This window comes from Scyliorhinus torazame, chromosome 16, assembly GCF_047496885.1.
Source record: "Scyliorhinus torazame isolate Kashiwa2021f chromosome 16, sScyTor2.1, whole genome shotgun sequence".
In the NCBI taxonomy this organism is placed as follows: Eukaryota; Metazoa; Chordata; class Chondrichthyes; order Carcharhiniformes; family Scyliorhinidae; genus Scyliorhinus; species Scyliorhinus torazame.
The window spans coordinates 127,653,017-127,725,105 of NC_092722.1; the positions used below are offsets into that span (position 1 = coordinate 127,653,017).

Genomic DNA, 72,089 nt, shown 5'->3' on the forward strand with positions numbered 1-72,089 from the left:
CCTTATTGTCATTGAGGATACTTGTTTCCTCCACTGTAGATTCCTCGGTGATATCCACATTTAGATACAATAAGAGAGGTGCACAATATATGGAAAGAACATTTGTGCACTTGATAAGAATTCAAGACATTATAGTTATATATGGCAGCTGGGTCAACTTTCAACATAATCAAAAGGCAAAGATTGTTCCATACTCAGTGCAATTGGTAAATTTAACCTATTAGCAACTTGTACACAGATTTTCTGTTTCCAAATAAGCCCAATCCTCTGTGATAGACAACTTGCTCTGAATAATAATTGGACAATATTGGGCAACAGTGAAATGATTTCCAATGGCAGAAGAGAGGCTATTTATTGTGACGTTTGGGATTAAGCATCAATCACAGCATCAATCACAGTCAGATCCTGCAAAGGTCTTTGTTGAATTTCTCATGATTGCCTAAATGTACCTAAATAGCAAATTGTATTTCTCCTGTGATTTCTGAGTTGAATTTTTTTAACCTATATTTGTACAATGATAGATTCAGTAAATAAGGAGCTAACTCCAAAATCTGCAAGCAAAGATTTAAAAGAAAAAAATCAACAATAAGCCAGAGGACTGGAACTAAGCTGACAAGTCTAGTGATTTGAAATCTTAGTTACACAGAGGGAGGATTGTTTGCTACAACCTGAAACTTGGGAGAAGACAGAGTGGATATTCATTTTCACTGTGGGGACCCTGCCTTTGTAGATCGGTTGCTCTTTAACAAACCTGCCCTATCTTACTTTCATTACAACAACTAAATAAGGGCCTTCATTCTTGCATATCAAAACTTAGAATAATAGAATCATAAAATGGTTACAGCACAGGTGAAGGCCATTTGGCCCAACATCTCTATCCTGATTCTCTGAAGGAACAATACGCTCTCAGGCACTGCATTCCAGACCCTAACGACTCTCCGCGTGAAAACATTTCTCCTCATGATGCCAATGCTTCTTTTGCCAATTATTTTAAATCTGTGCCCTCTGGTTCTTCATCCTTCCATCAATGGGACAGGCTTCTCCCTATCTACTCTGTCCAGACCCCTTACAATTTTGAATACATCTCTCAAATCTCACCTCAACCAATCACAGTACAGTTGCTGCATTAACACGAGATCAGGGGCAAAATTCTCCGGTATCGGCGCGGTGTCCGCCGAGTGGCGCCCAAAACGGCGCAAATCAGTCGGGCATCGCGCCGCCCCAAAGGTGCGGAATGCTCCGCATCTTGGGGGGCCGAGCCCCAACCTTAAGGGGCTAGGCCCACGCTGGACAAACTTCCGCCCCGCCAGCTGGCGGAAAAGGCCTTTGGTGCCCCGCCAGCTGGTGCGGAAATGACATCTCCGGGCGGCGCATGCGCGGGAGCGTTAGCGGCCGCTGACGGCATTCCCGCACATGCGCAGTGGAGGGAGTCTCTTCCGCCTCCGCCATGGTGGAGACCGTGGTGAAGGCAGCAGGGAAAGAGTGCCCCCACGGAACAGGCCCGCCCGCGGATCGGTGGGCCCCGATCGCGGGCCAGGCCACCGTGGGGGCACCCCCCGGGGCCAGATTGCCCCGTGCCCCCCCCAGGACCCCGGAGCCCGCCCGCGCCGCCTTGTCCCGCCGGTAAGGTAGGTGGTTTAATCTATGCCGGCGGGACAGGCATTTTAGTGGCGGGACTTTGGCCCATACGGCCGGAGAATCGCGCGGGGGGGGTGCCCGCCAACCGGCGCAGCGTGATTCCCGCCCCCGCCGAATATCCGCTGCCGGAGAATTCGGCAACCGGCGGGGGCGGGATTCACGCCAGCCACCGGCGATTCTCCGACCCGGCGGGGGTTCGGAGAATCTCGCCACAGGTGTGGTTGTAATGGTGAACTGGGCTGAAATTCTCCGGTATCGGCGCGATATCCGCCGACAGGCGCCCAAAATGGCGCAAATCAGTCGGGCATCGCGCCGCCCCAAAGGTGCGGAATGCTCCGCATCTTTGGGGGCCGAGCCCCAACCTTGAAGGGCTATGCCCGCGCCGGACGAATTTCCACCCCGCCAGCTGGTGGAAAAGGCCTTTTGTGCCCCGCCAGCTGGCGCGGAAATGACATCTCCGGGCAGCGCATGCGCGGGAGCGTCAGCAGCCGCTGACGGCATTCCCGCGCATGCGCAGTGGATGGAGTCTCTTCCGCCTCCGCCATGGTGGAGACCGTGGTGAAGGCGGAATGGAAAGAGTGCCCCCACGGCACAGGCCCGCCCGTGGATCCGTGGGCCCCAATCGCGTGCGGGGCACCCCCGGGGCCAGGTCGCCCCAGGACCCCGGAGCCCGCCCGCACCGCCTTGTCCCGCCGGTAAGGTAGGTGGTTTAATCTATGCCGGCGGGACAGGCATTTTAGTAGCGGGACTTCGGCCCATCCGGCCGGAGAATCGCGGGGTGGGGGGTGCCCGCCAACCGGCGCAGCGCGATTCCCGCCCCCGCCGAATATCCGCTGCCGGAGAATTCGACAACCGGCGGGGGCGGGATTCACGCCAGCCCCCGGCGATTCTCTGACCCGGCGGGGGGGTCGGAGAATGTCGCTCCTAATTTTGAACGTTGTGAAAAACTAGTAGTATGTCTGTGATTTTGTTTGTAGACATCCCCTTTATTATGTCTTTCCAGCTTTGTGATTCTATAGCCATCATGCATAATTGCAACACCTCGCATCTTGTTTTGTTGCTGCTTTGATGGCTGCTCGTTTTAGGGATTGTGCAGCACAGTTAAACTTATACAATTAAAATGCTGTTTGGTAACCTGCTCCTCACAAGGAGAAGGACTGACTATCGGCAACGGATGGCGTGAAAAGTAGTCCGCTGGGTTGAGCTTGCTTGGTTGCTGAATGTGGAACCCGTGCTTTTGTAGTTTGAGTATCCAACACTCTATTTGAGTGAGTGGACTGCTGTGTGGTCAAGCTTACTAGTGAATGATTATTACTCTAAACTCGCTTCCACACATGTAGAGATGAAAGTGTAAGATACCCCATGTGATTGAGAGCATTTCTCTCACTACTGCTGAAAAAAAGAGACATTTTTGTTAAGGCAACAAACAAAGAACAAAGAAATGTACAGCACAGGAACAGGCCCTTCGGCCCTCCAAGCCCGTGCCGACCATGCTGCCCGACTAAACTACAATCTTCTACACTTCCTGGGTCCGTATCCTTCTATTCCCATCCTATTCATATATTTGTCAAGATGCCCCTTAAATGTCCCTATCGTCCCTGCTTCCACTACCTCCTCCGGTAGCGAGTTCCAGGCACCCACTACCCTCTGCGTAAAAAACTTGCCTCGTACATCTACTCTAAACCTTGCCCCTCTCACCTTAAACCTATGCTCCCTAGTAATTGACCCCTCTACCCTGGGGAAAAGCCTCTGACTATCCACTCTGTCTATGCCCCTCATAATTTTGTATATCTCTATCAGGTCTCCCCTCAACCTCCTTCGTTCCAGTGAGAACAAACCGAGTTTATTCAACCGCTCCTCATAGCTAATGCCCTCCATACCAGGCAACATTCTGGTAAATCTCTTCTGCACCCTCTCGAAAGCCTCCACATCCTTCTGGTAGTGTGGCGACCAGAATTGAACACTATACTCCAAGTGTGGCCTAACTAAGGTTCTATACAGCTGCAACATGACTTGCCAATTCTTATACTCAATGCCCCGGCCAATGAAGGCAAGCATGCCGTATGCCTTCTTGACTACCTTCTCCACCTGTGTTGCCCCTTTCAATGACCTGTGGACCTGTACTCCTAGATCTCTTTGACTTTCAATACTCTTGAGGGTTCTACCATTCACTGTATATTCCCTACCTGAATTAGACCTTCCAAAATGCATTACCTCACATTTGTCCGGATTAAACTCCATCTGCCATCTCTCCGCACAAGTCTCCAGACAATCTAAATCCTGCTGTATCCTCAGACAGTCCTCATCGCTATCCGCAATTCCACCAACCTTTGTGTCGTCTGCAAACTTACTAATCAGACCAGTTACATTTTCCTCCAAATCAGTTATATATATATCATTTCGTCTTGTACTCATTTGCAAGAATATAATGGAAGGGAAATCAACAAATTTATACAGTGTGAGAAGAGAGTGCTGATTGGTTGGCAGGCGCCGGAATGTGGCGACTAGGGGCTTTTCACAGTAACTTCATTTGAAGCCTACTTGTGACAATAAGCGATTTTCATTTCATTTCAAATTGTCTCTGATTGGTAGAGACTTATTCCATGGAGATTGCACCAGTTGATAATAACTGACAGTTACTTGCCAAGCATTGTTTGAAATTTAAACCAGTCAGCTTGTCTCTGTTCAAGGTATTGCAGTGAAGAATGAACAAGCAAATGGCTATCACTTTTTTTTTTTAGCTAAAACAGGCGCAATGTATGTATATGTTCTTTCTGTCTGCAAAGAGCAGGCCCCTGTGTAATAATAGATGTGGCTTCCAGTACACACAAATGCACCAAACTGTGGCCCTAACTGACAATATTTAATTGGTTTTCAGTGTAATTCTTAGCACACAGGTTTGTTTTGCAAATGTTGTCCAATCGTGGAATCACACCTAATGTTGGACAATGTACTTTGAGTTTTGAAGCACGGACTGGTTCAGGACAATCTGTCCCTTCCCCTTAGTTTTCCACACTGTTTGCCAGTAGCAGGACACTCTGCCAGGTGTAGGGTGAGCACTACAACAGTGGAAACATTCTTTGGACAAGTTGCAGTTCCGTTTGTGAGACTGTTGTTGTTACTTTACAGGAGATTTCCTGGCCCATGAACAATGAACAGTATTCATAGGAGTTGAACTTGGACTATGGTAGTTACTGTTGGCAGGCTCAACCTCAGTAATTCTAGATTCCGAAAGCAATAGTGATCTCACTAACTCCATCATTTCTGGTAGCTTTCTATCTTTCTCGAGTGCTTTCCAGCATAATTGGCTGGAAGAGAACCTTGGATTATTTGAGTTTTGATTTCCCGTTCAACATGTTCAACATCAACAAAGTCATATTTGATCGTTAACTGCCTCAGTTGAACAATTGTCTAATTTGCCTCTTGCTTAGTACGTTAGAAGACAATTGTTTTGTACATTATATTTTTCAGAATGTGAGATCGGTAGTTGGTACATTTTTTGTTGAATCAGAGGCATTTGTCCCAGGTTTGTCTCAAAACATCTAATTCTTCACCTCCATAATGGAGATGCAAGGCTTCTTTTCTTTTGACATCTGTGATTGCAAAACCTGTCAGCGCGCCTTCAAGACACAAAACCGGCACAAAACCTGTCATTGCACCTTCAAAACATCAGAGCCGCTTTTACCAAGATGGAACTACAGATGATGGCTCTGAATGCACATCAAAGGGTGGTAGATTGAGCATAGCAATACCATATTGATCAGCAATGCCGTGATAGTGTGTGACCAAGGATCCACAATCAATTTCCTTTCAAAGAAAAACTCCTCTGCAATGATCTGAAATAAAAAATGTTATTAGATGGTCACTTTGGCAGAATCAGTGAGTGTGTGTTTCTGTGTGTGTTTGTGTTTTATGTGAGCGTGTGTGTTTGTGTGTGCTTGTCTGCGTGTTTTATGTGTACAAATGTGTTTTATGTGTGTGTGTTTGTGTGTGTGTCTTTTATGTGTGCGTGTGTATCTGTGTGTGCATGTGTTTTATGCGTGTGTGTGTTGTATGGTGCACTGGCCATGATAAATTGCCCTTGGTGTCCTAAATTGCCCTTAGTGTTGGGTGGGGTTGCTGGGTTATGGGGATAGGGTGGAGGTGTTGACCTTGGGTAGGGTGCTCTTTCCAAGAGCTGGTGCAGACTCGATGGGCCGAATGGCCTCCTTCTGCACTGTAAATTCTATGGTAAATTCTATGGTATGTGTGTGAGTGGGTGCGTGTCCTTTATCTCTGTGTGCATGTGTGTTTACATAGAAACATACATAGAAAATTGAAGCAAGAGAGCCTATTTAGCCCCTTGCGCCTGCTCTGCCATTCATTATGATCACAACAGATCATCAAGTTTAATACCCTGATCCTGCCTTCGCCCCATATCCCTTGATCCCTTTAACCCCAAGAGCCAAATCTAATTCCTTCTTGAAGCTATTTTGGCTTCAACTCCTTTTTTTGGTAGTGAATCCCAGATTCACCAATCTCTGTGGGAAGAAATTTCTCTTCACCTCAATCCTAAAAGGTTTACGCTTTATCTTCAAACTATGACCCTGTGGTAGTATGTATTAGGGGTCATGTGGGACTGGAAGCCCTAATGTCATTGGCTGACAGATCCCGGGTCCTGGTTGGCTGTTGACCTCTAGCTCCGCTCTGAAGGCGGAGTATAAGAAGCCGGAGTCCTCCCCCGCAGGCCATTCTACTATCGAGCTGCGGGGGAACAGACACGCTTAATAAATTGTAGCGCACAAAGACTCCGTGAGACGAATAGAGTGAAGTCGATGAGGCTTTATTAAGCGTGTCTGTTCCCCCGCAGCTCGATAGTAGAATGGCCTGCGGGGGAGGACTCCGGCTTCTTATACTCCGCCTTCAGGGCGGAGCTAGAGGTCAACGGCCAACCAGGACCCGGGATCTGTCAGCCAATGACATTAGGGCTTCCAGTCCCACATGACCCCTAATACATACTACCACAGACCCCTAGTTTTGGACTCCCCCACTATCGGGAACATTCTTTCTGAATCTAACCTGTCAAATCCTGTTAGAATTTTGTACGTTTCTATGAGATCCTCTCTCACTCTTCTAAACTCTAATCAATATAATTCTAATCGACTTAGTGTCTCCTCATATGACAGTACCGCCATCCCAGGAATCAGCCTGGTAAACCTTTATTGTACACACTCCTTCCAAAGGAAGAACATCCTTCCTCAGAAAGGACACCAAAACTGCACACAATACACCTGGCATGGCCTCACTAATACCCGAACCTAGTGCTTTTCAAACTGGTTTTCCACGGACTCATTGTTGCCAACTGGCCAACCTTCGGGATCCAAGCCGGCCGACCTTCGCGACCCACCATTTTCTCTTCCCTTTAATGCGAGAGATGAGCATGCTTGGTCCTCACAATCTCACTCCAATCAGGTTCACAGGAAGAGATGGCTTTGCGCATGTCGGGTGCAGGATTCAGCCGGCTCCTTTGTGCCGTCTTCAGCTTTGTGAGGATGGAAAATCCAACCTCGCACATGTAGGTCGTTGTGAAGGGCAAAAGCAACAAAATGCTTGTTTTACTCAGCTCCGAATACTCCTCAGAGATGCTACTCCAGACTGCTGACCTGTGACCTGTGCCATGTTTTTAATGTGCTGTCACAGCTGAGGCACAGAAACTCAATTTCTTCATTTGGAGTCAGCTGCAAGTTAACAACTGATTCTGGGGTCTCAAATTCAAAAGGGATTTTTCACCTACCGCTTCTCTCTCAGAATCTTAAATTTCTCCCCTGGAAAGTAGCAACCAAAATTGGTGATCAGTGCAGCCAGGTGCTACTGAATAAGGTTTGCCAGTCCATTTACAGTTTCCTTACCAATGCTGTTTTCTTCGATGTGTCGAAGAAGTGTGGGAAACATGTAGTAGTTTAGGCTTTGCACTTACAATTGCCAAATTTTCAATGTCTTTTGGAAAGCTTCAATTTCTTCACAGTGCCGAAAGCAATCATCACTCTTCCCTTGCAATTGAAAATAGCTTATTGTCACAAGTAGGCTTCAATAAAGTTACTTTAAAATGCCCCTAATCGCCACATTCTGGCACCTGTTCGGGGAGGCTGTTATGGGAATTGAACCGTGCTGCTGGCCTGCCTTGGTCTGCTTTCAAAGCCAGTGATTTAGCCCTGTGCTAAACAGCCCCTTGCATCCTGATTTGCATTGGCACAATTAATAAATCCATACTTTAAAAAATCATCTTTATACTGCTTTGTGCCTGATTTCAGCTTCTTCTTAATGGGCTGTTCACCAGAGGCCCTGGAACTCACAACAGCACTGCTTTGTCCTGTTGTGGATTCTCCTGGAGCTCACACCACCACTGCTTTGTCCTGTTGTGGATACTCCTGAGCCACTCTTTCCAGCAGGTATAGTTGTGAGATCCTGGCCTGTTTGTGTCTCTGGCCCTCTCTTCCTTATAACAAAACGATCCATTTTAAATTTTACTTGTTTGTTGCTGACAAAATGGAGGCATCGCAATCGCACCCAAAGCACGTGACGTCGACATTCGGGGAGCATGGCTGCTCTTTGCCTCCCTTCAGGCAGGAAGATTACATTGAATTTAAAAAACAAATATTCTCATGCGTCTCTGATTGCCCAAATTTGGGCTCAAAAGCCGCAGCAGCGGGCTTTTAACAATGCCGGCTACAAGCGGCCTTCAAAATGATGGCTGCGACCATATAAAGAAATGCGGACGCATTGCGCATGCGTGCCCGCATTTTATTATATGGTCGCGGCCATCATTTTGAAGGCCGCACGCAGCCAGCATTGTTAAAAACCGGCTGCTGCGGCTGTTGCGAGCGAATTTGTGTAATCGGGAGCGGTCTCCGTGATCGCCCAGAGGACATTCGACCGCATCAAGCAGGGTATACAGACCCTTACATTAACCGACTCACATGCCAGGTTGGCCACCTACACGGGGGAACCACTGGACATTGCAGGAACTACAATGACCCCTGTCGTTTATGGACGCCAGGAGGGGCGTTTCCCACTTATCGTGGTGCGCGGCCATGGGCCCAGCCTGTTGGGTCGGGACTGATTGCGCCATTTGTGGTTGCAATAGCAGCATATCCTCCAAACAGTTTCTGAAGGGTTGACTGAGGTGCTAGGACGATACCCAGATGTATTCCAGCCTGGTTTGGGGAAAATAAAAGGGGCCGAAGCCCGTTTCCAAGTCGAACCAGGAGCCACGCCGCGCTATTTCCGGGCGCGCCCGGTGCCTTACGCCTTGCTCGAGAAGGTAGAAGGGGAGCTCACTCGTTTGGAGAGTTTGGGTATTATCAGGCCCGTCCGTTTTGCTGACTGGGCAGCACCAATTGTATCTGTAATGAAGCCAGATGCCACAGTTTGCTTGTGTGGCGACTATAAACTTACAGTGAATACGGCTTCCCGACTCGACTGATATCCAATGCCTCGCATAGAGGATCTCTACGCGAAGCTTGCAGGTGGACTCTCCTTCACAAAATTAGATATGAGTCATGCCTACCTGCAGTTGGAGCTGGACCCTGCCTCCCGACCATATGTAACGATTAATACACACCGGGGCCTGTATGAATACACATGGTTGCCCTTTGGAGTATCCTCTGCCTGCGGTATTTTTCAACGTGTTATGGAGGGCATTTTGAGAAGTTTACCACGTGTTGCTGTCGACTTAAATGACGTTTTGATTACAGGGACGTCGGAGCAGGAACATTTGGAAAATCTGGAGGCTGTCCTTAGACGCTTTTCGGAGGCTGGAGTCCGTTTACGTCGCACAAAGTGCGTATTTCAGGCAAAGGAAGTAGTCTACCTAGGTTATCGGGTGGACCGCGAAGGTTTGCACCCCGTCGCAGAGAAGGTGCGTGCGATTCAACAGGCCCCCGCCCTGACTGACACTTCGCATCTTCGTTCTTTTATCGGTCTCGTAAACTATTACGGGAAGTTCCTCCCCAATCTGGCAACTACGCTGGTCCCGTTGCACCTTCTGCTAAAGAAAAATCACACCTGGGTCAGCTGCAAGAAACCGCTTTCCGGTAGGTAAAGCAACAATTGTCGTCGTCTGGGCTACTAACCCACTATGATCCTGGAAAGCCTTTGCTCGCCACATGTGATGCATCCCCGTATGGTATTGGGGCCGTCCTGTCCCACAAGATGGAGAACGGGGCTGAGCGAACAATAGCTTTCGCCTCCCGCACATTGACTGCAGCGGAGAAAAGGTACGCGCAGATCGAGAAGGAGGGCCTGGCAGTGGTTTTTGCGGTGAAACGCTTCCACCAGTACGTGTATGGCCGCCATTTCACTATCGTGACTGATTATAAGCCCCTGCTGGGACTTTTCAGAGAGGATAAGCCAATACCACCCATTGCTTCTGCACGGATCCAGCGCTGGGCTTTGTTGCTTGCTGCATACTAGTATTCTCCAGAGCACAAACCAGGAACGCAGATAGCAAATGCCGACACACTGAGCTGATTGCCTTTATCGACTGGCCCCATGTCGACCCCTTGCCTGTCACGGCATCACAGATCCGTGAGTGGACCCAGACGGAGCCAGTCCTGTCAAAGGTTCGGCACATAGTCCTGTATGGTGGGCAGCATAGACAGCTCCCAGGCGAGTTGCGGGCATTTTCCTCCAAACTATCAGAATTCAGCGTGGAAGACGGCATCCTCTTGTGGGGGACGGGTGTGATTGTCCCGGAAAAAGGCCAGGAGCTGATACTAAGAGACTTGCACAATGGGCATCCAGGTGTGACCAAAATGAAAATGTTGGCCCGGAGTTATGTCTGGTGGCCAGGCCTCGACACCGACATTGAGAAGGTGGCCCAAAACTGCTCCATTTGCCAGGAGCATCAGAAGCTTCCGCCGGCCGCGCCCCTACATCACTGGGAATGGCCAGGGCGGCCTTGGACACGCTTGCATGCAGATTTCGCAGGCCCTTTTCAAGGATCCATGTTCCTTCTATTAATCGACGCCCAGTCTAAATGGCTAGAGGTGCATAAGATGCAGGGGACAACGTTCTGCGCAACAATTGAAAAGATGCGTTTGTCTTTTAGTACGCATGGCCTCCCCGAGGTGCTGGTCACGGATAACGGCACTCCATTCAGGAGTGAGGAGTTTGCGAGGTTCATGAAGATGAACGGCATACGCCATATCCGCACTGCCCCTTACCACCCGGCTTCAAATGGGTTGGCAGAGCGCGCAGTGCAGACATTCAAAAGAGGCCTAAAGAAGCAGTCTTCCGGATCAATGGACTCGAGACTGGCTCGCTTTTTGTTTACGTATAGGACCACCCCCCATGCGGTGACTGGGGTAGCTCTCGCAGAACTCCTAATGTGCCGGAGACTTCGCACCCGCCTTAGCATGGTTTTCCCGGACATTGGCGCAAAGGTACGCCGCACACAAGAACGGCAGGGACAGGGATTTTCTCGGCATCGGCCGATTCGGCAGTTTGCGTCCGGTGACCCTGTGTTCGTTCGGAATTTTGCTGGTGGTGCCCAGTGGGTTCCTGGCGTAATCTTTTGCCAAACGGGCCCTATATCTTACCAGGTGCAAGCCCAGGGTCGTCTCCAGCGCAAACATGTAGACCATGTTCGGTCCAGAAGACTATCCCCTCCAAAGATTCCCCGCCCCCGGAGCTCATTTCTACAGCCGCAGAGACCAGAGACAAGGGAAGGTAGTCCTCACAATCTTCCACTGGTGCATCACTCAAAGCCTGCGCAGGTCGTTACAGAACCGAATGGAGATAGAGATGCTGACATGACGGAGGCAGCAGACTCTGACTCCGAGATGGAGACACAGGACGCATCAGAGGGGGAATCCTCGGGTCCACGTGCCGTGGATGTACAACCGTTACGCCGTTCATCACAGAAGCGCCGGTCTCCGTCTCGTTACACGCTGCCTGATCCAACGCCGCGTGCAAATGGTGTCCGGCCTGCGGCAAAACGAGTCCGACGTCTTCCTTCGCCAGGGTCTTCGGTGGATTCCTTGGACTTTGGGGGGGAGGGATGTTATAACCTGCCTACTTACCATTGGCTGGGGACTAATGACAATCCCACAATCCTGTGGGAGTATGAGCTTCCCCAATGAGGGGGGCGGAGAAACTATTAGTAAACTCCAAGTATAAATAAAGCTGGCCAGTTTGGAACCAGGAGGAAGGAGTGTGCAGCAAGGGAAGTTGCTGCTGCTGTTACATATATATGTTATTGTAAATAAATATTATTACTTTGTATCCTTAAAACTCCTGCTGGATTCTTCGTGGCCCTCACAAAACTTAGTAAACGCAGGTGCAATGTATTCAATGAATAGCTCTGACATGCATCCTGCCTGCAGGCATTAAACCTCACTTTGGACCCTAATTGGCCCCACTCCCCCTTTTACCAACCTTTTACTATTTATATGCCTGCAGAAAACTTTTGAATTTCTTTTTTTAATGCGTATATACATTTAGAGTTTTATCATTTTTACAATTAACAAACTGGTACAGTACAGTATAAATGCTTCTGTAGACATAAAAACAGAAAAAGACAGGACAACGCCAACATTTGGTTCATAAACTTAGTGCACCCAACCATACAATAAATAAGCTAGAGAATAAAGCAGGAGGAAAAAGCCATGTAAACATGGTAATATGAGCACAGTAAGAGGTCTTACAACACCAGGTTAAAGTCCAACAGGTTTGTTTCAAATCACTAGCTTTCGGAGCGCTGCTCCTTCCTCAGGTGAATGAAGAGGTATGTTCCAAAAACATATATATAGACAAAATCAAAGATGCAAGACAATGCTTTGAATGCGAGCATTTGTAGGTAATTAAGTCTTTACAAATCCAGAGATAGGGGTAACCCCAGGTTAAAGAGGTGTGAATTGTCTCAAGCCAGCACAGTTGGTAGGATTTTGCAAGCACAGGCCAGATGGCGGGGGATGAATGTAATGCGACATGAATCCAAGGTCCCGCATGAGGCCATACTCATGTGTGCGGAACTTGGCTATAAGTTTCCGCTCGGCGATTTTGCATTGTCACGGGTCCTGAAGGCCACCTTGGAGAACGCTTACCCGGAGATCAGAGGCTGAATACCCTTGACTGCTGAAGTGTCCCCCAACTGGAAGGGAATATTCCTGTCTGGTGATTGTCGCGCGATGTCCGTTCATCCGTTGTCGCAATGTCTGCATGGTCTCACCAATGTACCACGCTTCGGGACATCCTTTCCTGCAGCGTATGAGGTAGACAACGTTGGCCGAGTCTCACGAGTATGTACCGCGTACCTGGTGGGTGGTTTTCGCAAGTGTAATGGTGGTACCCATTGTGGTAATCCCAGGTATTGCGGTACCTGAGAGGTGGATGACCATTGGTTAGACCCAGGAGTCTACCATTGGCTGATGTACATAGCTCCGCCCTGAGAGGTGGAGTATAAGGACCGATGCCGTCCCAGCAGCCTTCACTTTCTGTATCGAAGCTGCTGGGGAAGAGTTCTAGCAGATTAAAGCCTATTAGTTATGCCTCACCTTGTCTTGAGAGTAATTGATTGCGCATCAATTTAATCTGCTACAACTTCAGTTGAAAGGATGGATCTCCGCATCAAACCGGAGTGCCTTCAGCGCAGCCTCCACGTGGACAACTCTGCTGCTATTTTCAAACATTGGCTGGCGTGCTTTAAGGGCCACCTCGACACGGCCGCCGACACCCCCATGGAAGGACAAAAGATGCATCTCCTACGCTCACAGGTCAGCCCTGGGATCTACCCTCTTATCGAGGAGGCGGCGAATTATGCGGCCGCGATCAAGCTGCTAGAAGGACATTATATCTGCCCTATGGACCAGGTCTACGCTCATCACTTGCTGGCGACTAGGAGGCAAAGCCCCGAGGAAATGTTGGAAGACTTCTACCAGGCGCTGCTGGTGCTGGGCCGAAACTGTGGCTGCCCGCCAGTTTTGGGGAACGAGCACACGGAACTTTTGATTAGGGATGCTTTCGTGGCAGGTATGACCTCCCCCGATATCCACCGAAGGCTCCTAGAAATGGACACTCTGGGACTTGCAGAGGCACGGGCCCTGGCGGGGTCCATGGACGTTGCATATAAAAACGCGCTGTCCTTTGCTCCCGATCGCGCGGCGGCCCCCTGGGCTGCGTGGCACCCCGTAGCGGCAGCCCCTCAGACCTTTCCCCTGACCCCGCAAGCCTGCACGGTGAGACGGCCCGCTAATGCTGCCGGACACCGCTGTTTCTTCTGTGGGCAGGCGAATCATCCCGGCCCGCGCTGCCCGGCCCGCACCGCCACCTGCAAGGGGTGCGGCAAGAAGGGCCACTATGTGGAGGTCTGCCAGGCCCGCGCCGTGGCCGCGGTCTCCAGCGACTATCGGAAACCCTGCTTTCAGGCCCTGACCGCCCAGCGCTCACCGCCACCCCTCTATCCTAAGGCCACGTGCGACCCGCGGGCGCGGCCATTTTGCCCCCCGGACACCACGCTGGACGGGTGGTGTCCGCAATTTTGTCCCTCGTTGCCGCCATCTTCTTCATCCCCGGACACCATGTGCGACCCATGGGTGACACCATCTTGGATGGGGCCCCAGGCCCCCAGTACAGCCGGCTACATGCTGCCCGACCAGAATGCTCCATTACTGCAGCTGGCCTCGGTGACTCTGGACCAGAGTCGGCCCCGGACGCTTGCGAAAGCTACAACGACGATCTCCATCAACGGCCACAAGACGTCGTGCCTGATCGACTCTGGGAGCACGGAAAGCTTTGTTCACCCTGACATGGTAAGCCGCTGTTCTCTTGTCACCCATCCCGTAATTCAAAGGAACTCCCTGGCCTCCGGTCACACGCGGTGGACATAAAGGGGTTCTGCCTAGCGAGCCTCACTGTCCAAGGCAAGGAATTCCACAATTTCCGTCTGTACGGCCTACCGCACCTCTGCGCAGCCACCCTCCTTGGGCTGGATTTCCAGTGTCATCTGCAAAGCCTGACTTTTAAATTTGGAGGCCCTAGACCCCCCCTTACTGTCTGCGGCCTCGCGACCCTTAAGGTCGACCCACCTTCCCTGTTTGCGAACCTCACCCCGGATTGCAAACCGTCGCCACCAGGAGCAGACGGTACAGTGCCCAGGACCGGACCTTTATCAGGTCGGAGGTCCAGAGGCTGCTGAGGGAAGGGGTCATCGAAGCGAGCAACAGTCCCTGGAGAGCTCAAGTAGTGGTGGTAAAGACCGGGGAGAAACATAGGATGGTCATTGACTACAGTCAGACCATCAACAGGTTTACGCAGCTGGATGCGTACCCTCTCCCCCGTATAGCCGAGCTGGTAAACAGGATCGCGCAATACAAGGTTTTCTCCACGGTGGATCTCAAGTCTGCCTACCACCAGCTACCCCTCCGTAATGGTGACCGTCAGTACACTGCCTTCGAACCAGACGGTGTCACGAACGGGGTCTCGGTCTTCCAATGAGAGATGGACCAAATGGTTGACCGGTACGGCTTACGCGCAACGTTCCCGTATCTGGATAACGTCACCATCTGCAGCCTTGACCAGCAGGACCACGACACCAACCTCCGCAAATTTCTCCAGACCGCGAAAATCCTTAATCTGACATACAATAAGGATAAATGCGTGTTTAGCACTGACCGTCTAGCCATCCTAGGCTACGTAGTGCGAAGTGGAGTCATAGGCCCCGACCTTGAGCGCATGCGCCCCCTCATGGAGTTCCCCCTCCCTCACTGCCCCAAGGCCCTAAAGCGCTGCCTCGGGTTCTTCAGCTATTATGCACAGTGGGTCCCCAATTACGCAGACAAGGCTCCACCCCGATCCAGTCCACAACCTTCCCCCTGTCGACGGAGGCCCGCCAGGCCTTCAGCCACATCAAAGCAGACATTGCAAAAGCCACGATGCGCGCCATCGACGAGTCTCTCTCCTTCCAGGTCGAGAGCGATGCGTCCGACTTGGCTCTGGCGGCCACCCTCAACCAAGCGGGCAGGCCTGTGGCTTTCTTTTACCGTACCCTCCATGCTTCCGAAATTCGCCACTCCTCGGTCGAAAAGGAGGCCCAGGCCATAGTAGAAGCTGTGCGACACTGGAGGCATTACCTGGCCGGCAGGAGATTCACTCTCCTCACGGACCAACGGTCGGTGACCTTCATGTTCGATAATGCACAGCGGGGCAAGATTAAGAACGACAAGATCTTGCGGTGGAGGATAGAACTCTCCACCTACAATTACGAGATCTTGTACCTTCCAGGGAAGCTGAACGAGCCTCCTGATGCCCTGTACCGCGGCACTTGTGCCACCGCACAAGTGGACCGCCTCCGATCCCTCCACGAGGACCTCTGCCATCCGGGGGGTCACTCGTTTCTTTCATTTTATCAAGACCCGCAACCTGCCCTACTCCATTGAGGAGGTCAGGACCGTCACCAGGGACTGCCAAATCTGCGCGGAGTGCAAACCGCACTTCTACCGACCAGAGAGGGCGCACCTGATAAAGGCTTCCCGTCCCTTTGAACGCCTCAGCATGGATTTCAAAGGCCCCCTCCCCTCCACCGACCGCAACACGTACTTCCTTAATGTGATTGACGAGTACTCCCGGTTCCCATTCGCCATCCCCTGCCCAGACATGACCACAACCACCGTCATCAAGGCCCTCCAGGGTATCTTTACACTGTTCGGTTTCCCCGCATACATTCACAGTGATAGGGGGTCCTCCTTTATGAGTGACGAACTGCGTCAATTCCTGCTCAGCAAGGGCATCACCTCGAGCAGAACGATAAGTTACAACCCCCGGGGAAACGGGCAGGTAGAGAGGGAGAACGGAACGGTCTGGAGACCGTCCTACTGGCCCTACGGTCCAAGAATCTCCCAGTCTCTCGCTGGCAGGAAGTCCTCCCGGTGGCCCTCCACTCCATCCGGTCACTGCTCTGTACAACCACGAATCAGACACCTCATGAACGTCTCCTTGTTTTCCCCAGGAAGTCCTCCTCCGGGACCTCGCTCCCAACCTGGCTAGCGACACCCGGACCCATCCTGCTTCGGAGACATGTGAGGGCGCACAAGTCGGACCCGTTGGTCGAGAGGGTCCACCTGCTGCATGCCAACCCCCAGAACGCCTACGTAGCGTTCCCTGACGGCTGCCACGACACGGTCTCCCTTCGGGACCTGGCGCCCGCCGGAGCCCCAGGCACACCCGCACCATTGCCCCCACCCCCACCCTCCCCACAGCACCTAACTGGAGGGTCGGTACTCCCGCCGCCCCTGCCTAGGCCCGAACACACACCGACACCCCCTACAGGCGCCTTCTCCCCCTGTCCACATTTCGCCCCAACAGCGCCGTCTAGGGGTGACGAAGCTGCCTGGGAGGACGACATCACGTTCCCGGAGTCTCAACTGCTGGGACCCCAATCAGAATCACCACCGAAGCCCAGATGCTCCAGAAGGACGACCAGGCCACCCGATCGACTGATTGCTGCACAATGAACACTTTGTTATTACCCTCGACATCACAGTACCTCCATACCTGGTCATACCATGCGAAAGGCGACTATTAGCGCTGGCCATCACCCCGCCGGGCTCTTTTTAACAGGGGGTGAATGTGGTAATCCCAGGTATTGCGGTATCTGAGAGGTGGATGACCATTGGTTAGACCCAGGAGTCTACCATTTGCTGATGTACATAGCTCCGCCCTGAGAGGCGGAGTATAAGAACCAATGCCGTCCCAGCAGCCTTCACTTTCTGTATCGAAGCTGCCGGAGAAGAGTTCCAGCAGATTAAAGCCTATTAGTTATGCCTCACCTTGTCTTGAGAGTAATTGATTGCGCATCACCCATGTCGATGATCTGGCATGCCTTGCAGAGATTGCCACGGCAGGGTTGTGTGGTGTCGTGGTCACTGTTCTGAAGGCTGGGTAGTTTGCTGCAAACAATGGTTTGTTGGAGGTTGCGTAGTTTCTCCGCACCGGGGAAGTAATGGACGACGAAGGGTACTCTGTCAGTTATATCCCGTGTTTGTCTTCTGAGGAGGTCGGTGCGGTTTCTGCCGAGCAGAAACTTATAGCCAAGTTCCGCACACATGAGTACGGCCTCAACCGGGACTTTGGATTCATGTCGCATTACATTCATCCCCGCCATCTGGCCTGGGCTTGTGAAATCCTACCAACTGTCCTTGAGACAACTCACACCTCTTTAACCTGGGGTTATCCCATCTTTGGAACTGTAAAGACTTAATTACCTGCAAATGCTCGCATTGAAAGCATTGTCTTGCATCTTTGACTTTGTCTAGATATATATGTTTCTGGAACCTACCTCTTCATTCACCTGAGGAAGGAGCAGTGCTCTGAAAGCTAGTGATTTGAAACATACCTGTTGGACTTTAACCTGCTGATGTAAGACTTCATACTGTGCTCACCCCAGTCCAACGTTTGCATCTCCACATCATGGTAAAATGAAGCACATCTTTATGTATAGCGAATTCAACATAACTTATGGAAAACCTTTTAGGAGCAAGTGAGGCATAGTGGAACCTATACATTTGAAATGGCTTTTTGGAATGCATCTGATTTAGAATGGACACGGGAGTTAGGAATTGGATCCCTTTTAGATTTCCTGCCAGTCTCTTTTCATGCTCTATCTTTGCTTCTCGTATTTATTATTTCAATTCCTCTCTGAGTGTTCAAGTTCAGCTTGATGCTTCGTTGCATCACCCAATGTCTTGTCATAAGCACACTTTTTTTTGCTGTATCCTAATTTCTATCTGTTTTGTCATCCAGGGAGCTCTGGATTTGTTTGCCCTCCCTTCCCCGCTTCAGTATCCCTTGACTGTGCCCAAACTATCTCTTCTTTAGAGGCATCTCATTGTTCAGTATAGGTCTTGCCTGCCAACCTTTGATTCCAGTTTATCTGGATCCAGTCCATTTTTACCCCAGTTAATCATTATTACCTTGGATTGTTCCTTGTCCTTAGCCAACCTAAACGTTATGGTACATTGATCCCTATTAAATATCCGCTAAATGTTTCCTTACTGATACGTAGGATGAATTTTCCCATATTTTTTCAATGCCAAGCTCTGACAGGAAACTGGCATGTATCTCTCCAATAGCACAGCCAAATATTTAGTCCAGATTTTGAGCCTCTGAAACGAAGATTCAGTGGGCATGGTTTATTCTGTCAGTGGTGAGGCCTGATACAGCTGGTGTGACCAGCTCAACAGAGATCTGTTAAAAAGGGCACCTGATCAAAGCAGAAAGAAACCCCCCACAGCCCACCCCCATGAGCATCGGTGGCTCCTCCCACCCCACACTCCCACCATCACCATCATTGGGGTTCTCGCTCCCCCTCACCACAAGCATCTGCATCGGGGTCCTCCCCCCCACCCACCCCCATCAACAAACAAAATGCCGTCCTAATGGGGCTCCCCAAAAGGTCCGCCTCCTGGCACTGCCCCAGCACAGATTGGCACTGTCAGGTTGTCCGTGCCAGGTTGACATGCCAACCTGTGTCAGGGCATTGCTGGGGGCAGTGCCCTGCCATGTACCTCTCCCTTCGAGGCTATATTTTCCTTTGCACCCCTAAGGGGATCCCATCAGCTGATCAACGTTTTTCAGAACCTATTGGAAACGTTGCCGACGTGACATCAGGTTGGTGAAATGTCAATATTCAGTGAGGGGTAATCATGTGGCGGGGGGTCTTTGTAAGTATATTAGAATGTATTAAAGTGTATTTAAATTAGGTTCCTGCCCTCTCTGGGCATTGGACGGAATTCGCCATCACTCCACACCCGTTTTCTGGTGCGGCGCACCCCCGCCAGCAGTGGGATCCTCCATCCTGGCCGCCGGCCAATGGGGTTTCCCGTTGTGGGCACCCCCACGCGGTCAGGAAATCTGCTGGCGTGAGTGCGCTGCCGGTGAGGTGGAGGGTCTCGCCGACGGAGAATCCCGATCTTGAACTTAGTTACATCACCCGTGAGGGGTGTGGAAAAATCGGAAAACACAATCTCACCGGTGAGAATTTTGTTTTCCGATTCTCAAGGGATTTTAAGCCCATGTCGCCGTTCTTGCTGGTGGCTAACGCGGATTACAAATCACCCCCGTGATCTTCTTGCCCATTTCATTCCAAAGAACCCCAGCCATTCTCTCTCTCTTGTGCGCTTCTTCTCCTCTGCTGCTGCTGTCTACAATCAGGCCTGGGATTTTATCTCACTCTCTCTCGCTTACTCTCTGCTGATGTTCCTGTCTCCAATTAGACCTGCATCCCTATCAAGCACATGTTCTCTCTCTCTCTAGTTCATCCTCCAGTGCTCTTGTAGTTCCCTCCAATCAGGTCTCCCTTCCTTATTCTGTTAAAGAACCACAGAAGGAGATGTTTACAATGAAATCTATTTTAAGAAGTGCTAATTGTTTATTATGAGCCTTTTCTGCAGTGTTAGCAGTGCTGCTATCGTACTTTTTTTCCCAAAAAATATACTTTATTCATAAAATCTATCATAAACATTACAGAACATTTCAAATTGTCTTGACTGTACATTTCCATCAGAGTTACACATTCCCTTGACTTTCTTCCATTCAATTATGATAACATTACACACATATCGCTCTTTACATTACAATTCCTTCTTAAACATTTACATTGTCATGTTTCTTTTATACATTTCAAGAAGCGTTTTACAGAGAAGTTCTGGGCAATATAGGTTTTTTAAAGGGCATAACTCTTTTGGCTTAGCATTGTTCAAAAATTCTTGATTAAATCAGTGCCTCTTAAAAGTTAACCAAAACGCACATCTGTCTTTATTTAAAGGTGGCTTTGGTCCATTGCCGGTTGCTTGACTGATGCTGGGGCATACTTGACGGCCAAATACCACTAGACGTTTGCTTTAGACAGACTTGTGGGAGATTTGATGAATAAAAGAGCTCACTAAACAATGTAAGTGAACCAAACAGCATTGGGTTTAATTACACTGGTGAGCAATTGAAACATTTGGACTTGTTCAATTTAAAGCAGCCTTACTTGAAAATTCATAATTTAAATAGTATGGAGACAAAACTGATGGAGGTAGGCAGATGGGATGTTTGAAAGAACCATTGAAAATACACCTGGAAATATTTGATGGGCATAGTATCAGGTATGGCAGATAAGGATGCCATTTCGCCCATCATGCCTGTGTCAGTTCTTTTTTTTTTAAAAATTAGAGTACCAAATTCTTTTTTTTTCCAATGAAGGGGCAATTTAGTGTGGCCAATCCAGCTAGCCTGCACATCTTGGGTTGTGGGGGTGAAACCCACACAGACACGGGGAGAATGTGCAAACTCCACACGGACAGTGACCCAGAGCCGGGATCGGACCTCGGTGCCGTGAGGCAGCGGTGCTAACCACTGCGCCACCGTGCCACCCCAAGCCTGTGTCAGTTCTTTGGTAGAGCTGTGCAATTAGTCTCACCAACCTTCTCTTTCCCCGTGGCCTTATAAGTGATTTCTCTGCAAGTATTTACCCAATTCTCTTCTGGAAATTACTGTTAAATCTGCTTCCAGTACACATTCAGGCAATGTGCTGCAGCTCAGTGCATATAAAATGCATCCTCATGTCACCGCTGGTTCTATTGCCAATTGCTTATAATACATTCTACTCTTTGAGGCACCATGGTTGGAATTACCTACCCCTTCATTTGGGGCCAGTGTGCAAATGAATTTTATGTCAGAAGTTTGGATTACAGCTTAATTTGTGCTCGTCTTGTATTGTCCAGCGAGGTAGGGAACCAATTCTGTGCAGTCATAAAACCTGCTATTTGTTGACAGGTATTACTTTAGACAATGTGCAGTAATCATCCTTCAAACATGCATGCTCTGCAGAAAACTGATGGGTTAGGCAGGTTGGTTCGATGTGGATTTCACTCGATGAAGGGAAGTTAGAAACAGACGTCTAACACAGGAGAAGATCCAACACTGTTTTATTCAACTAGATGAACTGCTGTACATATTCAGCTGTGGGTCGACACTATATTGATCTGACTAGTGACCTTAATGTAGCCTGACCAGGCTTATTAGCTACCGCATGGCGTTTGTGCTTGCTAGCTCATGGACTCTGACTGTCTCAGTAGCTGGGGTCCCGAGAGAGCGGGAAACCTAGTCCCCTCTGGCTTTATAGTGGTAGTGTCCTGTCTGGTGATTGGCTGTGCTGTGTTGTATGCTTATTGGGCATCCTGTGTGTCAATCACTGCCTGTCTGCATCTCATTACGTACATGAGTGGATATTATAACAAAGACCACATGTAACATAGTTTAAAAGATGTCTTGTCTGGAAATAATGTAACATTTACAATACAAGCTTGAAACTTCCTGTCAGCACTGTCGAGCTTTGTGTATCAAATTCCTCATCATGAAGTCAGTAACAGACTGCAAATAAATAGGTTAATACAACGATTAAAACAGCACACAGCAATTTAACAAACTCACTAAGCAAACATGAAATAATATCACAGAATCATTTCCAGTCTTTATATTTTTCCTTCTTATTCAGTACTCGTTTATGTTATTGGATATTAATGGATTAAATATTGGTCTTCAACACTTGGGAAGTAACTTAGTGATCCTGATCAACCAATGTTTTAGAACCAATCTGTTTTTCATTCTGTTGGTGTTAAATGAAATAAAAAGTGGCTGGATTCTACAGAGGAACAAGTAATCCACTTCAACAAATTACGGCTCAGGTAACAATGACCAAAATCCATAAAGGCAGTATATTTTTATTTTGCACGCTTTTACCTAGCCTTGCTAGCCTAATTCAAATATTTGACAAAATAAATGTACAATATCAGACAAAATATTGTAAATAAGGAACAGTGAGGTGGAGATGAGGAAGGCCTACACTGACATTGGAAGGGAGTGAAGCCAATCTGAAGTCCAGTCAGATTTTTTTTGAGTGTGATAATCGAGTCGGAGAGCTGGAGAGGGAAGCGGTTTCATCGCCACAATGCCTTATGTGTCAAGCTGTCGGAAATCAGGCCAACAATCCGTTTACCTCTGCAGCAGCCAAAGTTAGGAATCCATCATATGGTTGGTTTTCAGACATGTTTCACAGCTTTGGTATGTTGGCTTTAAGTCACTTTTCTGATAGTGACTCACCTGTGGGACTGATTTTTTAAACAAGCAAAATAAATTCTTACGGCACAGCTTAACAATAACAAATAGAGGAGGTTGGTTATAGTTTTGACATCAAAAGCATTTATTTTTCATTGAAATGGAGTAGCTAACTGAAGACCAACTGGCTAAAGAAGGTAATGATTTTCCCAGTTAGTGTGGTTATGTTCCAGGCTTCATTTCGATCATCTGAAAGTGTTGCGTTAACCATAATTTTTCCACAATCCTAAAGCTTTTGTCCTCCAACTTTTGTAATTCCTTCTTGAGATCCGACTGTGTTAAAATTATTAATAGCTACACTTATACAAAGCATAACACTATATTTTACAACTCTTATAGTGGATTGGCTCAACAGGCATCAATAGTGATCTAGTACATTCCAAACATTTGGTTCGGCCTTAGGTTTGACATGTCTGTCTGTGATTCTTTTGCAGATATGCGGGGGAAGGGATGGAAAATTGCTTGGGGATTTATTCCAACAGCTCACAGTCTTAATTTGCGCCCCTTCCTCATATTCCACAGCACAGACGTGGCAACGGAGAATACACCCACCTACATGTGGGTGGGGGCAGTCGGAAGCAAATGCGAATATGTCCTCTTGGTGTAGTTTTTCTTATTTTCCTCTTTGCAATGCTGGATTTCGGGGGTGCTCGTTGGTCCTCGGTGTTATGTGTTGCTATGGCGACAGAGATTAATCATAAATTAATTATCGCGGACAGGGATGTGTAGCTCCTCACACAGCAACAAATTAGACAGGCAGAAGAGAATATCTATCTTTTGATTTGGAAATATCATTCCTTTTCACAGGTGGCCCAGAAACTGCCTTCACCACATTCCATCCACCTCTAATTTCATGGAACTCCCCAGCAGAGGCCTCCATTTCCGTGATTCCTCCTTTCCCCACATCCCTTACTTCTCCGTCCACATCAGGACATGACTCTTTGGTTCGTAGATCTTCTTCGAACCTCCCAACCAATACCAATCTTCCCTGTCCCCGTCTGCCTTTTTTTACCGCCTGTACATGTTTGCTCCCAACAACCGATGCTCACAAGATCCTTCTGCCCAAAGCAGTGAAACTCAAAAATAAATAAAAAACACGATCAGTTTTTCTCCCCACAAACTCTCTGTCCCTTTAGGAATATTAGTGTTCAAGATTCTCCAAATGCTAGGTGAAGCATCTCTTCCTATCTACTTAGATATTATGGGCATGATTTACCAGTCGCGTTCGGCCTGAATTGGGAAGCGATGCGACCGGTAGATTCAGGGAGAGGCCTCCCCTGGGATTCCTGATGGCCAATACGCCTTATGAGATCCAACCAGATCTCGCAAGGCGTTGTGATCTGGATCCCACCCACAATGGACGGGACCCAGTCTCGCATGGTTAATGGAGTTTATATGTCCACTTAGCCGTGCTGACACTGGATCGAACGGCCACCCATCATCTATCAGCCTCACTGAGGTGACTTCGGCTGAGCGCCGATTAGTAAATGGGGACCAGGCATATCAGCCCTTGGGGGTCTCCCAGGTCATTAGAGCCCCCCGGGTGGTCGCCCGCTGGGCAGGCTGGCACCCTGGCACTGCCTGGTGCCACCTGAGCACTTTGGCACTGACAAGCTGGCAGGGCTAACCAGGGTGCCAGGCTGACAGTGCCAAGATACCAAGCTGGCATTTTGCCCACATCGAGGATCGGGCCCTGCCGGTATGTGGTGGGGTGCGGGGGCGGGGGCTCAAGACCCCCCAATAGGTGAGTTGGGGCATGGAGGCGTGGGGTCGCATCTGGGGGGGGTCGGGAGATCGGGGCACCGTTTAAAAATGGCACCCCAATCTCTTCCTGCAATAAAGAGCTCTGCTTGTCGGAGCTTCTCAGAGCAGGATATGCGGCTAAGTGTGACTTAGCTGGGGGCCGATTAAAAAAGAGTGCTGTTCGATAACGGGGTCATTCCCGACGCTTAGTTAAGTTGCACCCAAACAAATTACTTTCATGTAATTATGTAAATAACTTGACTTGACTCCTGCCCCAGATGTCAATGGAGTTTGGTTTTCACTCAGTCAGTGCGAGTGTACGTGGGAACCCAGCAAGGGCCTGTTTTAAAGGTTTTTTTAAACTACGATTGGAGAATTGAACAATAATTGTTCAATAACAACATGCAAAAAATCTTTGGTCACAGTGTTTCTTAAAAGAAAAATCAAATAGCACCTATTTAGCAGGAGGGTTCTCAAAATTCAACTTCGATTAGTTTGTGAGTGGAAAGGTTCTCTTCCTAATACTTGTCCACTACGGAGATGCTATTGCTTTTCACTGTTTTAAAATACACCCAATTGGATAGGAATTCAGTTAAAGCAGGAATTCAGATAAAGTGTTTCATATTGGCTGCAAACTTATTTTTTAAACTGAAGATGCCAAATGGTTAATTCGTGAGCAGGAGCCAAGCGTCATCAGCTTATCTACAACGGCATTGTGCTTAGCATATGACAGCAAATAACAGATACTTTTCCCCATCAAATCCACTGAAAATCAGGAAAAATTTTATTCCTTGTAACAATGCAAAGCAGTGTCCATGATATACAGCAGTAACATTTTGCTTATGAGTCAATATAAATTCTGTGAAAGGCAGAGGGAGAAATGAACAGTTAATAATATTTCAGCAGAGAACCCAAGAGATTTAAAAAAAACTACTTGCTTCCTGTAATCCTCAAAGTCACCTCACTGCTTATAACAAAATGCAGCTTTAGAACGTGGAAATCCATGTCACATTAGGGAGAAAAAACATTTCTGTTATAGCTGCAGATTCACAACCCCCAGATTGCTGTTTAGGAAGCTGCTAATATTTGAAGGACACACTCTTTCAATGCAAGGCTATACCAGAAATTACTGCTTAGTCAATCAGATTATGAGGTTCCAAAGAGCTATCTCTTAATATAGAACCGACTGTGAAACTAAACATTCACCTAGGTTGGTTTCTGCATTTGAGTGCTCCAACGTTCTTCCATCTTTTAAGCAACTGATTTCAATATTTATCAAAGACAGTAACTGCATTGAATGTTTTAGCATTGTGGCTTTTCTGTGTGCATAGGGGTAGGTCTTGCCCTTCGATGTGTCAGCAAAATGAGAAATTGCGAAGCCCTGGCACTTTTCTACATGTAGAATAAACTTAAGGATAGGCTGCTTCTTATTTCCTCTCTGACTACCATCCCCCACCGTCAAAGGTGCTCGTACTGATCAGTTGTAGAGCAGGTTTAGTTGAGTCCATGGAACACTGATCTTATCAGCAAGGATTTGAGGTTGGTGGCTATTAAAACTGTACTGGAGATGGAATAATAATGGTAAAATATGGTAAACAATAATTATGCAAATTTTACACAATTTTAACAACCACCAACAGTCCAATGAAGCGATTTCCTTCAATACTTTAGGTATTAATGAGCCTCTGAGCTAGCCCAGCTGGTGTGTTTAAGCTGAAATAACGACTTTGCCCACGATTAGTACAAAGTGCCATCTTGGTGAAGGAACTGATGCATTCATTAGGAACAGGTGCCTGAAGGATTGACATTAACATTGCCTTTAACTTTCATCAAGGAGATAGCATGAGATTATGGAGGATAGCACTTCAAATGCCCCCTGCTAACAGTGATCAGGGACAAAATTCTCCATTATCGGCGGAAAGTCCGCTGATCGGCGCAAAAAACGGCGCAAATCCGACTTGCGTCACGTCGGAAAAATGGGTCGATAGTCTCTGGCCCGAAATGGGCTAGCAGCGACGTAACGGGATCCGCGCTTGCGCAGTGGTTCACGCCGTGCAGCGTCATACGCGCTGCACGGCGTGACGGCTCATAAGGCTGCGTTGCTCCCCCCCACCCGACCGGAACACCCGACCGCAACACCCGACTGGATGGCTGGCCGTCGCTCAGCCCCGAGGTTCGAGTCACGCGATGTGGAGGCGCTCCTGGACGCGGTGGAGCAGAGGAGGGACGCCCTGTATCCCGGGCACGGCCGCAGAGTTGCCCCACGCCACAGCCGGCGTCTGTGGAGGGAAGTGGCAGAGGTCGTCACCGCTGTGGCCCTGACACCACAGACAGGCACCCAGTGCCACAAGAAGGTGAACGACCTTGTCAGAGCAGGCAGGGTGAGCCTCCCCCATATCCCCCCATCCCCATATCCCCCCCTCCCCCATATCCCCCCTCCCCCATATCCCCCCTCCCCCATATCCCCCCTCCCCCATATCTCCCCTCCCCCATATCCCCCCTCCCCCATATCCCCCCCATATCCCCCCTCCCCATATCCACCATATCCCCCCTCCCCATATCCCCCCTCCCCCATATCCCCCTCCCACATATCCCCCCCTTCCCCATATCCCCCCTCCCCATATCCCTCCTCCCCATATCCCCCCTCCCCTAAATCCCCCCTCCCCCATATCCCCCCTCCCCCATATCCCCCATATGCCCCCCTCCCCCATATCCCCCCTCCCCCATATCCCCCTCCCCCATATCCCCCCTCCCCCATATCCCCCCTCCCCCATAACCCCCCCTCCCCCATATCCCCCTCTCCCCCATATCCCCCCTCCCCATATCCCCCCCTCCCCCATATCCCCCCTCCCCCATATCCCCCATATCCCCAAGTGAATCCAGCCCTAACCTTAACCTCTGCAATGCACGGGCAACCGATGGCGTGCATTCATATACCTGCCTATGTTGCCTTTTACCCCTGCCCCCCCCCCCCACAGGAGAAGCGCGCACACAACAATGGGGAGCATGTGAGGACTGGAGGAGGGCCCGCTGATGAGATGCCACTGACCGTACACGAGGAAAGGGCCCTGGAACTGGCTGGCGGACCTGAGGACCGGGAGGTTGCTGATGCAGAGGTCGGGGGCGTACTAGCGAGTGAGCCACCGACAGCCCGTCCCCATATCCCCCCTCCCCTATATCCCCCTCCCCTGTATCACCTGATCACTGCCTGATGTCTAACCATGCATGCTTCATTGTGTATCGCAGGACCAAACGTCCAGGCACCCATCCCCGCAGATGCAGACCGCCCGCAGGATGCCCCTCGGAGACCACGGGAGACGGAGAGACCCAGACCCTCCAGCATGCGACGCCCGCAGGATGCCCCTCGCACACCACGGGAGACGGAGAGACCTGGAGCAACAGGGAGACGACACCCCCGTCAAGTGCGGGAGCGACCACCCAGCGACGCGGGGGGCAGCCACTGGCCCCCGTCACATCCGAGCCAGGACACCACTACCCAGGACACCACTACCCAGGACACCACTACCCAGGACACCCCTACCCGGGACAGCACTACACAAGAAGACGAAATACCGGACAGTGACTCAGAGTGGATGGGTGGAAACGAACCCCCACCCCAAAGTGCCATGGACTCAGAGTGGGACGAAGAGCACGACACAACGCCACTGCTGTCACCAACACCCTCCACCATCGCAGAAACACTCACCACGGTTGGGCACTTTAGTGATGAGGCGTCTGGTCCACTCACTGGTGCGCACAACACAGCCGTCCCGGTACAGCAGGTGGAGGTAGGAGCAGCAGAGGGACCGGGCGGTCGGAGGGCAGCCCAGCCCAAGCGAACATCTGCCGCCCAGATGGATCCCGGGTTCCTGCAGTTACCACACTCACACATAGATCCGATGCAACCACCGACCCGGAGACGAGCGAAGAGGGTGACGGGCGGCTTGCGACGGCTGCGGTCGCAGGTGGAGGAGCCCACCCGAGTCCAGGAGCTGGGAGTGGTTCCGGTCATGCGTGCCACCCAGGCCGACACCGCACGGGTGGCGTCCGCGGTAGAGGCAATGGGTGCGACGGTGTCAGACATGGGGAACGGTTTGCGAGGCCTTGGGCCTTCCGTGCAGGCGGCGTCTGTGGCCCAGGAAATGGCTGCCCTCTCACTGGAGGCCATGAGCCAGTGCCAGCGCCAGATGGCAGAGGCGCTCAACGCCATAGCCCAGTCTCAGCAGGCAATGGCCCAGTCTCTGCAGGCCATCGCTGAGGGCATCGACGCCAGTGGCCATGTGCGAGCCGGCGTCGCACTATCACAGACAGGGTTTGCCAACCCCCTGGACTCCATGGCTGCAAACCTGCAGACCCCTGTCGATACCAGCACGGGCCTCCAGGACTGGCAGCGCCAGATGTCGGGGGGGCGTCGGATGGCCAGTCCGTTCGCATCCCCCACCCATGTAGAGGCCTGGGGGCCATCGGGCACCCCGAGGGAGGAGGAGGTGGTGTGGTCCGTCCCGGCTCCCTCTGTAGGGGAGGTCCCGGTACACCGCGACACCTCGGACTCCCCCCCTTCCGTCCCAGGTGCATCGGGTGGGCAACGGGCAGGACAGGCTGGCAGCTCGCCATCCCAGTCACCCGGGCCGCAGCCTGGCCCATCGAGGCCAGGACGCCCCAGGAAACGGCCGCCAAAGGGATCCACTGTCAGAGGGCAGGAATCACAGGAGTCCACCTCCAGTTCTGCTGTACCGTCTGGGGAACCACGTAGACGTAGTCAAAGGGCCCGTAAGGCCAAACAATTAGACACTGAGTAAGTTGGCACGGGTGCAGGGCACAGATGAGTTTTAGGGGCTCGGGCACGTGCATGAACTCCTTTGGTTATTAAAGTCAATGTTACACCTACCGAAGCTGCCTTTGTGCTCTGTCCAAAGTGTGCGGGGGTGTCATGTACGTTGAGCGCAAGTGTGTGTGTGAGGGGTGGTCTTACCTCAGCCCCAGGTGAGTCTGCCCCCTTCCCCCTGGGCCGCCATCAACATCCCCCGGGCAGAGGACGGGACCGTGCGCTGCAGTGTCACAGCCGCATGCAGGGATGGTCTGGGTGGATGGTGGTACTGTGGCCATGGGTCAGACATAGTCCAACGATGTAGAGCCAGGAGCTCATCGCAGGGCGGGTTGTCATCATCCTCCATGGCCTGCGATAGAAACGCGTCCACCCGCAACTGTGTGAGCCCGGCCCGTTGTGCCGCAGGTGGATCGGCAATGGGGGGGGGGGGGTGTGCATGCGGGTGGGGTGGGTGGGGTTGGGGAGGGGGGTGAGGGTGCTGGGTGGTGGATGGGTGGGGGGCGTGGGTGGTCGGCTGTTGCCATGGTGTGCGGTCTGTGGCCATACTACCCGATTCCCACGCCCATCTAGTCAGTGAAGCGGGCGTCTATCAGTCTGTCCCGTGCCCGCTGGGCCAGCCGGTAACGGTGGACAGCCACCCGCCTGTGTCTACCCCGTCTGCCCTGACCATTGCCCCCATCCCCCTCATCTGGGGAGGACTGGGCCTCTTCCTGCTGCTCCTCCACTCCGCCCTCCTCTGCCTGCGGCACATCGCCCCTCTGCTGGGCTATGTTGTGCAGGACGCAGCACACCACAATGATGCGGCCGACCCTATCTGACCGATACTGGAGGGCGCCCCCAGAGAGGTCCAGGCACCTGAAACGCATCTTCAGCACGCCAAAGCACCTCTCGATCACTCCCCTTGTCGCTACATGGGCATCATTGTCGCGGTTCTCCGCCTCATTGCGTGGCCTCCGTATAGGCGTCATCAGCCACGATCGCAATGGGTAGCCCCTGTCGCCCACCAACCAGCCCCTCAGCCGGGGATGGCGTCCCTCGTACATGCCGGGGATGGCGTCCCTCGTACATGCCGGGGATGGATGACAGCGACAACACGAATGAGTCGTGTACACTGCCTGGGTGACGGGCGCAGACGTGCAGGATCATCATGCGGTGGTCGCAGACCACCTGTACGTTCATCGAATAGGTCCCCTTCCTATTAGTGAACACGGCCCTGTTATCTGCAGGTGGCCGCACGGCGACGTGCATCCCATCGATCGCGCCCTGGACCATGGGGAACCCGGCCACGGCAGAGAAGCCCACGGCCCAGGCATCTTGGCTGGCCCGGTCCACGGGGAAGCGGATGTAGCGGTGCGCCAAGACATATAGGGCATCTGTCACTGCCCGGATGCACCGGTGCACCGATGTCTGCGATATGCCGGACAGGTCCCCACTCGGTGCCTGGATTGACCCCGTTGCATAAAAGTTCAGGGCCACCGTAACCTTGACGGACACGGGGAGAGGGTGTCCTCCGCCAGTGCCACGCGGTGACAGGTGTGCCAGCAGGTGGCAGATGTGTGCCACGGTTTCCCGGCTCATCCGGAGTCTCCTCCTGCATTCCCGGTCCGTGAGGTCCTGGTATGACTGCCGGGTGCCTCCGTTGCCGTGGGGCCGCGACGTCCTCCTCCCCCTCCTCGTCCTGTCGGTCAGGTGACCCTCCAGCCTGGGCGGCTGCTGCCTGCCCCTCTGCGGCAGCCTGCGCCGCCTCTCTGGCACGCTCCTCCTCCTCCTCCTCCTCATCCAGGGCAACATAGACATGAGCGGCTGCCACCACGGCGGCCAATATCGCTGGATGGTCTGAAAACATGACGGCCTGGTGGGGGGGGAGGGGAACGACGACATGTCATCATTGCCCATGTCCCCTCCTCCCCCCAGCCAGGTGGCATGGACCGCATGGGTCCAACTGTTGGAGGCTGGCCAGGTGGACCAACACACTTGCCCTCCCATCCCCCTCCTCGGCACGGACCCCCACCCAACCTCCACCCCGGCACGGACCCCCCCCTAAACCTCCACCCCAGCACGGACCCCCCCCCAACCTCCATCCCGGCGCGGACCCACCCCCCCAACCTCCATCCCAGCACGGACCCCCCCCAACCTCCACCCCGGCACGGACCCCCCCCCCACCAAACCTCCACCCCAGCACGGACCCCCCCCCCCCAACCTCCACCCCGTCACGGACCGCCCCCCAGCCCCCAACCTCTACCTCGGCACGGCATGGACCCCCCCCAACCTCCACCCCGGCACGGACCCCCCCCCAACCTCCACCCCGGCACGAATCCCCCCCCCAACCTCCACCCCAGCACGGACCCCCCCCCCAACCTCCACCCCGGCACGGACCCCCCCAACCTCCACCCCAGCACGGACCTCCCCCCAACCTCCACCCCGGCACGGACCCCCCCCAACCTCCACCCCGGCACGGACCCCCCCCAACCTCCACCCCGGCACGGACCCCCCCCCTCCAACCTCCACCCCAGCACGGACCCCCCCAACCTCCACCCCGGCACGGACCCCCAAAACCTCCACCTCGGCACGGCACGGACCCCCCCCAACCTCCACCCCGGCACGGCACGGACCCCCCCCCAACCTCCACCCCGGCACGGACCCCCCCCCCAACCTCCACCCCGGCACGGACCCCCCTCAACCTCCACCCCAGCACGGACCCCCCCCAACCTCCACCCGGGCACGGAACCCCCCCAACCTCCACCCCAGCACGGACCCCCCCCAACCTCCACCCCGGCACGGACACCCCCCCAAACCTCCACCCCAGCACGGACCCCCCCCAACCTCCACCCCGGCACGGATCCCCCCAACCTCCACCCTGGCACGGCACGGACCCCCCCCAACCACCACCCCGGCACAGATCCCCCCCAACCTCCACCCCGGCACGGCACGGACCCCCCCAACCTCCACCCCTGCACGACACGGACCCCCCCCAACCTCCACCCCGGCACGGACCCCCCCCCCAACCTCCATCCCGGCACGGACCCACCCCCCCAACCTCCATCCCAGCACGGACCCCCCCCCAACCTCCACCCCGGCACGGACCCCCCCCCCACCAAACCTCCACCCCAGCACGGACCCCCCCCCCCCCAACCTCCACCCCGTCACGGACCGCCCCCCAGCCCCCAACCTCTACCTCGGCACGGCATGGACCCCCCCCAACCTCCACCCCGGCACGGACCCCCCCCCCAACCTCAACCCCGGCACGGATCCCCCCCCCAACCTCCACCCCAGCACGGACCCCCCCCCCAACCTCCACCCCGGCACGGACCCCCCCCAACCTCCACCCCAGCACGGACCTCCCCCCAACCTCCACCCCGGCACGGACCCCCCCCAACCTCCACCCCGGCACGGACCCCCCCCAACCTCCACCCCGGCACGGACCCCCCCCAACCTCCACCCCGGCACGGACCCCCCAAACCTCCACCTCGGCACGGCACGGACCCCCCCAACCTCCACCCCGGCACGGCACGGACCCCCCCCCCAACCTCCACCCCGGCACGGACCCCCCCCCAACCTCCACCCCGGCACGGACCCCCCCTCAACCTCCACCCCAGCACGGACCCCCCCCAACCTCCACCCGGGCACGGAACCCCCCCAACCTCCACCCCAGCACGGACCCCCCCCAACCTCCACCCCGGCACGGACACCCCCCCAAACCTCCACCCCAGCACGGACCCCCCCCCAACCTCCACCCCGGCACGGATCCCCCCAACCTCCACCCTGGCACGGCACGGACCCCCCCCCAACCACCACCCCGGCACAGACCCCCCCCAACCTCCACCACGGCACGGACCCCCCCCAACCTCCACCCCGGCACGGCACGGACCCCCCCCAACCTCCACCCCTGCACGACACGGACCCCCCCCAACCTCCACCCCGGCACGGACCGCCCACAACCTCCACCCCAGAACTGACCCCCCCCCCAACCTCCACCCCGGCACGGGCCCCCCCTAACCTCCACCCCAGCACGGACCCCCCCCAACCTCCACCCCAGCACGGACCCCCCCCCAACCTCCACCCCGGCACGGACCCCCCGCAACCCCCAACCTCCACCCCGGCACGGCACGGACCCCCCCCCAACCTCCACCCCGGCACGGCCCCCCCCCCAACCTCCACCCCAGCACGGACCCTCCCCAACCTCCACCCCAGCACGGACCCCCCCCCAACCTCCACCCGGGCACGGAAACCCCCCAACCTCCACCCCAGCACGGACCCCCCCCAACCTCCACCCCGGCACGGACACCCCCCCAAACCTCCACCCCAGCACGGACCCCCCCCCAACCTCCACCCCGGCACGGACCCCCCCCAACCTCCACCCCAGCACGGACCCCCCCCCAACCTCCACCCCGGCACAGACCCCCCCCAACCTCCACCACGGCAAGGCACGGACCCCCCCCCAACCTCCACCCCTGCACGACACGGACCCCCTCCCAACCTCCACCCCGGCACGGACCCCCCCTCCAACCTCCACCCCGGCACGGACCCCCTACAACCTCCACCCCAGCACGGACCCCCCCCCAACCTCCACCCCGGCACGGGCCCCCCCCAACCTCCACCACAGCACGGACCCCCCCCAACCTCCACCCCAGCACGGACCCCCCCCCCAACCTCCACCCCGGCACGGACCCCCCGCAACCCCCTACCTCCACCCCGGCACGGCACGGACCCCCCCCCAACCTCCACCCCGGCACGGGCCCCCCCCAACCTCCACCCCAGCACGGACCCCCCCCAACCTCCACCCCGGCACGGACCCCCCGCAACCCCCAACCTCCACCCCGGCACGGCACGGACCCCCCCGCAACCTCCACCCCGGCACGGCCCCCCCCCCAACCTCCACCCCAGCACGAACCCCCCCCCAACCTCCACCCCGGCACGGCACGGAGCCCCCCCCAACCTCCACCCCGGCACGGACCCTCCCATCCACCTCCCCGGCACGGACCCCCTCCCGGCACTCCCCCGGAGCCCAGCCTACTCTAACCACCCCCCCCCCCCCCCCCCCGCTGCACACACACACACACAACCCGAGACACACCTCTCCTCACGCATTCAGACTGCGGTGCGGCCACGCCATTGCCTGCCCAGAGCCAACCCCCCAGGCCGTCACTCACCTCCACGCTGGTCGGCGTGAGCCTGGAGCACCGGGTCACGCCGATGAAAAGGAGGTTTGATTGACGTCGACGTGAACGGTCATCACGTCGACGGGACTTCGGCCCATCCGGAAGGGAGAATATCGGCAGGCCGAAAATCGGCTGCCTTGCGCAGACCCGTGACATTCTCCGCGGCAGCGGCGACATTAACGCCCCGCCGACTTTTCTCCCTTCGGAGACTTTGGCAACCGGCGGGGGCGGGATTCACGGCGGCCAACGGCCATTCTCCGACCCGCTGGGGGGTCGGAGAATGACGCCCCAGCTGTTTGCGAGTAAACAAGTAATTGCTGAAGATTTCGAGTGCTATTTAAAGATAGATCATAGAGGCTACAGCACAGAAAAAGTCCTTCGGTCCACTCTGCCTGCGCCGGTCAAAAACAGCTACCTCATTTTCCAGTACTTGGCCCATAGCCTTGTATGCCTTGGCATTGCAAGTGCACATCTAAATCTACTTAAATGTTATGTGGGTTTCTGCCTCCACCACCCTTTCAGGCTGTGAGTTCTGGGTGAAAAGATTTTTCTCATATCCCCTCTAAACCACCTTCCCCTTACCTTAAAACTATGCCTCCTAGTTATTAATTCTTCAATCAAGAGGAAAAGTTTCTTCCTGTCTCCTCTATCTATGCTCCTCATCGTTTTTTACATCTCACATGACCCTTCTGAGCCAAGGAAAACAACCCCACTTTGTCCATTCTCTCTTCATAACTGATGCTCTCCAGCCCCGGCCCTACACTCATCCCTGGAGCATCTCGACGACAAGTACTCCCACATCAGACTCCTATTCATTCACTACAGCTTCGCCTTCAACACCATAATCCCAGCCAAGCTCATATCCAAACTCCAAAACCTAGGACTTGGCTCCTCCCTCTGCAACTGGATCTTCAACGTCCTGACCCATAGACCATAATCAGTAAGGATAAACAATAACACCTCCTCCCCGCAAGGCTGCGTATTTAGCCCCCTACTATACTCATTATACACACACGACTGTATGACAAAATTTACCTCCAACTCCATCTATAGGTTTGTTGGTGACATGACCGTAGTGGGTTGGATCTCAAACAGCAATGAGTCAGAGTACAGGAGGGAGATAGACAATCTAGTGGAGTGTTGTAACAACACAATCTCTCCCTCAATGCCAGCAAAACTAAGGAGCTGGACATTGACTACAGGAAGCAAGGTGTCGTACACGCCCCTGTCTGCATCAATGGTGCCGAGGTGGGGATGGTTGACAGCTTCAAATTCCTAGGTGTGCACATCACCAACAATCTATCCTGGTCCACCCATGTCAATGCTACGACTAAGAAAGCACAACAGCGCCTATACTTCCTCCGGAAACGAAGGAAATTCGGCATGTCCAAATTGATTCTTATCAATTTTTACAGATGCACCATAGAAAGCATCCTTTCTGGCTGCATCACAGCCTGGTATGGCAACTGCTCAGCCCAAGAGCATAAGAAACTACAGAGAGTTGTAAACACAGCCCAGTCCAACCCGCGAACCCGCCTCCCATCCATTGACTCTGTCTGCACCTCCTGCTGCCTTGGCAAAGTGGGCAGCATAATCAAAGATCCCTCCCACCCAGGTTATTCTCTCTTCCAACCTCTTCCATTGAGCAGAATATACAAAAGTCTGAGAACAGACACAGCAGATTCAAAAACAGCTTCTTCCCCATTGTTCCTAGACTTCTGAATGACCCTCTTGTGGGCTGGACTTACTCTCTACAATTTTCTCTCCTTTTGTAGTACTACACTCCCTATCCTTCACCTGATGTCTGTGTCTATGTATTTACATTGTATATTTAGCATATGTCCTGTGTTTTTCATGTATGGAACGATCTGCATGGATTGTATGCAGAACAATAATTTTCACTGTACCTTGGTACAGGTGACAATAAATCTAAATCTAAACATCATGGTAAATCTTGTCTGCACCCTTTCCTGTGGTATCACATCCCTCCTATAATGTGGATTCCAAAACTGCACACAGTATTCTAACTGTGACAGATCCAACATTTTATACAGGCATATTACTTTTTACCGCTGGAAGTTTGAAGAGAGTTTTGACACACAGCAGGTGACTTTCTGGAACCCATTACCAAGATTTCAATACTCATGCAGCATTCATTGCAGACATTTCTGAAGACTTCACCTAAAAGGTGCTGTGCTATTCTACTTTATTGGACACATTATCAGTCACTGGTCAAGGGAAGCTCTTCAGTTGGTCTCCCTTCAGTTGGCAGGAGATGGAGCAGCATCCTATGCTGTCGGAGCGAGGGATAGCAGGGTCAGGTGGACTCCTCCACCCTTCCCATGCCACTAGCAAGTACATTCCTCCTCCATCAAGAACTTCAGGGCCTCGTCCGAGAATCTATGGGCCCCCATCCCTCAGTCCCTGAGCCATGCTGAAACATGGTTATGTTCAACCAGAGAACTCAATACCTTCATGTGAAATGGCTGCATGGAGCCTACATGTATAATGTACCACAAAAATTGCATCTAGTCAGCAATTGAGTTTTCAAACCTGCAGGCATTTGTTTCCAAGCAAATTCAAATCATGGTATTCACCAATTATTAGCAGGATAGCATGCTGAAACCTGGCTTTCAAACAGGCATGTCATGTTGCAGCTGTATTGAGTATAAAAATTGGCAAGTCATGTTGCAGCTGTATAGAACCTTAGTTAGGCCACACTTGGAGTATAGTGTTCAATTCTGGTCACCACACTACCAGAAGGATGTGGAGGCTTTAGAGAGGGTGCAGAAGAGATTAACCAGGATGTTGCCTGGTATGGAGGGCATTAGCTATGAGGAGAGGTTGAATAAACTCGGTTTGTTCTCATTGGAACGACAGAGGTTGAGGGGCGGCCTGATAGAGGTCTACAAAATTATGCGGGGCATAGACAGGGTGGATAGTCAGAGACTTTTTCCCAGGGTAGAGGGGTCAATTACTAGGGGGCATAGATTTAAGGTGCGAGGGGCAAGGTTTAGAGGAGATGTACGAGGCAAGTTTTTTTTACACAGAGGGTAGTGAGTGCCTGGAACTTGCTGCCAGAGGAGGTGGTGGATGCAAGGACGATAGTGACGTTTAAGGGGTAGCTTGACAAATACAAGAATAGGATGGGAATAGAGGGATACGGACCCCGGAAGTGGAGAAGATTTTAGTTCAGACGGGCAGCATTGTCGGCGCAGGCTTGGAGGGCCGAAGGGCCTGTTCCTGTGCTGTACTTTTCTTTGTTCTTTGTTCACATTAGCGCAGTACCTACCCACCTTTTTGTGAAAATACACCAAAAAGATTATGTAGCTTGCCTCTGCTGATATGGAGAATGGTTTCAAATAATGATGGGGAAGGGATCTGAGCAGCTTGCTTCCACCTCTGCTTCACACACAATGAAAGGAACAGTATGAAAAGGATGGATAACCTTGTAGTTGCACATGGCCATGCGAGAAAATGTTACGTTATTTGGTTTTTGGTTTTCTTTCTTTCTTTCGAACATCGCACAAAATGTTTTACTTTCCTGTGTTGGACAATCTTGTTGGAGAGCAATTCCCCTTACAGCTGTTAGTTGATGAGTGGGAAGAAGTGAATTGACAGGAAGCAATGGAGGTGTATACACCACAGCGAAGAGAAGCACTTAGGAGTACTGCACATAAAGCACATGAAAGTTCAGAACTCACAGGGTCTAAGAAAACGTAAACTAATAAAAGTGCACACTACAAATAATAAAATGCTGAATTAAATGAATTCACTTATACAATGTCTTATGACTGGCCATTAATTTGTTGTGAAACCAGCCATCTAAATCTTAAAGACAAACCGATCATTTTCATTTAGACTTTCCATTCGTTGTGTACACCATTCTTATTTTACACTGAACTCGAGAAACAACTGCTCATATAAAGAGGTAGACAGTGAGGAGTTGTCTCCCCATGTTACATGCAGACACCCATGCACATAATTGTGGTATTCTTGCTCAGACCTTGGGCTGTAGATTTGGCCTAGAATGGACTCGTCCACCTAACTATGGAGATACATCAGATTGAGATTGAAGGGCACAGTACAGTGATCTTGTAGTCACGGTGCCTTCCCCCTGAGAGCAGGTCAGGAATGTGGGGGAATCACTCTATCTGTTCAACATTATAATAGCTCTCCAAAAATGTCCGAATGAAATGACCATCCTTATCTGGGATGGACTTCTCCAAGATAAAGAAGGTGAAGCAGTCAGATAAATATGGCCACTCCCCTGCTGTTGATTGGGCTGCAGATTGCTACTGTTTGGCTTGCATCCCATGTGAGTTTGTTTGTTCAGGAGAAAGGGGTGGCTTTCTGAACAATTGTGAGACAATCTTGTTTTGAGCTGTGGGGGATATCTCCATTCTTTTTTAGGGCTTTTGCTGGTCATCATACTGTCCCCAATACCTGGACGGTGTGCTTTATTTGGAATCTGGCACTGTGTTGCTGACCATGTAAAACTGCAATTACCTGTTCCTTTATACTATGTTTAAAAGCAAGCCCTATTTCCTCCTCACCACACACTCCAGGGCAGTAAGTCAATGGTTGAAAGCAGAATTTGCTTTTGCTTTTGCCTAATCTTGTGCAGTGAGTTAATTACAAATGGAATAGTTTTTATGGCTGACTATCCAACGTTTCTTAGTTTTGTTGGATTTAGACTTAGATTTATTGTCATGTGTACCGAGGTACAGTGAAAAGTATTGTTCTGCATACAGTCCAGGTAGATCATTCCGTACATGAAAAACATAGGATATACGTAAATACACAATGTGAATACATATACATAGATATCGGGTGAAGCATACACAGTAGAGAAAATGTGTGGAGAGATCAGTTCAGTCCATTGGAGGGCTATTCAGGAGTCTGGTAATATAATAATAATCTTTATCATTGTCACAGGTAGGCTTACATTAATATTGCAATGAAGTTACTGTGAAAATCCCCTCGTCGCCACAGTCGGGTGCACAGAGGTTGAAATCAGAATGTCCAATTCACCTAACAGCACGTCTTTTGGGACTTGTGGGAGGAAACCCATGCAGACACGGAGAGAACGTGCAGAATCTGCACAGACATGATCCAAGCGGGAATTGAACCCGGGACCCTGGCGCTGTGAAGAAACAGTGCTAACCACTGTGCTTCCGTGAGCGGGGAAGCTGCTGTTTTTGAATCTGTTAGTGCGTGTTCTCAGACTTTTGCATCTCCTGCCCGATGGAAGAGAGAATAACCCGGATGGGTTGGAGTCTTTGATTATGCTGCCCGCTTTCCCAAGGCAGCGGGAGGTGTAGATAAAGTCAGTGGATGGAATGCGATTCGCTTGGTGGACTGGGCTGTGTTCACAACTCTCTGTAGTTCAGTGTGGTTCTCCGCAATTTGCAGCACAGTATAGGTAAAAGGGTTATGAAGGTAATTGTGACGTTCAATCTAAAGATACCAGACCATAAGTTGATATTGGAATACTGTAGGTTTTGGGTAAAAGAGCAGGGGGAACAAGCTGCAAAACATTCTTAAGCCTTTCTTGGAACTGAGTTCTGATATTTGTCTTAGTGGAAAAAAATGGCATTTATTGCAGCAGTCCCTGAAAATATCCCCGTTTTAAAGAAAATAATTCTGTTGCTTTTACAGGTCACTGCTGTCTCCGTCCTTGAACAACATGTGCTGCAACTGAATACTGCAACCACCTGTGACCTGCTGATATTATAAGGATGCTTTCATGGAACTCCAGCTGTCGTTAAGAAATACGGATGATGTCACATTGAAAAGCAACCAGCTACAAATTCTTCCAAGCTGTCAGAACAGCGATTTATCATTTACTGCGCGTTCAGAAAATAAACCCTGGCACAGGTTTAAGCTCATTTTGTCAACACACTGAGACCATATTTCAATAAACTAAAATCTAATTTGGGTGCAGAAGTATTATTATTTTATGACATATTGAGTTTCAGTACCAGAGGTTGACAGGATTCCAGCTATTTCAAATCATAGTGAATTTTTAAGAAGTCTTTTTCAGCCACACAATATGTTAATACGTTTTTCTTCACAACCAGCTGCTTCCTGAAACCACTCTCCCCTCCACTCTTCAGTTATAATTCCAGCAGCTTTTAGATTTCTTCATTGTAAAGATATAGACCATCCGTCCAGTTGCCTCTGCTGATTTCTCCACTTGCCTTTTGCACACCACACCAAACCTACACCAAGCAACCCCTCCTTCCATTAACTTTGAATATGTACCTTCTCCACTTTCTCTCCTATCTCCTTTCACACCCTCTCATGCTTTCCTGACCCTACTCCTGTTAAACTGCCGACTAAACTTCCCTTCGTGGCCCCCATGCTAGCTGACACTGTATACGTTCCCCTCTCCTTAAACATTGTCTCACTCCTTTTCATAACTCCATTTTGTTATCAGTCCTTCCTCAATACCGTCTGTCCTTGCAGACCACTAGACTATCTCCAACTCCCTTGACCTCTCAATCCTTCAACATCTTTTTACCTCACAAACCTGTGCCCCGCAACTTTCGGCTTGGGTCCCTCCAGTCAGTTTTACACCCCTGCCACAGCGCCAAAATGGCCAGAACCAAAGCTACAACTGACATCCTCTGTGACTGTATCTAAGGTGGATTATTCCTCCTTGGGATTTTAGCCTTCTCTACAGTCTTTGAAATGGTTGACCACACCAACCTCCTACATCACCTATTCCCTATTGCCAGGGTCAGAGGCACAGCCATCATTTGGTCACAGCCTTGGTTAACCAATCATAGCCAGATCATCCCCTTCAATGGCTTTTCTTCCTGCTCCTGCAAACTTAACACGTCAGGAGTCCGCTTGGCTTCTTTCCTATTACTAATCTCTCTCTTGGTGACACCATCTGTAGACATGAACAATAAGGATGCCCAGCTCTACCAATCCCCAGCCCTCTTAATTCCTCTGTTTTATCAGACTGCTTGTCTAACATCCCATAATGCCTGAGCTTTAATTTCCTGAGTTAAATATTGGTAAGACCAAAGTCATCGCCTTCACTCTTGTACCACAAGCCTGGACATTGTCGGTGTCTCAGACTGAATGAGACTTCACATTCCCTGCACTCTAACTGACCCCGAACTGAAATTGCCATCCTGTGTGTGCTCCATTACAAAATCCTGCTTACTCCATCTCAGCAACATCGCCTACCTCTGCCCTACCTCTGCCCTACCTCTGCCCTACCTCTGCCCATCCACTGCTGAAACCCTCATCCATGCCATTACCACCCCCAGACTTGACCATTACAATAATCTCCTAGCTGACCTTCATTTTCCGCCCTCGGTAAACCGCAGTTCATCCGAAATTCTGCTGCCTGATCCTTTCCGTCACCAAATCGCTTTCACCAATTACTCTTATCCTTGCTGATCCACACCGACTCATGGTCCTCTACTTCCCAGGTCCTCTACTTCCCAAAATTAAAATACACATTTTGCGTTTGAAGTCTTTCATGGAGTAACTCCATCCTTTCTGTGTGACTGCCTCCAAACCACAACCCCACAGCTCTCCCTGAGTTCTCTATTTCTCTCAGTCTGTCCACTTCCCTTCTTTTTCCCACCATTGATGGAGGAATGGTTGTGCAGCAGGACCCCGGGATGTTTTTGATATTATATGTGCCCTATAAATGCAAACTCTTGTTGTATCGCTATTTCAGGATTTTACATTTGAGGAAATCTGCGAGATCTAATTTTGAAATTTGCTGTTGATCGATTTTATTTGTGTCTTAGAGACCAGATTAACAGAATCATTTGATCTTTGGTTGCATTCACAAAGCTCCTCTTCCGCCAATTACATTTTTAAAGCCTGAATATCTGACCAGTCTGCTGTGCCAGTAAGGGGTTGGAGTTTTGTGGGGCAGACTGTATGTTGGGAGCAGTCAGCCCTGTCGTGTTAAGCACACTAAGATAACACGGGCTGCAACTTGATGCAGCTTTACCTGAGAGATACTCCAGACCTTGAAGTTAGTTCAATTCATCAGAAGCAGAATCCGCGGCAATTCATTGAACCTGTCACACAGTTAGCACAATCTTATGTGAGTTCGACTCGCTGCTAACCTAGTATGATTACTCTGTCTGACTGAACCAGACTAGCTCTTAGCCACGTGCTGTAGGAGTTATATGATATGAACACCCTGACTCACACTGTAGATGTCACCAGTGGAAAGAGATGGAGTGCGAGTGCCTTGTGCCTTTTATAGTGGGAAACCACCCGCAAGTGTTCTGCCTGCTGATTGTTATGTCCTGTTCTCTGTGTTCATTAGCTGCCTGTTTGTATCTCATTATGTGCATGTCTGCATATCATGACATCTCCCCTTTTGAAATGTTTTTCTGTAGCCTATGTGAAAGTATTTACATGTGTAGGCCGAGAAACTAACTTATTTACATACAATAGCAGATGGGATCATACGTACATGTGAAAACAGGTGTCTAATGTGCGAAAACAGAACATAGCAAACAAAACAATTGTTCATAAGTCCAATCTCTAGGGCTTGCATCTGATCCTGGTCGACCGTCGGAGAGGGGGTGGTAGGGATGACGGCGCCTTGATAGGCGGGATTGAAGCCTGGCTGGTGGCCTCGTGGTTCGAGGTATCAGGAGGTGGCACAATAACAGATGGAAACAATGAAGAGTGTGTTTGCGGGCGGGCAACTGTGCACAGTTCCCGTCGGTTGCGCCGCACAACAGAGCCATCAGCCATACGCACAACATACAACCGGGGAGCAGCCTGTCGAACAACAACAGCTGGAGCTGACCACCCCCCACCAGGTAGCTTGATCCGAACAGTATCCACCGAGGAAAGCACAGGCAAATCAGTGGCATGAGCATCATAGCTCTGCTTTTGCCGGTCCCTGAGTTTCTGCATCTTCTGTAGAACCGAGAGGTGATCCAGGTCGGGCAAGTGTATGGATGGAAGAGTCGTCCGCAGGTCCCTGTTCATCAGGAGTTGAGCTGGTGACATGCTGGTAGACAGAGGGGTTGCCCTGTATGCAAGCAGCGCAAGGTTGACGTCAGAAGCAGGATCCACAGCCTTGCAGATGAGCTGCTTCACGATGTGCACCCCTTTCTCAACATTCCCGTTGGACTGCGGGTAATATGGGCTGGAAGTGACGTGATGAAACTGATATAACTGGGCAAACCTGACCACTCTTGGCTGCTGAAGCAAGGACCATTGTCACTCATGACAGTGAGTGGAATACCATGCCTGGAGAACGTCTCCTTACAGGCCTTGATGACGGTCTTGGATGTGAGGTCCGAGAGCTTCACAACTTCTGGGTAGTTAGAAAAATAATCAATGATTAACACCTAATCACGACCATTGGCATAAAAGAGGTCGATGCCCACCTTGGACCACAGAGAGGTCACGACTTTGTGCTGCTGAAGCGTCTCCTTGTCCTGTGCTGGCTGGAAGCGTTGACAGGTCGGACAGTTGAGGTCCATATTTGAGATATCCTGACTAATCCCAAGCCAGTAGACAGCTTGCCTGGCTCGACACCCAGATGTCCCTCGTGGATTTGCCGGAGCACCAAGCTCTGGAGACTGAGTGGAATGACAATGCGGTCCGGCTTGAGGAGGATGCCATCAACCACCGTCAGGTCATCCTTCACATTGAGGAATTGGGGGCACTGCCCTTTTTGCCGTCCATTGGCGAGGTGGCGCATGACATGCTGCAGACGAGGGTCTTTGGCTGTCTTGTTGCGAATGCAAATCACCTTTTCATCCGTCGCCGGGAGGTTGCTGGCCCACAGTTGCACCTGTGATTCGATCTGCTGGACGAATGCCAGCGGGTCAGCAGGCAAGGTTACGGAGCGGGACAAGGCATCCGCAATAATGAGCTCCTTGCCAGGCGTGTACACGAGTTCAAAGTCATACCTCCGGAGTCTGAGGAGGATGCGCTGCAGCCGGGGCGTCATGTCGTTCAGGTCCTTGTGGATAATGTGGACCAGAGGCCTGTGGTCCGTCTCGACAGTGAATGTCAGCAGGCCGCAGACATAATCGTGGAACTTGAGAATTCCAGTAAGAAGGCCCAGGCATTCCTTTTCAATTTGGCCGTACCGCTGCTCGGTGGGTGTCATCGCCCGTGATGCGTAGGCAACCGGTGCCCAGTATGAGGTGTCATCGCGCTGGAGCAACACCGCGCTGATGCCGTCCCGGCTCGCATCTGTCGAGACTTTTGTTTCCCTGCCAGGGTCAAAAAATGCCAATCCAGGTGCAGTGGTGAGCTTGGCTTTCAGCTCCAACCACTCTGCTTGATGAGCTGCCTGCCACTCAAAGGCAGTAGACTTTTTTACCAGGTGTCTGAGGGCCGTGGTGTGTGAGGCCAGGTTTGGGATAAACTTGCCCAAGAAGTTTACTATGCCTAAGAAGCGCAGTACTGCCTTCTTGTCTTCAGGGGTCTTTGATGCCTTGATCTTGTCTGCGTCCGGGCGCACACCCTGCTGAGATATCTGGTCACCTAAGAACTTAAGTGTCGACATGCCAAAGCAACAGTTGGCCCTGTTTAGCCTGAGGCCATTGGCATGGACACGGCGGAATACCTGCTCGAGACGAGAGATGTGCTCTTCGGGGTCGTGGACCATATGATAACGTCGTCCACATACACACGAACCCCTTCAATGCCCTCCATCATCTGCTCCATGATTCTATGGAAGATCTCCGAGGACGAGACAATGCCAAACGGCATACGATTGTTGCAGTACCTGCCAAACGGTGTGTTGAAGGTGCAGAGCCTTCTGCTGGACTCATCCAGCTGGATTTGCCAGAATCCCTGTGACACATCTAACTTTGTAAAAAACTGGGCTTATGCCATCTCACTTGTGAGTTCCTCCCGCTTCGGGATGGGGTAAGTGTTCCCGCATTATATTCTGGTTGAGATCCTTGGGATCAATGCAGAAGCGCAGCTCACCCGAAGGCTTTTTCACACATACCATCGAGCTGACCCAGTCAGTCGGTTCTGTAACTTTAGAGATGATGCCCTGGTCCTGAAGATCCTTGAGCTGTGCCTTCAGGTGCTCCTTCAGTGGAGCCGGGACCCGGCGTGGTGCGTGGACCACAGGCGTGGCATCAGGCCGTAGCAGGATCTTATACTGATATGGCAGAGTGCCCATCCCGTCAAACACATCCGGATACTGAGCAAGGATGTTGTCAATGTCTGCTTGAAGATCCACGTTGGGGGAGGTCATTGTGTAGACCCGCTGCACAAGGCGTAGCTGCTTGCATGCCTGTACGCCGAGCAGGGAGGGAGGCCCTGTCTGGCTTGATGATTTCAAACCGCCTTGCTTGATTGCTCCTGTTGGAGACGAGCAGGTGGCAGATTCCCAGTGCTGTGATGGCATTGCCGTTATGGTCCAGGAGATGGCAGGCTGCTGGAAGGAGCTTGGGTGGCTTCTTGATGCGGTTGAATCTGCCTGTGAAAGGAGATTGGTAGACGCACCTGTGTCCAGCTTGAACTGGATTGAGCATTGACTTACTTGCAGCACTGCACGCCATTCGTCCGCAGAATCTACAGTGAGGATGGACAGGTGAGGCATGTTTACGTGTGGTAATGATGCCCACATGGTAGGGGGACTACAGTCAGTCGTCCTCTGGGTCCATTGTACTGCCAGGATCAGAATCCTGTAAATCTTGCTGTCCCCTCCGAACGCATCTGCGTTGGAATTGGCCCTTGACTGGTGGTGCAGACCTGCACAAGGCTGCATAGTGTCCAGGCTTCCCGCAATTTAAACAGCGCCTGCCTCTTGTAGGGCAGTGTTTCTTTAAGTGGGCAGTGCCGCAGTACGGGCACGTCATGACGTCATTTACGCTCCGTGCGTCGTCGCACATGCGCAGTGCGGTCGGCAGACGTTCGCACCTGCGCAAAGTGGCGATCGGCCGCTTCGTCATCGCAGTCGCATCGCGCATGCGTGGGGTTCCGGGAAGAGCACGCAAAATGGCCGCTTTCATCAATGCTGAGGAGTTGCATCCGGGCAATGGCCTGCATACTCCCTGCCTCGTGGGAGGCAAGTTTTTCCTTTTCAGCCGATTTGTATTGGGAATACCGATTTTTGTCACGCTCATGCACTGTACATGTTTCAAACGTGACTGACAGGGTCATATGCTTGATTTTTAAAAGCTGCTCTCTCAGAGGATCAGAGTGAACTCCAAAAACGATCTGATCTCTGATCATTTTAACTGTTCACATTAAAGAAATTATAACTTCTAAAGAAATCATAACTTGATTGTACATTGGTCCTAAAAACTCCAGTGATTTGCGTGATGTTCAGTTAAACAAAAGAATAAGTTAGTGAAGTCAGCAATATCACCAAAGTTGCAGGACAGCGCTAGGAGATGGAGATTAGTTAAGAAGGAGTTGAAAAGTTCATCTTTACCTTGTTGGCGTTGTTTGAATATATAGCGCTCGAAGATTTCATTGGTGTCCACTTCGCAATGACTATCAAACAGGACAGTCTGAAACTTTGTCTTGTCCTGGCCTTCGGTGAAGTTAAGCGAGTTGAAGAGTTGGATGGCTTGATCCCCCGCACTTGAGTGGAGAAGCGCGATCTTTCTTGTATCAGACGCACCCTCGAGGTCTGAGGCTTCGATGTACAGCTGAAACCTTTGCTTGAAAGTCCGCCAGTTGGCACTGAGATTGCCGGAGGTTCGCAAATGTTGAGGAGCCTGGATCTTCTCCATGGTGCCGGGATACATTTACTGGTCGTCACGGAACAGATTGAGGTAAATCACCTAGGGATTGCAGTCTCCTGGTATCATGTCGTGTTCAGCACACTAAGGTAACAAGGGCTGCAACTGGATGTAGCTTTACCTGAGAGATACTCCAGACCTTGAAGTTAGTTCAATTTGGTTTATTGAACCTGTCATACAGTTAGCACAATCTTATGTGAGTTCGGCTCTCTGCTAACCTAGTATGATTACTCTGTCTGACAGAACCAGACTAGCTCTTAGTCACGTGCTGTAGGAGTTATATGATATGTACACCCTGACTCACACTGTAGATGTCACCAGTGGAAAGAGGCGAAGTGTGAGTGCCTCGTGCCTTTTAGAATGGGAAACCACCCGCAAGTGTTCTGCCTGCTGATTGGTTATGTCCTGTTCTCTGTGTTCATTAGCTGCCTGCCTGTATCTCATGATGTGCATGTTTGCATATCATGACAAGCCGCTGCCTGTAAGCACATCAGCCATGCCGTAACTCCCACCCCACCATGGCCTAGAAAATTGAAGTTCAGATCATGCTGGTCCGATGGTGGAACGGTTTCCAGGAGGGGCAGAGGCTCAGGAGACCATACCTTCAAACACACTATGGGTTGGACATTTGTGCTGGGTCAGGGACCCAGGAGTCTGGATTATTTCTAGGTCTCAAACCTGCCCCTGGAGAGAAGCAGTTATGGACCTGAGACTTTTAAGGAGGGGCCTCCTTAACTGAGATAGAATCAGGTTTGTGGTCCAATTAAGGGTGGCGGGCAGGCTGGCAAAAGGATGGAGGTCCATCAGAGGCTTTCCAGTTTGAGAGGAGCAGCAGCCTGCAATGGATGGTTATGAGCTTCGAGGAAACTTCTACGTGGATATCCCGCATGGAATCTACGGAGTAGGATTGTTTGTCTTCCCCATGCTCCTGTCGGAGTAAACGCTCCCCCATGAGGGTCAGAATATCTCAATTAACCCATGTATATAAGGTCGGCCAGTAAGGCACTGACAGAGAGGAATCCGGTAGGTATCTACTAGGTAGTGTGCATATCAGGTGAGAGCTACTGGCTGCATTGTGCCCGAAAAGCAGTGTGGTGCGGCCGGTAGATGTTGGGAGATCCCTCTTCTGGGATCAACCCGGCACACCATGCCTTGTGAGATCCTACACGATCTCGTGAGACATCGCAATGTAAATCCTGTCCGTTGTGGGCGGGATCACTTTCTGGCAAATCTGCATGTTAGAGTGAGACAGCTAGTCTCACACTGATATGTATTACCAAGATCTAACCAGTGCTTGGGATCTAACTCCCTCGCCTTGGACACCTTGAGCGAGTGCTGTTCAGCGCCTGTCCCCACAAATGGGGACCAGACGGAATGACACTCCTGGGGGTCTCCCAAGGGATTGGAAGCCCCCAAGTGCTTGTCCTCTGGGTACACTGGTGCCACTAGGGTACCTTGACAGTGCTAAACTGGCACCCTGGCACTGCCAGCCTGGTACTGTCACTTGTGTGCCAGGCTGGCTGTGCCAAGGTGTGAAGCTGGCATTATTTGCATTTATGTGGTATCAGGCCCAGGTTTGCCTTGCCTGGGCATGGGGGGTGGTCGAGGACCCCTTTTCAGTGAGTTGGAGCTAGTGTGTGTTGGGTGGGGTTGTTCAGGTGTACGGCGGGAGGGGGTTGAGAGATTGGGAGGCCATTCAAAAATGGTGTCCTCATCTCACCCTGCCCTGAAGAGTCCCAGTGAGCGGACCCCTCAGTGCAGAAAATGGGACTAAGTACGTTTCCCAAAGAGGCCCCTGATCTACCCAGGTGGCTGTTCAATAGCATAGGTTTTCTCAGTGCTCCGAGGAACACCTGGCTAATCATACTCACTATTGGACTCTGTTCCTATTCGGGTAGATCACGGCTATTGTGTGTGTAAATAAAACATTGTTCTTATTTTACTTGGTGTGGACTCCCTGTGTCGTTAGTAAACTGGCGATGAGGAGTAAACTGGTTTGCTGTCAACGCTGCAACCTACGCACCTGAGCCACCTCCCCGATTTTCTGGACCCAGGTTTGGATTGTTTTGATTCATTGCCTCTGTTTGGGTGGTTAGATATATTTGACGCCGGTGTTGAAGACTGGAACCAATACGCTGAATTATTGCGTTATTTCTTCCGGGCCAAAACGAGAGAACAAGTGGCAGATGGTTATAATGTGGACCGTATGCGTTTGGGATGATCTGGAGTCTCACATACCTGGCAACTCTGGATACCAGCTCGTGACAGTTATGGAGCAACACTTTAACTCAACCGTGTCGCTAATTGTTCAAAGATATGTGTTTAATACAGCGGCGAGGACCTCCGGTGAGTCTGTCACCGTGTTCGTATCCTGGCTATGGAAGGTGGCCAATTTTTGTGAGTATGGAACTGTTTTGTCTGGCATGCTCCACAATTGTTTGATCTATGGCAGTAATAATATGGAGACTCAGAAAAGCTTTAGGGCGAAGTCTCCCTAACCTTTTAGCAGGCACTACAGATCTTCTTGCCCCAAGAAAGTGCGGAACATGGCGTCCAAGAGATACAAGGGATGGAAGCGTCGTCCCTCTTGTGGTACCCCCACGGCCTGAACCGAAGACCGCTGCGACTCTGGTCCCTGGGCGAAGAGCTGGCCGCTGAGACGTATGATGTAGGGATCTACCGGGTAGTGTACGTGTAGCTTATGCAAATAAACTTATTTTACTCAGCGTGGACTCCTTGTGATAAAGAGGCAGCTTCTCCGCAGCCCTTGAAAATCTTTAATTAAAAAAAAGAGAGATGAGCCAGGTGACCAAGGATGTCAAAGGCTGTTGGCTTCATAAGGGGTGGATCGCTCTGCCAGTCCCAAAGGGGACTTTGCCCCCAAAGCCCGAACTCACTATAAGGGGTCCACAAATGGGAGTCAGACAGAACGGCGCTCGTGGGGATCTCCCAGGGCATCGGAGGAACCCAGGTGCTTGACCTCTGGGCAGGGTGGCACGCAGGTACTACCGGTGCCACCCCCAGACACCCTGGCACTGCCAGCCTTACACCCTGGCACCCAGAGTGCCAGGCTGGCACTGCCAAGGTATCAAGCTGCCATTTTATGTGCAATGGGGATCAGGCCCGGGGGAGGGTGCCCTGAGCCAGTGCAGGTGGGGAGGGGCGGGGGGGGGGGGATTACGGGGGAGGAGGGGGGGGGCAAAGACTCCCTTATTGGTGAGTGGGGTCAAATTGGGAGGGGGGGCGGGGTCAAGAGATCGGAGCGCCATCTCCTTCTGCACTGAGGAACTCCGACGAGCGGAGCTCCTCTGTGCAGAAAACGGGACTAAGTGCGGCCTCGGCTGAACTGCACGGACATCAAAACGTTTTCAGTGAATGACTGATCAGAGAGTGAAGACTGAAGAGCATTGACCTCTGCACTCTCTGGGACAAGAAATTAAGAACGGCAGGCCTCTCTGAGGAACCTGTTGCCCCCTTGAAGCATAAACGGAAAGACCTGAAGAAGAATGATCTTCAACCCCAGGGAAGACTGACACAGCTGTACCATTCACTGTTGCAACAAATGCTGAAAAGGTATGGAAGATCTGAAATTTCAATTAATATAAGCAACAAAGGAAAAAGCAAAACAATTCCTGCAAGTCTTTCAGGAAAAGATGAAGAGGTGATTTCCCAATAATATTTTGGATAGTCTGTCTTCTTTCTGCAACTACCGTAAGAGAGCCACACTTCTCTCTGTGTGAAAGTAAGAGATAGACTGAGCAATATATTGGTAGGTTAAGTGGAACAAAGATCTGAAAACTGCTCAGCCACTAGAAACACAACTGACTCCTCACAAAAGACGCTAGAGGTGTGTATCAAGTAGAAAGATGGACCAACCTCGAGGACTTTAAACCCAACAGATCTGCAATGGCTTCTTCCTCATTACTTTCTTCTGGAAAGAAGCAATTCAGGTTCAGCAGGTCTTCATGTGGATGGTCACTGTCTGTAACCATCACCTCTGGCCTTATTTTGTGAAGAACTAAGAGATTCATAACTTCATCCTCCCTCCAGGGTCGAGTGGCTGGTGTCTCTGTCAAATAAAGAAACTTGCTGCTAATTGAATAAACTTCCTTAGCTGCTGTAGGCTGAGTATCCACTGGTTCTAAATAAAAAGTTGAAGATTGTTCCATGAACGACAGTGAGTTATTCAAATGCTGGCCATCACTCAAAAGATGTGCAGGTTAAGTGGATTGACCATGCTAAATTGTCCCTTAGTGTCTAAAAGGCTGGTTGGGGTTACAGGAATAGGACAGGGGAGTGGACCTAGGTAGTGCGCTCTTTCAGAGGGTCGGTGCAGGCATGATGGGCTGAATGGCCGCCATCTGCAGTTTAGGAATTCTATGACCTAGTTTTTCTAACATTCTTAGAAGCATGCCAACAGTGTCACTCAATAACGATGTGCATTGATTGTGTACAACAGAGAGAATCAATGATCCATTACCCCTAGTAATAAAGAAGAGCAATACTCCTGCCTTTAATTGGAAGGTCTATGGCACATGGATCTTGTAATTCAATGTCTGATGGATGAAGGGGTACTGGCTAAAGCCAGTCAAGACCATCTGCAGGTATGCTGACAGCAGCTCCAGTATCAATTTTAAAGGTGGGATCAAAGCCTTTAATTTGCACTGTATATGGCTAATAGCCTGGACTAAAGCTATTAACTTCCCCGAGGAACCCTAGTTTCATATTTATCTTAAGATTTCCAATCTTTCAGATGGAGTGTATTTCATAAATATATTGACTTCGACCCCAACTAAGGTTGTCGGATTTGCAGAAATGCTTGAAATGTCCAGTTTTTCTGCATTCCGCTTCCCCTGCTTGATAGAAAGTTAGTTCATCTCTGGTCTGCAAAAAGTCAAGAGCACATCTCGGATGGGCTCAAATATGCAATTATGGATGTGCTCATCCTTCAGTGTCTCTTATCTGCAAGAACTAGCTGGGTGATATAGTTTCATTAGAAATCATGCTCATTCAGTAAGTTTTGCTTCGGACTAAAATAAATGTCAAAGGCTTTGGACATGGTCTCAAAGTCCACCGTGGGTTCCTCCATTTCCTGTCTAAGGAGAACGTTGTCCACTACTGGACCTACAGTATAAAAAAATGAACTGACTTGATGCTTCCCTTCTGAAACGTGAAGACCCAATGCTGCTCGATATCGGAGGAATGGTGATTTCATAATTCCTGCTTCTGGCCTCTCTGGGGGGCCTCAAGGCAGTCAAAGGGGTAGGGACAGGACAACCTTACCAGGTATTGTCATTGTTACCTCACGTCTGTGTGCCTTATCTTTCTGTCGATTTGTAAATATGAGATACTATTGAGTTTTCCTACACTCTGGTTTCTTCGATATCCCTGGTATGTTATTTTCATCAGTGTAATAATAATCTTTATTAGTGTCACAAATAAGCTTACATTAACACTGTGTGGTGGTATGTATTAGGGGTAATACGGTACACCATGAATGCCGAGGAGCTATTGGAGGACAGATGCTGGGTCCCGATTGGATCTGCCGCCTACTGGGCTCCACCCAGATAGGCGGGGTATAAGAACCCGGTTTACTCCCCGCAGCTGCATTCTGTGACTGAGCTGCTGGGGAACAAGTCTGAACAAGTCTGCTCAATAAAGGCTCGATTGAAGTTCTCTACGTCTCGCCTCGTGTGTGATCGATGGTGCTACAATTTATTGAGCAGACTTAAAAAGGAATATGGAGCTCCGGATCGCCCCGGAGTGCCTGCGAATCGGCCCCCAAGCAGCTAAGGCAACATTGGCGTTTAAACACTGGCTGGCGTGCTTTGAGGGGTACTTCCGAACGGCCCCCGGCAGACCAACGGAAGACCAGAAAATGCAGGTCCTGCATTCCAGAGTGAGTCCCGAAATCTACGCTCTCATCGAGGACGTGGAAGAATTCCCAGCAGCGATCAACTTGCTGAAACAGACCTACATTAGGCCCATCAACCAGGTCTACGCACGCTACCAGCTCGCGACGAGACGACAAATCCCCGGGGAATCGCTGGACGAACTCTTCAATGCGCTGACGATCCTGGGAAGAAACTGCGACTGACCAACGGTAACGGCGAATGAACATACGGACCTCCTGATCAGTGACGCTTACGTAGCAGGTTTGGCATCATCGCAAATTCGCCAGAGACTTTTAGAGAAAGACTCTCTCGGACTCACAGAGATACGGGCCCTTGCAGCCTCCCTCGACGTGGCCTCCCAAAACGCCCGCGCCTATGCCCCCGACCGCACTACAGCCCCTTGGGCTCCGTGGACCCCCGCCGCGACCGACCCCCCGGCACCCCCCACCCCTCCGCAAGCGTGCGCGGCCAGAATCCCAGACCACCCGGGGGGGCCCCGCTGCTACTTTTGCGGGCAGCCGAAACACCCCCGCCAGCGCTACCCGGCCCGCTCGGCCACCTGTAAAAGCTGCGGCAAAAAGGGGCACGGCGCAGCGGTGTGCCAGTCCCGTGGGGTCGCCACTATCTCCGGGCAAGAAACGGGACCACGGGCTCAACCCCCGCAGCGACCCACGGGCGGCCAACGGGCGCCGCCATTTTGGACCCCGGACACCACGAGGGGGGGACTGGCGCCGCCATCTTCCTACTCACGGGCCGCGTGCGATCCATGGGAGCGGCCATTTTGTCCACCCCCAGCCGCGTGCGACCCATGGGAGCGGCCATTTTGTCCACCCCCGGCAGCGTGCGATCCATGGACGCCGCCATCTTGGCTGACAGACAAGGACCCCAGCATGGACGGCTCCACACTGCCTGAAGACAACGATCTGATGCACCAACCACGTTTGGCATCGGTGACCCTCGACCAGTCGAGGCCCCGGACGCTCCAGACGACAACGACAAAGGTGCTGGTGAATGGGCACGAGATGCCGTGTTTGATCGACTCGGGGAGCACGGAGAGTTTTATTCATCTGGACACGGTAAGACGCTGTTCCCTTGTAATTCGGCCAAACACCCAAAAAATCTTCCTGGCGGCGGGGTCCCACTCCGTTGCAATCAAAGGGTTCTGCATCGCAAACCTAACGGTGCAGTGGAGACAGTTCAAAAATTACCAGCTGTATGTCCTCCCCCATCTCTGCGCTCCCACTCTCCTGGGGTTGGACTTCCATTGCAACCTTCAGAGCTTAACTTCGGCGGCCCTATACCCCCACTGACTATCTGCGGCCTCGTGACACTCAAGGTCTAACCGCCCTCCTTGTTTGCGAACCTCACCCCGGATTGCAAACCCGTCGCCAGTAGGAGCAGACGGTACAGCACCCAGGACCGGACGTTTATCAGGTCCGAAGTCCCGCGGCTGCTGAAGGAAGGCATAATCCAGGCCAGCAATAGTCCCTGGAGAGCTCAGGTGGTAGTAGTGAAGACAGGGGAGAAGCAAAGGATGGTCATAGACTACAGTCAGACCGTCAACAGGTACACGCAGCTAGATGCGTACCCTCTTCACCGCATATCCGACATGGTCAATCGGATTGCACAGTACAAGGTCTTCTCCACCGTGGACCTTAAGTCCACCTACCGCCAGCTCCCCATTCGCCCCGGTGACCGCAAGTACACTGCCTTCGAAGCAGACGGGTGGCTATACCACTTCTTAAGGGTTCCATTCATCGTCACGAACAGAGTCTCGGTCTTCCAACGGGAGACGGACCGAATGGTTGACCAGCACGGTTTACGGGCCACGTTCCCGTACCGCGACAACGTCACCATCTGCGGCCACGACCAGCAGGACCACGACGCCGACCTCCGCAAATTCCTCCAGACCGCTAACGCCCTCAACCTCACCTACAACGAGGAAAAGTGCGTGTTTAGCACCGACCGTCTAGCCATCTTGGGCTACGTAGTGCGTAATGGAGTGATATGCCCCGACCCCGAATGCATGCGCCCCCTCATGGAGTTCTCTCTCCCCCACTGTGCCAAAGCCCTGAAACGCTGCCTGGGCTTCTTTTCTTATTACGCCCAGTGGGTTCACCAGTACGCAGACAAGGCCCGCCCACTAATCCAGTCCACTACTTTTCCCCTGTCGACAGAGGCCCGCCAGGCCTTCAGCCGCATCAAAACGGATATCACAAAGGCAATGATGCGCACCATCGATGATTCCCTCCCCTTCCAAGTCGAGAGCGACGCATCCGACGTAGCTCTGGCGGCCACTCTCAACCAAGCGGGCAGACCCGTGGCCTTTTTCTCCCGGACCCTCCACGCTTCAGAAATTCGCCACTCCTCAGTAGAAAAGGAGGCCCAAGCCATAGTGGAAACTGTGCGACATTGGAGGCATTACCTGGACGGTAGGAGATTCACTCTCCTCACTGACCAACGGTCGGTAGCCTTCATGTTCGATAATGCACAGCGGGGCAAGATAAAGAACGACAAGATCCTGCGGTGGAGGATCGAACTCTCCACCTACAACTACGAGATCTTGTACCGTCCCGGAAAGCTGAACGAGCCGTCCGATGCCCTATCTCGCGGCACATGTGCCAATGCACAAGTGGACCGCCTTCAAGCCCTCCACGAGGACCTCTGCCACCCGGGGTCACTCGCTTCTACCATTTTATAAAGGCCCGCAACCTCCCGTACTCCGTCGAGGAGGTCCGAACAGTCACCAGGAACTGCCAAATCTGTGCAGAATGCAAACCGCATTTTTTCAGGCCAGATAGAGCGCACCTGATAAAGGCTTCCCGTCCCTTTGAATGCCTCAGTCTGGATTTCAAAGGCCCCCTCCCCTCCACCGATCGCAACACGTACCTTCTTAACGTCGTTGACGAATACCCCCGTTTCCCCTTCGCCATCCCCTGCCCCGACATGACCGTGGCCACGGTCATTAAAGCCCTCTGCACCATCTTTACCCCGTTCGGTTTCCCCACCTACATCCATAGCGATAGGGGGTCCTCCTTCATGAGTGACGAACTGCGTCAATTCCTGCTCAGCAAGGGCATAGCCTCGAGCAGGACCAGCTACAACCCCCGGGGCAACGGGCAGGTAGAGAGGGAGAACGGAACGGTCTGGAAGACCGTCCTACTGGCCCTACGGTCTAGGAGTCTCCCAACTTCCCACTGGCAGGAATTCCTCCCAGTTGCCCTTCATTCTATTCGGTCCCTGCTGTGCACCACCACGAACCAAACGCCTCATGGGCGCCTCCTTGTCTTCCCTAGGAAGTCCGCTTCTGGAACGTCACTTCCGACCTGGCTGGCAGCCCCGGGACCCATCCTGCTCCGGAAACATGTGCGGGCGCACAAATCAGACCCACTGGTGGAAAAGGTACATCTCCTCCACGCCAACCCGCAGTACGCCTACGTGGCATTCCCAGACGGCCGACAGGACACGGTCTCTCTGCGGGACCTGGCGCCCGCCGGAGCTCCCCACACCCCCCCAACACCAATCACCACCCCCTCACTCCCGCCGGTGCGCCCCACAGCTACCCCCTTCCCGGGGGGATCGGTTCTCCTCCCACGCCCGCCCAGGAGTAAGGAAACAGAGAGGGACAGCGCGATGCTCCCAGAGTCGACCGGACCCGAGCCAGCACCACCACCACCACCCGGGCTGAGACGATCGGAGAGGGCGACCAGAGCACCATCTCGACTCATCGAGTCGACTTAAGATGTATATAGTTCAGTGGCCCAGTAAAGCGGCATAGTTGTATATAGTTCAATGGTTAAGGCACGGACCCTGTAAACCCCTACCACCATGCCACCCACCACCCCGCCGGGTTCTTTTTTAACAAGGGGAGAATGTGGTGGTATGTATTAGGGGTAATACGGTACACCATGAATGCCGAGGAGCTATTGGAGGACAGATGCTGGGTCCCGATTGGATCTGCCGCCTACTGGGCTCCACCCAGATAGGCGGGGTATAAGAACCCGGTTTACTCCCCGCAGCGGCATTCTGTGACTGAGCGGCTGGGGAACAAGTCTGCTCAATAAAGCCTCGATTGAAGTTCTCTACGTCTCGCCTCATGTGTGATCGATGGTGCTACACACTGCAATGAAGTTATTGTGAAAATCCCCGAGTCACCACACTCTGGCGCCTGTTAGGGTATACTGAGGGAGAATTCAGAATGTTTAATTCACCGAACAAGCACATCTTTCGGGACTTGTGGGAGGAAACGGAGCACCCGGAGAAAAACCACGCAGACACGAGGAGAACGTGCAGACTCCACACGGACAGTGATCCAAGCTGGGAATCGAACCTGGGTCACTGGCACTGTGAAGTAACAGTGCTAACCACTGTACTACGGCACCGCCACACTGCTGCCATGATGTGCTGAGATGGTCTCTCTTGTCTGTAGACTCTAGGCGTGGTACTTAGTTATTGCACAGATTGTATTCATACTCTGGTACTTGTTTGACTTCTATTTATTAGTACTACATCTACACAGGTTAAAGGGTTGGCATGTTGCTCCCAGACATAGTGTTCCAACCTCTCTCCCTCTCTCTCTTTTTCTCTCTCTCTCTCCGAGAGAGAGAAAAAGAGAGAGAGCGTAATAAGCATTACAACACCAGGTTAAAATCCATCAGTTTTTTTTCAAATCACTAGCTTTCGGAGCACTGTTTCTTCCTCGAGAGAGAGAGAGTTTAAGACATGAGGGTGCAAAATCATAATTTACTTCATATATTAGCATTCCTATCTATTCACCTTTCATACTGCAGAATTACCCCAAAATGGGAACAAATGGTCCCAATTTCCTTTCCCGATGAACCTAGTGTGATCAGCCCTTTTCCAATCATCAGCAAAGACATGGAAAGAGTCAGGAGAGTTGGCCATCTTAAGGCACACAAGCAATCTGTTCAGTTCCGTCAGAACCAACTTACTCCAAATCTGGTAACAGTCTTAATTCAGATACTTGTGCAAGAGCTGAATGCCAGAGAGATGAGAGTAACTGACCTAAAACATTAAGGCAGCATTTAGTTGAGGATGACGCCAAGGTCAGTGGGAGGCAAAAATGAATTCTTCCAGTGACTGGGCACATACCTGACACAAAGGAAGATAATCATGGATATCGGAGGCCAATCTTCACAGCCCCAAGACAGCACTGCAGGGGTTATATCTTCAGCTCTACTATCTTCAGCTGCCTCATCAAAAGAAAGAACTTGCATTTATGACCTTACATAACTACATGATATCCCGAAGTGCTTTTACAGTCTGTGAAATATTTTTGAAATGCAGCCACTGCTATGATGTAAGAAACTTGGCAGCCTGTCTATGTTGGCCTGGACTATGTGCTCGAGTCTCCAGAGTGGGGCTCGAATGCATGCTTTTTGGCTCAGTGATAAGAGAGTTACCACTGTTCTGAAGCTGACATTTAGCAATGACAAGCATAAGGTCAGGAGCAGAGCTGCCACTGATGATTTAACAGTGTTCAGCTCCATTCACAACTCTTCTAATGATAATGCAAACACATGTCAGTCTACAGCAGGATTTGGACAATATCTAGGCTTGGGTTAACAAGTGACAGGTCACACATGGACAAAAGAAGCCAACAAATGACCATTTCCAACAAGAAAACCCCAAACTCTATCCTGTGATTTTCAAAAACCGAGAGATTTCGCTGACGAGCAATTTAACTGGACCAGCCATCTGAATTCCATGGCTACAGAAGCTGACAGAGGCCGTGCACTCTGTGAATAATGACTAATCTCCTGACCCCATAGCTTCTTCACCATCGATAAGGCCAAGTCAGGAATGCTCAATATTTGCTTGAATGGATGCAACTGAAACAACATTTAAGAAACTCAAACACATTCAACAGACTCCACCACCACCACCCTCTCCACAACGCCTTCTACATTTGTTGCGTACAGGAAGTTTGTAAATGTCGCCACAGTCCCAGAGGACCATAGATTGCTCTCCCCTTTGACAGAAAGCTGGCTGGTGGTGGTTTAAACTGAGTGTCACCACACCTCAGGCGAGGGGCAAGGCTGAGGAGGGGGGCCTTCAGGTTTGGGAGCTGATGAGCTCAGCTGGCTGGACAGCTGGTTCGTGATGCAGAGGAATGCCAACAGCTTGGGTTCAATCCTTGTACCAGTTGAGGCTATTTATTAAAGCTCTACCTTCTCAACCTTGCCCCTCGACTGGGGTGTGGTGACCCTCAGGTTAAATCACCACCAGTCAGCTCTCAAAAGTGAGAGCAGCCCGTGGCCCTCTGGGACTGTGGCGGCATTCATATTTACTTATAGGAAGTTTGACATTAAAATTGTAGCAATTTCCAACAATGTAGAACACTGACATACCACAATGTAGGTCCACGGGATATTAGAAATGATTGTCGATGCTTGCTTTTGATGTGTCTATAAAATCTCAGTCACTCTGACCAGTTTATTATTCAAACATTTTCCGCAGGTGACCTTATTTGCGAGGTGTACAAAGGAGAAAACAGGTTGATGGTTTGACACAATTTTATTCACAATTCCCTCATTCACACAAAATATGACTCAGACTCACAGCTGAGCTCTAGGTGTAATGATCTCTGTATATGTATATACATGAAGGGTTAATGTGTAGTCAGTACAGTCAGAAGATCACTAGAGGGCAACACTAACAGGGAGTATAAATACAAGCTCAATTTGTTTTCCCGCTCTCTTCGGGTGTGTTGTGACTAGAGAACTGAAGTATAGTTAGCTCAGAGTGCAAAGTATAATATTCATAGTTAATCTAATTCTCTCTTGTTTAATTTAACTACTAGTAAAAGTATTGAAGAATCAAACTCACAAGTTAATTGATTAGTTACTCAATAAATTATTTTTTATCACTGGATGACTTTGAGTATTCATCATCATCAGAGTTGAGTACAACTTGGCATAAACAAATGAGTAACATATATTACTCCAAGTAATATAACACTAGGTATTACCTGCACTTAGTGAAGGAGACTGGCCAGGCTATGATCACTCGATGTGGATATCTTCGCTGGGCTTCGAAACTCAGGGTCCCTTCTTCTTGTGATGGTTGTGCCTGGGGTCTCCCCCAGGTTATCGTTGAAGATCTGTTCCAATGTTCCTTCCTTTATACTGGTCTGTTAGCTCTGAGCCATAGATATACGCCCACAACTGGCTTGAGTTATATTGTCCCATCCAGAAGCCAACTCGTTAATGGAAATAAACAGGATTCTCCTGTTCATCCAGGGTGATTCGATCAAGACCCATTGTTCTCTGAAACGCCTTCATCTGACCAGCCATCAGCTCAGTATGGAGTATGAAGGCTTCTTTTGTCTGTCCTTCATCCTGCTTGCAAAGTTGATCACCTGTGTCTGGAAACTCATTTCATTTCATAGCAGGGTCTTGATCTTTTGTGTAAACGCAAGGGGGTAATCACAATGTCCATATAGCAATAACGAGTTTATGTGTTGATTGAATGCTCTTGCAGACAGCCAGTATCAATTCCGCCAGGGTCTCATATTGCAGTTTCTGTTCCTGGCTGTTTAGCACAGGGCTAAATCGCTGGCTTTTAAAGCAGACTAAGGCAGGCCAGCAGCACGGTTCAATTCCCGTAACAGCCTCCCCGAACAGGTGGTGGAAATGTGGCGACTAGGGGCTTTTCACAGTAACTTCATTTGAAGCCTACTTGTGACAATAAGCGATTTTCATTTCATTTTCATTTCATGTGTCTTGTCAGCCTGTTTTCAGTACCACACTTTACTGAATTATTTATCATCCAAAAAAATTAAACCACCTTTGCATAATTTGAAAAACACAAGCCAGTCGTGCAAAAGAGCTCGTTCTGGAAGACGATTCCCCTAAGCTATTTTCCTTAATTTGGCATCGACAGTAGCTGCATTATTACAATGCCAAGAATAATTTGCTCATGTGTGAAAATCAGAATGGAAACAATAAGGGACCAATTTTCTCCCCTGCCTCTGCCAACGGGAAGTTGGTTGAGTGAACCTCAAATGCGTGAGATACCTGAACCTATCTGTATTTGGGGTTCAGCTCCCTGCTGGAAAATGTCTCCTGAATCACTGCTGTGGGCAGGTGTCCTTTAGTTTTCATGTGTACAATGACGACACCCACTTCTTCACCACTACCTCTCTCGGCGCCTCCATGGTTGCTAAATCAAACATCCAGTACTTGACGGGAAGAAATTTTCTCCAATTAAATTTTGGCTATTGTTTTCCCGTCCCAAACTCCATTCCCTTACTATTGCCCCATCACCATCCCTCGGAGCAGTCAGATGTTAAGCCAGTCTGTTTGCAACTTTGGTGTCACATTTGATCCTGTGATAAACTTCCGCCCGCATATTCATGCCATCTCTAAGGCCGTCTTCTTCCACCTCTGTAATATTGCTTGAATTTGCCATTGGCTCACTTCACTTGCTGCTAAAAATGTGACTTCATTACCTCTAAACTTGACAATACCAATTCCCTCCTGGCTGATCTTCCATATTCTACTCTCCATAAACTTTCGATCATCCAAAAGCCTGCTGCCTGTGTCATAGCTTGCAGGAAGTATGTTCCCCATTTCCCTTGTGCCCGCTGACCGACATTGACTCCGGGTCAAGCAACGTCTTGGTTTCAAAATTCTCATCCTTGTTTTCAGATCCCTCCATGGCTGTGACCCTCCCTATCTCTGTAATCTCCAGGAGCCCCACAAACGTCTGAGATATCTGTACTCCCTGAATTCTGACCTCTTGTGCAGCGTCAATCATGATTGCTCCACCATTGGTGGTGGATCTTCAGCTGCCTAGGCCTCAAGTTCTGGAATTTATTTTCTGCATCTCTCTGCCTCACTTTCCTCTTTTAAGACACTTATTAAAATCTACTTTTTGACCAAGCTTTTGGTGTCATACTTTGTTCTCTCCATGCTCTTGCGAGGACACCTGGTGATATTTCATTACATTAAAGGCACTTCATAAATCTACGTTCTTGCGACTGTTATGAGGGAGTAAAGGCTGTTGGTTGTAAGACCTGCTAGCTGTACAAACAATGATAAGATCCTGACTCATGATGATCCTCCTTGCTCTCGCTCACAGGTAAAAACATTTGTCTCTTTTGCGATGTGGGGGGATAGTCTTAGACTAACATTAAAAGCCCAACTGCAATTGGCAAGCTATTTCTGCTGTACCTGTCAACCAGAAACACAGGAAAATGAAGCAGGCACGATGTTAATATCAGTCGTGAAATTTGAATGTTTCACTGGTGTTGCAAGCTGGAACTATCCCAATAATGTTTGAGAAAGCTTCTGGAGGTACACTTCAATCAAAGAACGGGTGAGTTTGGGAATGGGTGAGGAGTTAACAATATATTGGGAAGCCAGCTCCAACCCTCCGACTCCTGCAGGAGCAACCTGAAGTCCTCTCCTCAAAGATCTGTCATCCACGGGGTGAGCAGGGAATGGAGCTCAAAGGAAAAGATACCTGGGACACACGGAATACAGGCAGAGGATCAACTTTTTGGACATTTCAGAATACCAGTGTTTCAGGAGACTCCGGGACTTGATCCTTCTGCATGAAGACCATGTGCCAAGAGAACCTAGTGTTCATGATTTATTAGTTACTATCAAAATCATCACAACCCTCACTTCTTTGTCTCTGGCTCCTTCTCATGATCTGCCGGAAATATTTGCAGGATCTCACTGTCAGTTACCCATGAAGACATTACACAGGTGACTAATGCCGAGTTTGCAAAGGTAGACACACTTTGCTACCAATGATGCGGGTCAGAATGAGTGGATGCTCATGTTTGGCTTCCCACATGTGTAAGGTTGCTCATGTGACAATTAAGAGATCCCATGAATATTCATCAATCGCAAGGGTTTCCACTGCATCAGTAACTAGCCGGAGACAACATCACAAAATGTTAATGCTCAAGATTCCCAGGAAGCTGCTGTGATATTTTCCTCCTTCGCCAGTCCACCCACCTTGAACATTTCAGACCATGAAGCAGACTTACTGGCTGTCTGCTCAGAGGTGAGGGATACCTACTTGAAACATAGCTGAAGACATTCTTAGGAACTCAATCAATGAGGCTCAGGAGCTCTCCAATGAAAGCCATATGAAAACCAGATGTGCCTTTGGGTACACAATCAGCATGTTGAAGATGCACTTCAGATGCCTGGACAGATCAGCCAACACACAATGCACAACATCCAGGGTGTCCAGAATGATTCTGGCCGCTCAGCACATAATATTGCACAACAGTGTGACTTGGGCATTCAGGAGGAGCAAGATGCCAAACATAGAACCTGTTCTCCTCAGGAGGAGGTAGAAAATGATGTTGCCAATGAATCAGAAGCAATGCACATTGCTGCCCAGGATGCCTGGGGTGCCCTCATAATTGTAAAATTCAGTTGTGTTCTACCAGTGCACCCATCTGGCAACTAAACCTTCTTCTCTCCTTCACCAACACAACGTAGTCCTGAAGGTAACGAAACATTCCTTTCACAGCCGCCCTATCTTTGGTGTTAAGTCTTGTCTTCCCGTTCATCATAAGTGAAAAAGCCATTTGCAAGGCAGCATTGGAAAATGGACAGGACGGGAAAGTTGTGCAAACAAGTAAGGTTGACCTTGCTTTAAAAATAAACTGAAATATATCAGTAACGTTGCATAACACACCAATATACATACCATTGTGCATATCTTTACTCCTCCTCTTCCTAGCATTTTTATGTGGTGCAACCCATGTGACTTTAGCAGTTGTAGAAACAAATTGCTCAGATATCAGCTCTGGCTGCTGAGATCCACTTGGCGGACATCCTGTGGGTTCCGGAGCCCGCGAGCGCCCTGCTGAAGACTGCTCCACCTGTACCAGTGCAGGCGCAGACACAGCCATCAGGACACAATACACTTGTTTGATTGTTGCATTTTATGCTCCATATTGGGGATCACTCTTTCCATGGATGAAGACATCTCTCCGACATTATATCCCTGTTGCTTCAGACAAACTCCTCCATTCTCTCTCCAAGTGCGAACAAAAACCTACCACAACTTTGTACATTCTTCATTGGAACTCCAGAAGTATCCACTTCATTGCTGCCCCTCAGGTTGCAGTCTCTCCATCCAGCAGAGCTTGCAGTATCCTATGTCCTGCATTGCAGAATCTTCACTGCTGACACTGTCACCACCTGCTCTTGCTCACTTGTGATTTGTGAATCGGCAAGTAAAAACCCAACTCTCTGCCTTACCAGTCTGACCATAGTGACAGTACCGGAGCTGAGGCATGTGTCCTGTGACAGTGCACCGTTAGAGTATGCGACTTTCTCTGAGGAGTCATGTTTGACTAAGTTGGTTGAACTTTTTGAGAAGTAAGCAAGGAGGGTTGATGAGAGTGGCACATTTAATACAGCTTACGTGGAATTTAGCAAGGTTTTTGACAAAGTCCCAAATGGCAGTCTGGTTGGAAATGTGAATGCCCAGGGGATACAAAGGGAAATGGGAAATTGGCTCAAAATTTGCTCAGCGACAGAAAAAAAAAGCAGGTTGACGGGTGTATTTGTGACTGGAAGGCGGTTTCCACTGGGGTTTGGCAGGTCCAGTACTTTTCATGGTATAAATCATTGATTTAGCCTTAAATATAGAAGGCATGATTGAAAGGTTTGCAGCTAGTACAAAAAATGGCTCTTTAGTGAGGAAGAAAGCTAAACTGTCAGTAAACTAGCTTGAAAAGCGACAAATGGAATTCAATCCAGAGACGTGTGAAGTAATGCATTTGGGGAAGGCAAACAAGACAAGGAAATACAAAATAACAGACGGGGAGTGGTGATGGGGGGGGGGGGGGGGCGGTGGTGTAGAGAAGCAGAGGGACTTTGAAGGGCACGTCACAGATCCCTGAGAGTAGCAGGGCAAGGGATAAAGGTGATCAGGAAACATTTTCCCTTTCTCAGCCAAGACATAGATTGTAAACAGGGAGATGGTGACCCTCAGATTAAATCACCACCGGTCATCTCTCAAAGGGGAGAGCAGCCTATCCTTCTCTGGACTGTGGTGGCATTTACATATAATGCAAAAACTGTAGCCCACGGCTGATGTACTGCTTGTGGCTTTGGTCGGACCAGAGTAGGTACAGAGCAGATTTACCAGGATGTTGTCAGGGTTTGGCTTATTCTTTCATGGGATGTGGGTATTACAGGCAAGGCCAGCAATTCTTTCTCATTCCTAATTGCCTCTGAACTGAGTGGTTTGCTAGGCCATTTCAGGGGGCAGTTAATAGTCAACCACATTGCTGTGGGTCTGGAGACGCATGTAGGCCTGACCAGGTAAGGATGGCAGATTTCCTTCCCTGAAGGACATCAGTGAACCAGGTGTTTTTAATGAGAATTGATAATCGTTTCAAAGTCACTATTACTGAGACTAGCTTTCAATCCCAGGCTTGCATTAATTGAATTTAAATGTCACCAGCTACCATGGTGGGATTTGAGCCAATGACCCCAGAGCATTAGCCTGGGCCTCTGGATTACAAGTCCAGCATAATGGACACTGTGCCACCATTGGGCTAGCACTTTTTAGCTATGCAGAATGATTGGTTGGGGCTGTTTTCTCTGGGAGAGCGAAAAGTTGAGCAGAGATGCAACTAAGATGGATAAAATTATGAGTGGTCTATATAAAGTGGATAGGAAAGACTTATAAATGTAGTGGAGGCAGAAACCTTCAATGGATTGAACAAATATTTGAATGTGCACTTGAAATGCTGTACAAGTGCTGACTTCAACTCCATTTTCCTGCCTATTCCCCATATCCTTTAACTCCCCAAATGTCTGTTTATCCCAGCCTTAAATGTATTCGATGATGGAGCATCCACAACTCCCCGAGGTACAACCTAAAGGCTACAGGTCAAGAGATGGAAAGTGGGATTAGATTGGAAGGTTGGGTAGCATTTCTTTTACTGGAACAAACACAATTGACTAAATGGCCTCCTTCTGTGTTGATGATTCTATTATCCTGTGAGTATTTCTTGGCCTCCTGGACCACTTCCTGCAGGACATTTGAAGAGCCTGTGGGAGATCAAAAGACATGAATTAGAACTGTTAATGTTCCATTGAGGCAATTTTAATTTACGATTATGCACATGATAATTTTTCACTGACTGCTGACAGCAAGTCAGCATGAATTGTATGCCATGTTGTTGTGTGATATTCAAACCTGGGTGGCCCCAGTTGTCCCACCTTTTGTCACGAGGTTAGTGACAAAATCAGGGCAGGAAAGGTGAGAACAGTGGCATCCAGCCAAGCACATCGAAATTCCACTTAACACCAGGACCACCTTTAGTTCTCGCCTCTCCCTGGTGTTCTACATAGAAAATTGGCTGGAATTTTCAAAGAAAATGATGGCCCGGCCCAGTGGCTAGAAATTCAGGGATTACCCCTGTCATAATATACACACAAGTATATGATGGTGCACAGACAGACAGTGAGTGACACAAAGGACGACCAATGAACATACAGAACATAGTAGCCAATCACCAGACAGGACACGGTCACTATATAACCAGGGGGCACTAGTTTTCCCGCTCTCTTGGGATGCAGCCTCTGAGACAGTCAGAGCCTGTGAGCAACAACTAGAACATCCACCATGTGGTAGTAAGACAGTCTGGTCAGGTTAGCCTCAGGTCTCCAGTCAACTCAGCATAGTGTCAACCCACAGTTCAAGCATGTTTAATAGTTAAGAGTTTAATAAAATAGAGTTGCATTTCTGCAAGTGTTGGAAGCCTGTCTCTCTCTCTGCTACAGTAAACGCAGTCCTCGCAGACCCAGCTTACCCAACACATCAACCCCGCCTGCATCGGCCTGAGGTTGTGCATTTTGCTTCCAAAAGCAGTTGGCCAATCAGATGGCCAGCAGTTCGCAGGCGCCATCAGGAGCGGTGGCCATTGCTGAGACTGCAGTCAGTTCCCAATGAGGAATCATTGAGGAGGGTGGATAATGAGATAAGCCAGAACGACTTCACTGGACCCAGTCAGACAGGAGTTGGGAGGGACATGGTCGGTAGGACAAGCCCCTTCTAGTCTAGATGATTCCATTGAGCATGGTAAATATCAGCAGCAGTGGTAGGAGTCCCTTAAGTGGACATTAATTGGTGATGGGCACAGTGACCTCTCCCACCACGTCCCAACAAACTCTCCTCCCCAATATCCCCACCGCCACATGCCCCACCATAATACCTAATTTTATGGACCTGCCTGCTGGCCCACTCCCAGGGCGAGTGTAAAATTCTAATCACGGGTGTCTGTGCTCTCTTTCCGCTGAGAAGGCAGAAAGGATGAAACCTATGAGAGAGAATAACGGAGTGTGTTGAACAGATAGATGAATTTTTATCGATTGTGAGTAAGCAGGAGATATATGGCAGTGCACTAAGATGAGATTGAGTGTCATTGATGGATGCAGAGAGGGGATGTGAGGAAGAGCATAAACTGGGTGGATGGGGCACACCTGCAAGGCAAGTTGATGTGAGGAGTGTGGTGTTGGAGAATGCTTGAGGAGACAAGGTGAGGAGGATTCGGGTGATACACACATCAGGATTTGATTGACGATGCCACTGTTCTCACCTTTCCTGCCCTGAATGATAACACTAACCTGATTGAAATCAATGCTGCACAGTGCAAGGGGCGGCATGGTGGCGCAGTGGTTAGCACTGCTGCCTCACAGCATAAGGGACCCAGGTTCGATACCAGCCTTGGGTGGCTGTCCAAGTGAAAGTTTGTACATTATTCCCGTGTCTGTGTGGGTTTCCTTTGGGTGCTCTGGTTTCCTCCCACTGTCCAAAGATGTGCAGGTTAGGTGGATTGGCCATGTTAAATTGCCCTTTAGTGTCCAAGTTAGGTGGGGTTTGGGTGGGAGGAGTGGGTCTAGGTAGGGTGCTCTTTCGGGGGGGGGGGGGGGGTCGGTGCAGACTTGATGTAGTTACTTCTAGGTTTACCAGCAGTCTAGCAGACACACCCCTCCCCCCACTTCCAATATATCTACATGAAAAATTAGCCCCCCCCCCGCAGGTTCTACTTCCTCTCTAATGATTGTACCATCCATGTGGATACCATAATGGAAGTTTCTCAAGCAGAATATAGTACAGTGATCACAACAAAAATTCAATTTATATGAGACAAGTTAATTTCCTTCACCATTTCCACCAACTCCTGCATGTTGCCATCACCAAACACATCTTACCTTCATCCCCCTGCCAGCATTCCATAAGAACTGTTGCCTCCATGGCACCCTGGTCTACTCCTCTATCGTCCTCAACATTTTATCTCCTTCCCCGGCATCACCCTATGCATTAATTTCCTAGTTACTGATGCTGTACTTACATTAATTGTATTAAGTCCCTGTCCTCTATCGATTATTCATTTTTTCGGGACTTCTGGCTAGTTACCCTCCTTTTCAACTGTAAATACTGAGGCAAAGTAATTGTTCATCATATCTGCTACTTCCCCATTATCTGCTTTAGTGGGCCTATGTTGCTCTTCACCATCTACTTTCCTTTTATAGAACTATAACATTTCTTCTTATTGCTTTTGATGTCCCTTGCAAGTTTCTTTTTATAATCCCATTTAGTAGCTCTTATAATTTGGATCATGATTGATATTAGACTAAATTCCTGGTTTTTGGTTACTTGGACAGAATGGAAAGGATTTTGATGGGAATAAACATGTATGTCAACATTTCCAAGCAATTCTTCATCATGGCTCAAAACTATATATGATGATATGGTTATCTATTTTGTTAGTGGAGATTAATTGTACAGACCAGTGAAATATTTAAGCATTTCTTGGATGTTCAGTTCGAATAAGATATTGGGAGACTGCAGGTTGCTTGTTCCCTAACAGCAATGAATACCTGTTGATCTTATCAAGATTCATATGACCTGAACCATGAATAATATCAGTAGTTTGGTGTAATTGTCTGTCAAATTTTGTTCAGAAACGTTGCACTATGAATTTACTATCAACTCTGTTACTTCTAGTTTTCAAGAGTATGACTTCCACAAAGCCATCAGGGATGCCAAGAGACAATATCAGACCAAGTTAGAGTCACAGACTAACGTCACGGACTCTCATCGGTTGTAGCAAACCTTAAGCTAATTAATGGGCTACAAAGTGAAGCTGAATAGAATCTCTGGCAGCAGCACAGTCCTCCCCAATGAACTCAACGCATTCTATGCTCAGTTCGAGCAGGAAACCATCAAACCGACGTCAACTGCCGCAGCAGCCCCGGACACACCCATACCCACCGTCACAGCTTCCGAAGTCAGATTGGACTTCTTGAAAGTGAACCCTCGGAAGGCGGCGGGTTCTGACGGCGTCCCTGCTTGTGCACTCAGATCCTGCACGGACCAGCTGGCAGTTGCGATCGCGGACATCTTCAACCTGTCCTTACTCCGCTCCGAGGTCCCCACCTGCTTCAAGAAGACGACCATCAAACCGGTGCCAAAGAAGAACCAGGTAACATGCCTCAGCGACTATCATAATGAAGTGCTTCAAGAGGTTGGACATGAGGCACATTAACTCCATACTCCCAGAATGCCTAGATCCGCTGCATTTTGCATTCTGCCACAACCGATCCACAGCAGATGCCATCTCCCTGGCCCTACACTCATCCCTAGAGCATCTCGACAACAAGGACTTCAACATCAGACTCCTATTTATTGACTACAGATTCGCCTTCAACATTATAATCCAAGCCAAGCTCATATCAAAGCTCCAAAACCTAGGACTTGGCTCCTCACTCTCTCACTCTGCAACTGGATCCTCAACATTCTGACCCATAGACTGTTGTGTTTGGTCCTTTGTACCTTACGAAGGAATCTACCAAAACATTGTTTTACAAAGTGCCCAACACGGCCACACCTGGAACAAACTTTTGCTAGTATGATAACTGCTCGGCCCAAGACCGCAAGAAACTTCAGCGAGTTGTAAACACAGCCCAGTCCATCACACAAACCTGCCTCCCATTCATTGACTCTATCTACACTTCCCGCTGCCTGGGGAAAGCGGGCAGCATAATCAAAGACCCCTCCCACCCAGCTTACTCACTCTTCCAACTTCTTCCATTGGGCAGGAGATACAAAAGTCTGAAAACATGCACGAACAGATTCAAAAACAGCTTATTCCCCGCTGTTACCCGACTCCTAAATGACTCTCTTATGGACTGACCTGATTAATACTACATTCCTGTATGCTTCACCCAATGCCGGTGTCTATGTATTTACATTGTGTACCTTGTGTTGCCCGATTATGCATTTTTATTTTTATTTAATTTATTTTCATGTACTAAATGATCTGTTTGAGCTGCTCGCAGAAAAATACTTTTCACTGTACATTGGTACAAGTGACAAGAAACAAACAAATACAAATAAAAAGGCCGGACATTGCCGTGGGGCATTTCGGGTGCCACACATTTGACACAAGATGGTGGTCGCGACCCCTGACGGCTGCTTAAAATGGCAGTCCGCACTGAGACCATGTTTCTTCATGACTTGCGTCACAGCACTAATGGCATTGGCTTATCCTTCCACGTTAGTGCCAAACCTTTTTGAGCAGCCTGCGCCTATTCTTTGTGTAGCTATCTCGCTCACCTGGCAAATCTTCACCGCCTTTTCCAGCACCAGATTTTCCTCCTGCAATAATATCGGCCGAAGCTTATCATCAAGTAAACCAAAGACAATTTGGTCGCGGATTATCGAAGATTTCAGGTCACTGAAGTTGCATGACTGGGCCTTCAGCCTCAAGTCCATGATAAAACTGTCAAATGATTCGCCAGGTCTTTGGGCATGCATACAGAACACATAACGCTCAAAGGTTTTGTTCTTCTAAGGGGAACAATGCTTATCAAAGTGCTTTATCACTTCATCATATTTCTTGTGATAGTCCTCATTATCAAACACAAATGAGTTATACAGTTTGAGCACCTGTGGACCTGCCACTGTTAGCAGCAACGCAATTCGCCTTTCATCAGGCTGGGCCTATAGGCCCATGGCCGAAACATAAAGTTCAAACTGCTGTTTGAACAGCCGCCAGGTCTCACCTATGTTACCGGACTGCTAAAGCTAGTGGGGGGGGGGGGGGGGGGGGGCCTCAGTCCATCCACCTCGAGCTTCATCATTTTCTTACTCGTTGGGTCGCCTCAGACTGCATTTCACCAGACCAGTTTTCAAACCGAATACCTAACATTGTCACTGCCGTCACTATCTTTAAATCTTCAGCACCCGTGGTACCATTTTGTGTTTGGTCCTTTGTACCTTATGAAGGAACTCACCAAACACTTTGACTTATCCAAACCAGAATCTTTTATTGAGTCGCATGTGGTAAGATAGCAATTTGACACAGAGCATGTTATCATGAAATCTGCCAATTACTCCTCTGGAACTTGCACCTAGCACTGGCCATTCATTTGTATGTTTTATTATCCTCTCAGTCTTCTTCTCCCGATGGACGGATATGTCTCCTCTTATATGTGAGTCACAGGTCACATGACCTTGGTTTAGAGACTGCATGGTGTGTCTGTACTCTCACCTGCTGATTTGAGGTCGCACACTAACCATCTCTGATATAGCCCATAGGAATATCACCACATAGACCACATTCAGTACGATAAACAACAACACCTCCTCCACGATAGTCCTCAATATCGGGGCCCTGCAAGGTTGCATTCTTAGCCCCCTACGATACTTCTTATACACACACGACTGCGCGGCAAAATTTGGCTACAACTCCATCTACAAGTTTGTTGATGACATGACCATAGTGGGCTGGATCTCAAACAAAGATGAGTCAGAATACAGGAGAGAGATAGAGAACCAAGTGGAATGGTGTAACGACAACAATCTCTCCCTCAATGTCAGCAAAACTAAAGAGCTGGTCATTGGCTTCAGGAAGCAAGGTATTGTACACACCCCTGTCTGCATC

At 50.4% G+C, this 72,089-nt stretch overlaps 1 long non-coding RNA gene across 1 annotated transcript; it reads left to right on the forward strand.

The window, feature by feature from the left end:
* Positions 1-19,606: 19,606 nt before the first annotated feature.
* Positions 19,607-40,396, forward strand: LOC140392418 (uncharacterized). The gene is made up of 3 exons (XR_011935340.1): positions 19,607-19,644; positions 20,438-20,563; positions 40,165-40,396. It is a non-coding gene; the product is annotated as an uncharacterized lncRNA (long non-coding RNA).
* The last annotated feature ends 31,693 nt before the right edge of the window (positions 40,397-72,089 follow it).